The sequence below is a fragment of the Hyperolius riggenbachi genome, chromosome 10 (genome assembly GCF_040937935.1).
Source record: "Hyperolius riggenbachi isolate aHypRig1 chromosome 10, aHypRig1.pri, whole genome shotgun sequence".
NCBI classification, from domain to species: Eukaryota; Metazoa; Chordata; class Amphibia; order Anura; family Hyperoliidae; genus Hyperolius; species Hyperolius riggenbachi.
The window spans coordinates 178,128,924-178,201,012 of NC_090655.1; positions in this window are offsets into that span (position 1 = coordinate 178,128,924).

Sequence of the window (72,089 nt, forward strand, 5' to 3'; positions counted from 1 at the left end):
GTAGACACGGGAGGAGGATTAGTGGCAGTGGTACCTTGCTGGCGTTGTGCTGTCACATCACCCTTAGGGCCCTTTTCCACTAGCAATCGCTAGCGTTCACGCTGAACGCTAGCGATTGCTGAATCGCAATTACCGGCGATTCCCCGATGTTCGCGGACGCGATTTTGCTATGCTATGCACTGCATAGCAAAATCGCGGCAAAAGTCGCTCCGCGGCGCGATCGCGATCAAGTAAAAAATGAATCGCGGTAGTGGAAATTACCTACCGCGATTCCTATGTTAAAAAGCAAACCGTAGCGATTGTAAAATCGCTAGCGGTTTGCGTTTTTGCGATTCAGCCAGCGCTGGTGGAAAAGGGCCTTCAAAGGCATTGTAAAGCATAGTTGACAGCTGGTTCTGCATGTGCTGCATCCTTTCCACCTTCCGGTGAGTTGGTAACAGGTCCGCCACTTTGTGCCTGTACCGAGGGTCTAGTAGTGTGGCCACCCAGTACAGCTCATTCCCCTTGAGGTTTTTTATACGGGGGTCCCTCAACAGGCAGGACAGCATAAAAGACGACATCTGCACAAAGTCAGATCCAGTACCCTCCATCTCCTCTTGCTCTTCCTCAGTGATGTCACGTAAGTCAACCTCCTCCCCCCAGCCACGAACAATACCACGGGAAGGTTGAGCAGCACAAGCCCCCTGCGACGCCTGCTGCGGGTGTTCTCCTGCCGCCGTCCCCTCCTCCTCCTCCTCCCCCAAAGAAACACCTTGCTCATCATCCTCTGAGTCTGACTCGTCTTCTGCACACGACTTCTCTTCTTCCTCCTCCTCCCCCCTCTGTGCTGCCGCAGGTGTTGAGGAAACAGCTGGGTCTGATGAAAATTGGTCCGATGCCTGTTCCGGCCGTAACGGTTCCTGGTCACGCTCATTCACAGCTTCATCCGCCACTCTACGCACAGCACGCTCCAAGAAGTAAGCGTAGGGAATTAAGTCGCTGATGGTGCCCTCACTGTGGCTCACCTGGTTGGTCACCTCCTCAAACGGCCGCATGAGCCTGCATGCATTTTTCATCAGTGTCCAGTTGTCGGGCCAGAACATCCCCATCTTCCCAGACTGTTTCATTTTACTGTAGTTGTAGAGGTACTGGGTGACGGCTTTCTTCTGTTCTAGCAGGCGGGAGAACATGAGCAGGGTCGAATTCCAGCGAGTCTGGCTATCGCAAATGAGGCGTCTCACCGGCATGTTGTTTTTCCGCTGAATTTCTGCAAATCGTGCCATGGCTGTGTAAGACCGCCTCAAATGCCCACAGAACTTCCTGGCCTGCTTCAGGACATCCGCTAAGCCAGGGTACTTTGCCACAAACCTTTGCACAACTAGATTCATGACATGTGCCATGCAGGGTATGTGTGTCAGCTTCCCCATATGCAAAGTGGCAAGCAGATTGCTGCCGTTGTCGCACACCACGTTGCCTATCTCCAGGTGGTGCGGGGTCAGCCACTCATCCACCTGTTTCTTAAAGAGAACCCGAGGTGTGTTTAAAGAATGTTATCTGCATACAGAGGCTGGATCTGCCTATACAGCCCAGCCTCTGTTGCTTTCCCAAACCCCCCTAAGGTCCCCCTGCACTCTGCAATCCCTCATAAATCACAGCCACGCTGTGAGGCTTTGTTTAAATCTGTAGTGTCAGTCTCAGATGCTCCCCCGCCTCCTGCATAGCTCCGGTCCCTGCCCCCGTCCCTTCCCTCCAATCAGCAGGGAGGGAAGGGATGCAGGCGGGGACTGGAGTTCTGCAGGAGGCGGGGAGAGCAGCAGACTGACACTATAGAGATAAACACAGCCAGCTCTGACAAGCTGTTTGTCAGCAGCGTGGCTGTGATTTATGAGGGATTGCAGAGTGCAGGGGGACCTTAGGGGGGTTTGGGATAGCAACAGAGGCTGGGCTGTATAGGCAGATCCAGCCTCTGTATGCAGATAATATTCTTCAAACCCACCTCGGGTTCTCTTTAAGGGCAGCCAGGAGAGCTGCTCCAGTGTGACTCTCCGCTTTGAGACAAGACATGTCTAAGATGGCGTGACAGCGTCGTACCTGGCATGCAGCATAGGCCCTGCGGAGCTGGGGCTGTGTAGCTGGAGAGGAGAACTGCCACTCAGCCAAGGAGGAGGAGGACAGCGAACAGCATGTAGCAGGAGGAGAGGAGGTGGCAGGAGGCCTGCCTGCAAGCCGTGGAGGTGTCACAATTTGGTCCGCTGCGCCCTGCTTGCCATCGTTCACCACCAGGTTCACCCAATGGGCTGTGTACGTAATGTAGCGGCCCTGCCCATGCTTGGCAGACCAGGCATCCGTGGTCAGGTGTACCCTTGACCCAACGCTCTTCGCAAGAGATGACACCACTTGCCTCTCAACTTCACGGTGCAGTTGGGGTATGGCCTTTCTCGAAAAATAAGTGCGGCCTGGCATCTTCCACTGCGGTGTTCCGATGGCCACAAATTTACGGAAGGCCTCAGAGTCCACCAGCTGGTATGGTAACAGCTGCCGAGCTAACAGTTCCGCCACGCCAGCTGTCAGACGCCGGGCAAGGGGGTGACTGGCCGAAATTGGGTTCTTCCGCTCAAACATTTCCTTCACGGACACCTGACTGCTGCTGTGGGCAGAGGAGCAGGAACTGCTCAAGGGCAGAGGCGGAGTGGAGGAGGGTGCCTGTGAAGGTGCAAGGGAGAAAGCGGCAGAAGCAGATGATGCACCTGAAGGAGGAAGAGGAGAAGGAGGGTGACTTTTCTTTTGTGTGCTGCTGCTGCTTTTGCTCAGGTGGCCATCCCATTGCTGTTTGTGCCTTTTCTCCAGGTGCCTTCGTAAGGCACTTGTCCCTACGTGAGTGTTGGCCTTTCCACGGCTCAATTTTTGTTGGCAGAGCGAACAGATGGCTTTGGTCCGATCTGAGGCACACACATTAAAAAATTTCCACACCGCTGAGCCACCCTGGGATGTGGGCACTATGGGGACCTGAGCAGCTGATGCTGAAGGGCAAGTTGGCTGGCTGTACATAGGTGGCGATACATGGTGCCGGACTCTGCCACCAGCTGTTTCTGACGAAGAGCTGCCCCAGCTTCTTTCAGCAACTTCTCTCCTCCTACTACTCTCTGACTCCCCCTCTGAACTGTCCCCCTCTTCATCTCCTCTATTGGGAACATACAGAGGATCCCTATCATCGTCAGCATCGTAATCATCCTGCCCAGCTTCGCTTGCCTCAGAATAATCCAAACATGCACCATCAGTAGGTCCTTCATCCTCCTTACACGTTACATCCATAGTGTTGCCGCGTAACGCAGACATATGAGCTGGTGAAAAATCATCTGGCTGTAACAACAATGGCTGTGCATCAGTGATTTCACCACTAAATAATTCTTGCGAAGTGTCAAATGCAGCGGAAGTGGTGCTAGTAGTAGCGCTGGTGGCTGAGCAAGATGAGGTGTTCTGTGTCGCTAAATACTCAACCACGTCCTGACAATCTTGGGAGGTGATGGGACGTGCCTTCTTCCGAGCACTGTACTGTGGGCCAGGTCCACACAAAATTACATTTACACGACCTCGCGCAGACCTGCCGGGTGGCCTTCCTCTGGCTCTGGCACTACCTCTTCCTCTACCTGTTTTGTCCATATCGGGTATGCACGGAGTGGTATATCACACTGCGTGCACTCACGTAGGTAGGTGGGTTCACTTAACTGCACAGGTATGCGCACTGATGCGGTGGGTTCACTGAACACAACAGGTATGCATTTGCGGGTTCACTGAACACAACAGGTATGCAGTGGCGGGTTCACTGAACACAACAGGTATGCAGTGGCGGGTTCACTGAACACAACAGGTATGCAGTGGCGGGTTCACTGAACAGTACAGGTATACAGTGGCGGGTTCACTGAACACAACAGGTATGCAGTGGCGGGTTCACTGAACACAACAGGTATGCAGTGGCTGGTTCACTGAACAGGTATGCAGCGGCGGGTTCACTGAACAGTACAGGTATACAGTGGCGGGTTCACTGAACACAACAGGTATACAGTGGCGGGTTCACTGAACAGAACAGGTATACAGTGGCGGGTTCACAGAACAGGTATGCAGTGGCAGGTTCACTGAACACAACAGGTATGCAGTGGTGGGTTCACTGAACAGGTATACAGTGGCGGGTCCACTGAACAGAACAGGTATGCAGTGGCGGGTTCACTGAACACAACAGGTATGCAGTGGCGGGTTCACTGAACAGGTATGCAGTAGCGGGTTCACTGAACAGTACAGGTATACAGTGGCGGGTTCACTGAACACAACAGGTATGCAGTGGCGGGTTCACTGAACAGGTATACAGTGGCGGGTTCACTGAACAGAACAGGTATACAGTGGCGGGTTCACAGAACAGGTATGCAGTGGCAGGTTCACTGAACACAACAGGTATGCAGTGGTGGGTTCACTGAACAGGTATACAGTGGCGGGTCCACTGAACAGAACAGGTATGCAGTGGCGGGTTCACTGAACACAACAGGTATGCAGTGGTGGGTTCACTGAACAGGTATGCAGTGGTGGGTTCACTGAACACAACAGGTATGCAGTGGCGGGTTTACTGAACAGTACAGGTATACAGTGGCAGGTTCACTGAACAGAACAGGTATGCAGTGGCGGGTTCACTGAACAGTACAGGTATACAGTGGCAGGTTCACTAAACACAACAGGTATGCAGTGGCGGGTTCACTGAACACAACAGGTATGCAGTGGCGGGTTCACTGAACAGTACAGGTATACAGTGGCAGGTTCACTGAACAGAACAGGTATGCAGTGGCGGGTTCACTGAACAGTACAGGTATACAGTGGCAGGTTCACTGAACACAACAGGTATGCAGTGGCGGGTTCACTGAACACAACAGGTATGCAGTGGCGGGTTCACTGAACACAACAGGTATGCAGTGGCGGGTTCACTGAACAGGTATGCAGTGGCGGGTTCACTGAACAGTACAGGTATACAGTGGCGGGTTCACTGAACACAACAGGTATGCAGTGGCGGGTTCACTGAACAGGTATACAGTGGCGGGTTCACTGAACAGAACAGGTATACAGTGGTGGGTTCACAGAACAGGTATGCAGTGGCAGGTTCACTGAACACAACAGGTATGCAGTGGCGGGTTCACTAAACAGGTATACAGTGGCGGGTCCACTGAACAGAACAGGTATGCAGTGGCAGGTTCACTGAACACAACAGGTATGCAGTGGTGGGTTCACTGAACAGGTATGCAGTGGTGGGTTCACAGAACAGGTATGCAGTGGTGGGTTCACAGCACAGGTATGCAGTGGTGGGTTCACAGCACAGGTATGCAGTGGCAGGTTCACTGAACAGGTATGCAGTGATGGGTTCACAGCACAGGTATGCAGTGGCAGGTTCACTGAACAGGTATGCAGTGATGGGTTCACAGCACAGGTATGCAGTGGTGGGTTCACAGAACAGGTATGCAGTGGTGGGTTCACAGCACAGGTATGCAGTGGCAGGTTCACTGAACAGGTATGCAGTGGTGGGTTCACAGAACAGGTATGCAGTGGTGGGTTCACAGCACAGGTATGCAGTGGCAGGTTCACTGAACAGGTATGCAGTGATGGGTTCACAGCACAGGTATGCAGTGGCAGGTTTACTGAACAGGTATGCAGTGATGGGTTCACAGCACAGGTATGCAGTGGTGGGTTCACAGAACAGGTATGCAGTGGCGGGATCACAGCACAGGTATGCAGTGGCAGGTTCACTGAACAGGTATGCAGTGATGTGTTCACAGAACAGGTATGCAGTGGCAGGTTCACTGAACAGGTATGCAGTGGTGGGTTCACAGTACAGGTATGCAGTGGTGGGTTCACAGAACAGGTATGCAGCCAGCCAGGAACAAGTTAAGCCTAACTGATCTTTCCCTGAGAGACAGTCTGCAGCAGCTCGCCCTACTCTCACTAACGCAGGCAGCACACGAGTGACCGTAATGGCCGCCGCTGCCTGCCTTATATAAGGGGGGGGTGGGGCTCCAGGGGCTAGTGTAGCCTAATTGGCTACACTGGGCCTGCTGACTGTGATGTAGAGGGTCAAAGTTGACCCTTAAGGTGCATTATGGGGCGAACCGAACTTCCGCAAAGGTTCGCCAGCGGGACGCGAACGCGAACCACCGAAGTTCGCGTGGAACCGTTCGCCGGCGAACCGTTCGTCCCATCTCTATTCTGCAGTGGTGTCACGATCTGTTCCGCCTGGTGACATTTGTGAACTGTATGGATTTCCTCTGTTCACCAACAGATGTCCCCTCTCATTTCAAGAACATTGCTCAATCTTCATAAAGTTCCCTCTGCCCACCAGCAGAGGTCTCTGTATTCAGGAACTGTCTCTGCAGCCTTGGAGGATGTCACATGACTGTCCTGCACAGTATATAAGTCCAGCTCCAACAGAACACCTTTGCTAGTTCATTGGTGATGATAGCCCTAGAGCCCGTGTTCTGATCCTTTTCCTGTACCTGATACCTAGTACCTGATTCCTGCTACCTGTAACCTGTTTGTCTGTTTACCTGATTGTTTGACTCCCTGGTGTACAATATTGGCTTGGCCCGACTATTCTATTGCTTACCGATTGTATTGCTTGATGTCCTGGTATCTGATCTTGGCTTGTATGACGTTCCAATTGCCTGCTGCATTATGTAATATGTCTGTGTGCATATTTGGTTTTGTTGTATGTCTGATCATAAGACATTTGCCTGCAATTGTATTGCCAATTTGCAATCATATTACTACTTGTACAGTTCACTTGATTTGAATACACTTGTATTTATGTTCATGCACCAATTGCATCACTTGTGTATATATCCTGCACTTGTAAATAAACCTTTACATTATTTCACTTTTACCTGTGGTTTGGTCTTCAGTATTTCCACAATAAGTGACAATCTGCACACAGTGCAGTTACAAGTGGAAAGCTCGCTCCTTCAGCTTGTGATCCAATCTGAACATTATCTTTTGTTTGCATTCCTCTGTTATTACAGTCAACTATGAACTAAAACGGAACTGCTCTGAGCTGACAGGCAGAGACAGATGAGAAATTTTCACTGGATAGCTGCTGTATTTATATATAAAAATCTATGAATATAATGCAATGGCAGCTTTCAGAGCAGATAAACTGTACTTTTGCATCTTGTTGTTTGTAAACAGGCAATATTGCTCGTGCAAAAAAGCAAATATGGTATCTGAATGGGTAATACAAAGTAGGAAAACACATTTTGATTGGATGTTATGCCGACATTTTATTCCACTTTAAAGGGACTCCGAGCAGTGCGAAAACTATGGAAAGATGCATATCATTTTAAAGCTCTCTTTCTCCTCTTTCCAATGATATATAACCCGTCGCCCTACGCCTTTTAGTTTTCACGATTTTCGCGATTGAAATTGCCGCGGCCGCGATTTCAATCGCGAAAATAAAGAAAACTAAAAGGTGTAGAGCAACGATTTAGGGGTCGCCAGAAAGAGGAGAAAGAGAGCTTTAAAATGATATCCATCTTTCTATAGTTATCTTGTATTACACAGGGCGACTTTTTCTGCTGAATGGAGCTGCTGACTTTGAGAAAAAGTCGCCCTGTGTAATACAATGTAACTATGGAAAGATGGATATCATTTTAAAGCTCTCTTTCTCCTCTTTCTGACGACCCCTAAATCGTCGCTCTACGCCTTTTAGTTTTCTTTATTTTCGTGATTGAAATCGCGGCCGCGGCAATTTCAATCGCGAAAATCGCGAAAACTAAAAGGCGTAGGGCGGCGGTTTATATATCATTGGAAAGAGGAGAAAGAGAGCTTTAAAATGATATGCATCTTTCCATAGTTTCCGCACTGCTCGGAGTCCCTTTAATGTCTAAACCACTGGCAACAAAAGCGAGTACAACCCTATGTGAAAATTCTGCTCAAAGTGTCAATATTTTGTGCGTCCACTATTATTTTCCTATTATTTTCCAGCACTACCTTAACTCTCCTGAACATGGAGTTCACTAGAGCTTCACAAGTTGTCACTGAAATCCTGTTTCACTTCTCTGTGATAAGATTAGGGGAAGTTAGAGACCTTACACTCCCACAACTTCCAATTGATGATGCCCCACAGATGCTCAATAGGGTTTAGGTTTAACCTCCCTGGCGGTTTAATTATTTTGCCAGGGAGGCTGCGGGAGGGTTTTTTTTAAATTAAAAAAAAAGTATTTCATGCAGCCAACTGAAAGTTGGCTGCATGAAAGCCCACTAGAGGGCGCTCCGGAAGCGTACTTTCGATCGCCTCCGGCAATCGAAAGTAACAAGATAGGCCGCAATGAGCGGCCTATCTTGTTTCGCTTTCCTCGTCGCCATGGCGACGAGCGGAGTGACGTCATGGACGTCAGTCGACGTCCTGACGTCAGAGCCGCCCGATCCAGCCCCTAGCGCCGGCCGGAACTGTTTGTTCCGGCTGCGCTGGGCTCGGGCGGCTGGGGGGACCCTCTTTCGCCGCTGCACGCGGCGAATCGCCGCGGAGCGGCGGCGATCGGGCAGCACACGCGGCTGGCAAAGTGCCGGCTGCGTGTGCTGCTTTTTACAGAATCAAAATCGGCCCAGCAGGGCCTGAGCGGCGACCTCCGGCGGCATACCCCGAGCTCAGCTCGGGATTACCGCCAAGGAGGTTAAGACATGCTTGGCCAGTCCAACATCTTCATTCTCAGTTTCTTTAGAAAGGTAGTGGTCTTCTTGGAGGTGTGTTTGGAGTCGTATCATGTTGGAATGCTGCCCTGTGACATAGTTTCAAAAGGAGGAGGAGATTATGCTCTACCTAACGTCAATTGGCATAAAGTCCTGGGGATGGCTTTTGCAGCAGATCGCACGCACGCTGCGCGCACATCTCCGCTTGGTAGGCGGGGCTCCGCTCTGCCTTCAGTCTCCCAACTGTTAGGTGGTGAAACCACCATCTATTAAGTATGTACAGCGCTGCGATCTAAGGCAACGCTGTACAGCTGAAGCCTATCACAGCTGATCGCGCTGATTGGCTGGCGGGGGAGGGAGGGGGGAAGAGGGGAAAAAAATTGTAAAAAATATTACAAAAAGAAATAAACACTGACAAAAAACAAACAAACAAACATTGGGGGAGCGATCAGACCCCACCAACAGAGAGCTCTGTTGGTGGGGAGAAAAGGGGGGGGGAATCACTTGTGTACTGAGTTGTACGGCCTTGCAGCGAGCCCTTAAAGCTGCAGTGGCCATTTTTTTCAACAATGGCCTGGCTTTTAGGGGGGTAAAGCCTGTGGTCCCGAAAAAATTAATAGCAAAGCCTCCATACATGCTAAAATCACCACATTTGCTGGGTATGTTAAGGGGAACAGTTGGAACAAGTATAATTTTGTTTAAAAAAAAAAGACCTTGTAGTTTTGAGAAGATCAATTTTAAAAATTGAAAGAAAAGATCTTTTTTAAGGGAGATAAAATTACATTTACTGCAGTACACTTTAATGTATACCTTTTTTAGAGCTGTGTTTACACATTTTATACATTTACAAATGGACAGCATGGGGTCACCCCTCACAATCCTCTTTAAACCCTTGCAGGCTGGTATAGCCAGAATACGGAGCCCAGACCATGTGGGGCACCCCAGCCTGAGCTAAACCAGACCGTATGGTCCATGGTATGTTGGGGGCTCTGGATTCTTTCCCCCAAAGCCCTTGTCCAATCCATGGACAAGGGGCTTATCTCCACCTCCAGTGCCCAAGAAGAGAGTGTGGAAAAGTACCCACACCCCTGTGGGTGTAGGCCCTGGGAGGGGGTTCATGGTCATGGTAGTATCCAGGGATGCCTGCTGATGTATACCCATTTCACATTGGGAGAGGGTAGCCATCTGAAGGCCCACTTGTTAAAGGGGATCCCCAGATGCAACCATCAACCCCTGAGAGCCTACACCCACAGGGGGGGTAGACACCACCACTCTCCTCTTGGGCACCAGAGGTGGAGATGAACCCCTTGTCCATGGATTGAATAAGGGCTCTGGGGAAGAGGTGGAGGCTTTGCCACCCCTATTTTCTAACCACCCCTACCCCCCCCCCCATATCACGGAACCATGCAGGTTGGTATAGCTCAAGATGGGGAGTCCCATGCGGTCTGAGCTCCACATTCTGGGTATACCAGCCTGGCTGCATGGATGTCAAGGGGTTAAAAAGGCTTAGGAAGGGGCACCACAATCTGTGTGTTTTTCAGCAAATGTATAAAATATGTATACAGATCTCTGAAAAGGTATACATTAATGTGTATCACATGAAATTTAATTTCCCACGCTTAAAAAACATTTTTTCATTTAATTTTTAAAATAAATAGATTTTCTCAAAAGCTACATGGTCTCTTCAATTTTTCCCTTGATCCCACTGTTCTCCTTAAAATAGCCAGCAAATGTGGTAATTCTAGCATGTATGGGGGCTTTACTATTAATTGCAATGTCGGTGTAATTGATTTCAGAGCCATTTTGCTACATTTGTACTTTTGAACCAGATTTTTGGGGGATGACCTGAGTTGAATATGAACAGCCATATTAAGTTCAAATATAGCAAGAACCCAAATTCAAACAGCATGGCTAATCTTTTTTTTGAAAATGTTTTATTTAAAATTTTACATTTTTCAATTGCACACACAATTGTGGTTCAAGATACATATAATCCACAAAAAGTGTGGTCCATTTAACAATCTTAAAGGCGTAAAAGAAATCACAAATGGGAAAAGAACTGCATTTTCAAATAAACCTTTCCCTAAACCTTCCCACCCCCCACTTCCCTACCCTCCTCCCCCCCCCCCCCTCTCTCTCTCCAAAGCGGTCCAATTTTACGGCTTTTCATTGGAACAGCAGTAGTATAGGCATTACAATTAAATAAATATTACCTTGGTATCGACACCTAGTGACTGTCTTAAAAGACATTGCTTTCACTAATCCAATTTGTAAATCCTTGATAAGATTAAAAGGTGCACTTTCCTTTAAGGGGGTTCCAGAGTGACTCTTTCAGAAGAAAGTTCCAGTCTACCTAGAGTTCCACCAATCTGTTTCAAGCAGTACCATTTTGTTAGCACAAAGACAAAGGGGCTCATTAAAGCATTTATTTCTGTGGGTGAGAAGGTTTCCAAAATGTATCTTCTCCAGATTTTTAATTAAAAAAAATGTTGTCCTTTTATCTAGAGCCTTTTTAGGGCCGGTTCACACTTGCGGTTTTGCAAAAACCGCACCGGATGTCCGGACCGCACCGGAGCCGGATCGGACCTGAACCGTACGGTTCCTGTCCGGATCCGGTCCGGTTGCATACGGTTTCCGTGCGGTATGAACACGGTTGCGGTCCGGATCCGGATTCTTAAAGAGTAACAACCTGTATAAAAACAAAAAAAAATGTTGGGGTCTGGGAGGTCAGCAGAAGGGGGACCTGTGGAATCAGGCCCTCTGCTGTTTAGCACTCACCTCCACCTCCGACATGCTGCCAACATCTCCAGATCCGGATCCAGCTGTGCTGCTCCACTCCAAAATGCTTGCCCATGTGTCCCCAGCCAATATCGCCGCAAAAATCCGCATAGGAAGTGGGGTAGAACATCCGGATTTTTTGCCAGTGTGTTGTGCGCTCTCCGGTTCTCATTGGTTTCCATTGGCCGGATGGTGCAGTCCGGCTCCGCCCCGGATACGGCTGCCGGAGGAGCCGGACCAAAAAATAGCGCATGTTGGAACGGACACCGGAGTCCGGATCCGGTCCGGCTCTGGTCCGGACGAAACGGACACATGTGAAGCCTGGCATAGACTTACATTGCTATGCCGTGCGTCCGTTTCGTCCGGCCAGCATGCGGTGCGGCTCCGGCACGGCTATTCCGGATAGCCACCGCTAATGTGAACCGGGCCTTAGCCCTGTGGATGAATAGTAGGTGGGATGTTCTGTGCATCTCATTTTTAATATGATCTCTAAAAGTTCTAAACCCCTGGATGATGTGTTCTTCTGGTGTCTCAGCCTGTAAATCTTTTCTCAAGCTTTTATATGTGACTATGATCTCTTTTTCTTCATCTCTCTTATTCAAGCCTGTCATGAGTTCAGCTAACGCTTGCACTGGACCACCCGGGTTGATGAGGTTATCTGTGGCATCTGGGAGAGCTATGGATGCTATATCTGAGATGTGTGAGTGGACTAGGGACTTAATTTGCAAGTACGTAAGGAAATCTGACTTTGGGATGCCATATTTAATTCTAAGCTCTTGGAAGGAGAACCATTTGTTACTTTCATTAGTTGATGCATAGTCAGTTTTGGGAACTGGAGTTTTTCCAAATAGCCACTGAGAATAGATCTAGCTGGTAGGCTGACCGACCCTGTCCTAGACTATTATTACCACAATAACCAAAACATATATATGTAATTTGTTAAAGATTAGTATTTGGTTATTTGGTTATTTCTGGATCACTTAGAAAAGGCTTTCTTTTTCAATTTTTTTTCTTAATTGGTTTGCTAGAAGGCTCCCAACTCCACTGTTTTGAAATTACTTTTTGACAGCTACTATGCATTTGCTTTCGATTTCTAAATGACTCAATCGAAAGGTAAATTGTATGATTTTTAGAATCCTACCGGTTAATATTGTTATGTTTCAGCTCTTCTCACTCTTCATTTGTTTTGTCCATTCAGATATACAGTATCTCCCAAAAGTTATTATACCTCTCACATTTTTCTGAAGATACGATACTAGTGATGCATTCCTGATCCCAAAAATCACCTGGCTCTCCTACCTCTCCAAAGTCCTAAAGGTAGATATGACAGTAAATTTATATTCTGGGGAATTTTTTTTACATTTGGAACCAATGGCTCCAGCAGACCTCTCCCTTACAAGCCTCCCATTGGCGCCAACATCACTAGCAGCGGAACCAGTACGCACCTATTTGCAGTTGTCCTCCAACACATAATGCTGTCCAGTGTCCACACCTTGGCCCACACACATGCTGTCCCCACCAACCACTCCATCATCTGTGTAATGCTGGGCAACGTAGCAACACGGAAGCCAGCTTCTGTATATAGCACAGTGGCCTGGCTTCTGTGATATGTTGCCGTGGCTACAGTGATGCAGTACCCAGAACTACAGGTTTGAGCTGTGGTGGGGACAGTGTGTGTGTGTGTGTGTGTGTGTGTGTGTGTGTTCCCTGTGGCATTTTATGTTGGGAAGATATTGGAATTGGTTTCTGGCTGCTATGGAGATCCCTATGCCAATTGGAACAATGATATAGAGCATGCAGAGTGGAAATTTTGGGTATCAATCTGTTTTAATTTCTGACTAGTCACAGTACATTCTACTGCGGATCTTCATTACATCTCTATATAGATGCGTGTACACGTTTTAGTACTAGTCCTCTGGCTAGCTTCTGAAACTGAACCATATGGTTTATTTCTTTTTGTGCATTGTATGTGAACATACTTTGTGAAGTTACATAGTTACATAGTTGCATAGTTATTTTGGTTGAAAAAAGACATACGTCCATCGAGTTCAACCAGTATAAAGTACAACACCAGCCTGTTCCCTCACATATCCCTGTTGATCCAGAGGAAGGCGAAAAAACCCTTACAAGGCATGGTCCAATTAGCCCCTTAAGGGAAAAATTCCTTCCCGACTCCAGATGGCAATCAGATAAAATCCCTGGATCAACATCATTAGGCATTACCTAGTAATTGTAGCCATGGATGTCTTTCAATGCAAGGAAAGCATCTAAGCCCCCTTTAAATGCAGGTATAGAGTTTGCCATAACAACTTCCTGTGGCAATGCATTCCACACCTTAATCACTCTTACAGTAAAGAACCCTTTCCTAAATAAATGGCTAAAACGTTTTCCTCCATGCGCAGATCATGTCCTCTAGTCCTTTGAGAAGGCCTAGGGACAAAAAGCTCATCCGCCAAGCTATTATATTGCCCTCAGAGGGGATCTAATTAACATGTATAAATACATCAAAGGCGTCTTTTCACTAGACTAAATAAACCCAGTTTATCTAACCTTTCTTGATAAGTGAGACCTTCCATCCCATGTATCAATTTTGTTGCTCGTCTCTGCACCTGCTCTAAAACTGCAATATCTTTTTTGTAATGTGGTGCCCAGAACTGAATTCCATATTCCAGATGTGGCCTTACTAGAGAGTTAAACAGGGGCAATATTATGCTAGCATCTCGAGTTTTTATTTCCCTTTTAATGCATCCCAAAATTTTGTTAGCTTTAGCTGCAGCTGCTTGGCATTGAATACGATTATTTAACTTGTTGTCAATGAGTACTCCTAAGTCCTTCTCCAAGTTTGATGTCCCCAACTGTATCCTATTTATTTTGTATGGTGCTAGACCATTAGTACGTCCAAAATGCATGACTTTACATTTGTCAACATTGAATTTCATCTGCCATGTATGTGCCCATATAGCCATCCTATCCAGATCCTGTTGCAATATGTCCCTATCTTCCTGAGAGTTGATGATTCTGCACAATTTTGTATCATCTGCAAAAATAGCAACATTGCTCACTACTGCATCTACTAGGTCATTAATAAATAAATTGAAGAGCACTGGACCCAGAACAGACCCCTGCGGGACCCCACTGCTAACAGTCTACCATTTTGAGTACGATCCATTGACCACAACTCTTTGTTTTCTGTCCATTAGCCAGTTCCCTATCCATGAACACAGACTCTTCCCCAGTCCTTGCATCCTCAACTTTTGCACCAGACTTTTGTGGGGAACAGTGTCGAAGGCCTTTGCAAAGTCCAAGTATATCACATCTACAGCATTCCCAATATCCATATTAGCATTCACAACCTCATAAAAGCTGAGCATGTTAGTCAAACAGGACCTGTCTTTAGTAAACCCATGTTGATGCTGATGTTATTACTGCAAGAACATACGGCACATGTTTTCTGCTGTTCAGTACATCAGCATGCATACACCATTAAAATGACCATTTGAAACATAGAAAGCTTTTAGATTGATGTTTTCAAAATAATGGCTAATATGTTATTTTTGGTCATTAAACAAAAAATACTTTTTTTTGACTGATGATGTGTTAATGGAGATACCATAGCCATGCATCATTCACTCAGAAACTCTGAAGAACCTGACCTAAATCCAGTTCATCAATTGCTCTTTCAATTTAGGCAAATAAAGGGTTATTCGTATTACCTTTCTTAAGCTATTCACCTGTATGCCTCAAATTACTGTTTTATAGCATATTCCTTACCAATGCTTGCATAATTCTTTCTTCTTAACTGTGCCCGCTCCTGGCCCCTGTAGGAGGAAAGCCAAGCTGAAACATTATGTCAAAACTAAATTAACAAGCCATGCGATTTTCTGAAGTATTTGGCTTTTCCTGCTTCATTTTGGATAATTCTCTCCAGCTGGCTATGAGTCGTGGGACGCCTGCTAACATTTCCAAATGACGCCTCTTCTCGTTCACTTTGAAATAGATCAATGTTTGCAGTCGCTATTCTTTTTGACAAGCTACCCCGCTGCATATTCATGAGGGGGTACCTAAGCCAGACACACTATTTCCCTCTCCACAAACCTTTAGGCTTGACTGCCTGCAGACAGCTGCTTTGGGCTTCCTTTTCAATGTAAAATTAAACAAATAACCTGATCCCTCATTGATTGTGGGACACGCTCCAAAAATCTGATGGATTCCCAAGGCATTGCAATACTGAAAGTTGGTAACTTAACTCACCCATTTTTGGCCTTGGAATTTATCCCAAGTTCACCACATATCAATAATCTGTGCTCTAACTTAAAAACAGAACATGCAGTGCCATATAATGGACAGTCTTTGTTAACATTATGTTTTGTTAAAGAGAGCCCTGGTGAAAATAACATAATAAATTAAGTTTGTTTTTTTTACAATATTCATTTGGAAATTATTTACTCAGTGTTGGCCCATTATAAAATCTTTCCTCACCCTGATTACATTCTGAAATTTATTACAGGTGGCACCATTTTGCCTGGTCTCCCAGAATGCTCTCGGAGGAGAATTCCACATAGCCAAACTACCTAGGCTAAGCATCACTGGGAGGGTGGGCATACATGCCAATATACATCAATATATAGCTAAAGGAAGTGTTGCTGATGCTAAGTCCAGTAAAACTGCCCTGAAAGTGGATATCCTGAATAATTTACTGCATTCTACTATATGTCACTACAATGCCTCTTTAAGTGATTTGGGTTATACGTAAAGTTATGGTCTCTTAAAGTGAAATGCTTTCAGTTATTAGCTATACCATTTAATACAATCCGGGGTGCCTGCTATCAGTGGAAGTTTGGATGCCCCATAAGAGCCACATAAGAGCCCATTCAAATATTTATCCTAAGGGGAAATTGCTACAGTTTTATTTTAATTTTTGGAAGATTGCCACAGGTGTGTGGGAGGAAGAGGGGCAGTTAAGGCTAGCTGTGGAGGTAGGGAGTGGTTCCCTCCTTCTGTTTGCATGAGTTTGCATGCATGCAACAGTTTTTTTCCCCCAACCTACATGTGGTATTCACTATTCAGTTAAATATTGAAGAACCATTGAGGATTGTGTGTGAAGTGCCAAAAGAAAGCTGAAAGGGTTACATCAGAAGCACTTCAAGGGCAGTCTTGCTATCTTAAAGCATACAGCAGATGTTCATTGCAGGGCATCACTACCAGCATGTATTTAAAAATCAAGATAATAAAGCATCAATTCAGATTAATGGGCGGAGCCATTCAAATCATTCATGTTTTGCTGTTGGTTGGCATACATGCTCCAACCACTTGTGAAGACACAGTATGTATTTTTTGTGAATAATTTATTACAGCCTGAATTCCACTGTCCACTCAAAACTAGAGATGTCACGAACCCGCGTTTTTTTTTTGTTCGCGAACCACGAACTTACAAAAAAGTTTGTGAACTGCAATAGACTTCAATGTGCAGGCGAACTTTCAAAAATATAGGGGTCTAACACCTGGAGGCAGACATGGCAGAGTGAGATACACACCAAAAATTGCGGGGAAATTTACGGATTTGACACACAGCAGGGTTATAATCCCTAAAAGGCAGATATCACATTGCATTCCTAAATTGGAGGCCCATGGATCAGGTAGTGTAATTAGGGTACTGTTTCACACTAACAGACCAAACTCACTGTGTAACGCACCGCAAATGGCTGTTTGTGTAGTGAGGGCCATGCTGGACTGGTGCGCACCATGGCGAGAGTGCAGGCCATGGCGGTTTTCAAGCCCATATGGTCGCCGGGCTGTGGTAGCTCAATGATAGAACAACATCTGATCAAATTTGGTCTGTCCACAATGAAGCAACGACCTTATTATCTTTGGTGTGCCACCCCCCGAGACACTCATATAGCCGGCGGTCATTGCTTCATTGTGATACGCAAGCCCCTTCACTGCCACAAGGTAATCATCACGAAGGGGTTTAGGCACATCTGCATGCCTTTTGTTTTGTTGTTGCAGCTGCAGTGCAGCCAGAAAAATTAGGCAGGCATGTACACGCACCAGAAAAAGTAGTATAGCGGCAGCAGCGGCCTTAAAAATGCAGGAATCCACCTGGAGTCCTAGACCCTGTTGGTGGTGGCGGAGAAGGCAAGCGGCCTGAAGGCAGAGATGCTGTGTGTGGGGACTGACTTAGTCTTCAGGCGGGCCCACCGGGAACCATGCCTTATTCATTTTGATAAAGGTCAGGTACTGAACACTTCTGTGACTTAGGCGACTTCTTTTCTCAGTGACAATGCCTCCAGCAGCGCTGAAGGTCCTTTCTGACAGGATGTTTGAGGCAGGGAAAGACAGAAGTTGGATGGCAAATTGTGACAGCTCTGGCCACAGGTCAAGCCTGCGCACCCAGTAGTCCAAGGGTTCATCGCTGCTCACAGTGTCTAGATCCACACTTAAAGCCAGGTAGTCGGCTACCTTCCGGTCCAGGCATTGGTGGAGGGTGGATCCGGAAGGGATAAGGCGAGGCGTTGGACTAAAGAATGTCCGCATGTCTGACATCACCATGAGATCGCTGGAGCGTCCTGTCCTTGCCTGCGTGGACATTTGAGAAGGATTACTGCCAGTGGTACCTTTATTGCGTTGTGCTGTGACATCACCCTTATACACATTGTAAAGCATTATTACCAGCTTGTTCTGCATGTGCTGCATCCTTTCTGCCTTCAGGTGAGTTGGTAACATGTCCGCCACTTTGTGCCTATACCGAGGGTCTAGTAGTATGGCCACCCAGTACAGGTCATTCCCCTTGAGTTTTTTTATACAGGAGTCCCTCAACAGGCTAGACAGCATGAAAGAAGCCATCTGCACAAAGTTGGATCCAGACGTACTGTCCATCTCCTCTTGTTCTTCCTCAGTGACGTCAGGTAAGTCCTCCCCCCCCCAACCACGAACAATACCACGGGAACGTTGAGCAGCACAAGCCCCCTGCAACGCCTGCTACGGTTGTTCTTCTGCCGCCGCCTCCTCCTCCTACACGGAAACCCCTTCCTCATCATCCGAGTCTGACTCCTCTTCCCCACACGACTCTTCCTCCTCCTTCCCCCTCTGTGCTGCATGTGTTGAGGAAACATCTGGTTCTGATGAAAATTGCCCCCACAACTGTTCCTGCCATAACTGTTCCTCTTCACGCTCCTCCACAGCTTGATCCACCACTCTACGCACAACACGCTCCAGGAAGTAAGCGTACGGGATCAAGTTGCTGATGGTGCCTTCACTGTGACTCACCAGGTTGGTCACCTCCTCAAACGGCCGCATGAGCCTGCATGCATTTCGCATCAGTGTCCAGTTGTTGGGCCACAACATCCCCATCTCCCCAGATTGTGTCCTTTTACTGTAATTGTACAGTACTGGGTGACGGCTTTCTCCTGTTCTAGCAGGCGAGAGAACATGACCAGGGTCGAATTCCAGCAAGTCGGGCTATCACATATCAAGTTTCTCACTGGCAAGTTGTTTCTCCGTTGAATGTCTGCAAAGCATGCCATGGCCGTGTAAGACCGCCTGAAATGCCCACACAACTTCCTGGCCTGCTTCAGGACTTCCTCTAAGCCTGGGTACTTAGACACAAATCTTTGAATGACTAGATTCCGCACATGTGCCATGCAGGGTACATGTGTCAGCTTTCCCAAATTCAAAGCGGAAGGGAAATTGCTGCCGTTGTCACACACCACGTTGCCGATCTCCAGCTGGTGCGGGGTCAGCCACTGATCCACCTGTTTGTTCTGAGCAGCCAGGAGAGCTGCTCCAGTGTGACTCTCCACATTGAGGCAAGACATGTCTAAGATGGCGTGACACCGTCGTACCTGGCATGCATCATAGGCCCTGGGGAGATGGGGCTGTGTAGCTGGAGAGGAGATCGCGGCACCAGCCAAGGAGGAGGAGGAGGAGGAGGATGACGACAGCGAAGAGGATATAGCAGGCGGAGAGGAGGTGGCAGGAGGCCTGTCTGCAAGCCATGGAGGTGTCACAAGTTGGTCCGCTGCACAGCCACGTACTCCCTGCTTGCCATCGGTCACCAGGTTGACCCAATGGGCTGTGTACGTAATGTAGCAGAATCCAATTGTAATCTTAACCGCGCTCACAGTCTTATAAAGATGAGAAGGTATGAAAACTAATGTCACCATCCAATACAAGGTTCCAGATGAGGAGCAAAATCAGATTGATACTGTCCAAATCAAAGCACAATAACCATCTTCATCCCAGACCATCACGATATTGCACATAAAAAAGAAGAAGAGAGGGGATTCATAGCGTAACCAATTACATGAAGGTGTCACCGCCACCAAACCAGTGTAAACACAAGAACGCTTCCACCTCACTCCACAGTGCAGGGTCACACCCCCCCTTGTGCGCCCGCACTCACCCAGCAATCCTCCTATAAATCCGGAGGTAAGGTGTAACAGCTTTTAGGAGGGTAAGTGGACGTCACTGAAACTTGTAGGTCTGCAAACTTAAGACAACTTGGAATAGTGTAAAACCGTTTAATAAAAGGCATAAACCAAACGTATTGCACTCACAAGGATCGCTGACAATAGCGCATTGTATCAGTGAAAATCGGTCCCGGGTAGCCGCCTCCACAAATGCCGCCTTGAAATCGCATCCTCGCTGCAACGCTTACTCCATCAACTTCCGATCTCGTGGAACGTAGCTCCGCCCAACGCGTTTCATCACAGCGTGACTCATCAGGGGCTGACGTAACCACGTAGACCGGCATCTTTTATCTCCCCAAAGACCTCCCATCCCCTCCTAGCACCCGCTAACTTCACTACGGACATCAAGGCTGCAATATGCATCGGCAATTCGGCATCACCAGGGGGAACCCGCACATAATCGCAATCCATACAGTATATTGTCACATAGCGGCAGCATAAAATCACACATATATTAAATCGCGAATTCCAGCATAAAGTTATACTAGCAAACATATTGAGGGCATAGTATTGCACATAAACAATTACTATTTAAAAAATCGTCAAAGTCAAATAAAATCAGCGTTATGGGTCAAGGTCTTTCTGTAAACACAGCAACTATGGGAAATATCCATCATGTAAATTTCTAACCCGGCCCACAATCTATCTACTGCTTACCATTTAAAGGGGCACCGTACCAATTCCCAGGGTAGTATGTACTACATGAATTAAAAAATTCCAAAAGTTGGGGAAAAATAAAACCTCCCCAGGGTATCTCATTTATATTATGTTAATCGTATACAGAAAGACCTCCCCCCACCATATTCCTAAATATACACAACAAGTACAGTTTCTAAAACCATATAATAGGTACAGTCTCATACTAGTTATTATTTTATCTATCAGAAATAAAACAATTGAGATCTAGTTCCACATTCATTCCACTAGGGGTGGACGTCTCCAGCTCAAAGATCCATTTTGTCTCCTTCTTAGATATCTCCCTCAACCTATTGCACCCTCTCCAGTTAGGCATTAGCCTCTCCACAGCACAAAAATGCATACAAGCCGGATTACTCTGATGCTTTAATTTGAAGTGAGATGACACACTATGGGCTTCAAAGCCATTTTTTATGTTATTTATATGTTCACCTAACCTTTCCTTCAGTGGTCTGGTGGTGCGGCCCACATATTGTAGGCCGCAATCACACCAGATCACATAAACCACGTAGGCCATTGTACAGGTTATAAATTCCTTTATCTTAAAAGTTCTCCCATTAGCACTAGAAGCGATTGTGTTCAATTTATGGCCTTTTGCTGTCTGACAGCATTTGCACCCCCTACATGGAAAAAAACCAGGGGTCTGCCAACCTGAGAGATGTGTTCTTTCTGGTGGAGCCACACAGCTGGGAGCCAGTTGGTTTTTCAAATTTGGTGCACGCCTATACACAAAATTAGGTCTAGAGGGCAAGACATTCCTGAGCACATGGTCACTCTCCAAGATATTCCAATGCTTAGAGAATATTCGTTCTACCTGTTTATGCTGAATTGAAAAATCACTTAGGAAGGAGAAAGCTCTAAAATCATCCGATTGGCTTTCCCTCCCATTGTGAATTAATGCATCTCTCTCAATTCGCCCCACCTCCTGTTGGACTTCGTCTAGGCAAGTTTCACTATAGCCCTTTTCCATAAATCTGGTTTTAAGGATTTCAGATTGTGTATAATAATCCCCCAGATTGGAACAATTTCTCCTGACACGAGTAAATTGTCCCTTCGGTACCCCCCTCAGCCACTGTGGGTGATGGCAACGCGTTGTATTAATAAAACCATTGCGATCAGTGGTCTTAAAAATTTTTTTGTCTCAAATCCCTGATCCTTACGGCTAATAGTGAGATCTAGAAAATTTATACTTACCCCACTGCTCTCCATAGTCAGTTTAATATTATCTCGAAGGCCATTGAACTCTTCTATGAAGCTACTGAGACCCTCCCCATCCCCTTTCCAGAAGATGAGGAGGTCGTCTAGGTACCTCCTCCAAAAAACAGGTTAGTCCCCCCTTTTTCGATCGCCTCCTCCTCCCAAAGTGCCATGTATATATTGGCCAAACTGGGGGCATAAGATGCCCCCATAGCGCATCCATAGATCTGCCTGTAGAATTGGTTGTCATGCCAGAAATAGTTCCTTGTGAGGGAAAAATCGAGTAATGATAAGATAAATTCCATCCGAACGGCCGAAATCTCACTCTCACGTCGAAAAATCGTCCTAACTGCTTCAATTCCCTCCTCATGGGGGATATTAGTATACAATGAACTCACGTCTGTCGTGGCCATTATAATATCCCCCTCAATTCTCAACTCCTCAAGCAGCTGTATGGTATGCCTAGTATCCTTCAGAACACATGGCAATTTAGGAATCAGAGGCTGTAGATAACTGTCTATGTATTGGCCCAATCTGTGAGTGATAGACCCCACACCGCTCAGGATTGGTCAGCCGGGAGGATTTATGATACTTTTATGTACTTTAGGCAATTGGTAAATCACTGGTATCCTTGGGGCGAAAGGCACCAGAAAGTCACATTCCTTTTTATCTAATAGACCTAGCATGAGTCCTTCATCCAATAATAATGACAGCTCCCGTTTATATTTCGATGTGGGGTCACCTGGTAATCTCTCATATGTTTGTTCATCGAGGACCAACCTGTCTAGTTCTGCAAAGTACTGATCCTTTCTTAATACTACAACCCTCCCCCCCCCCCCCCCACTTATCTGCAGACCGCACCACCAGCTCTTTATCTTTCAACAAGCTCTCTACAGTATTTTTCTCTGAGTTCAATGGTCTTATCCCAATTATTCTCAAATCATTTATCACTCTTTCTTTAAAATTTTCTACAGAATTCTGATTGGAGACGTCTTGAGGATTGAATGTGGAAGCATTTTTAAAAACCACCTTTAGTCTAGCTCCTAGGCAATTCACCTTATTGCTCTGACCTTCTTTTTGAATAAAATATTTTTTGATGTTTAATTTCCTCACATATTTCTGTATATCAATAAAAGTATTAAATTTATTCAAGTTCTTTTTTGGCGCATACTTCAATCCCTGGTCGAGCAATTTTAATTCATTTCTCTCTAGCTCTACACCACTCAGGTTGAAGATGCCAGTTCCTACTATTGCCTTCTTCTTTTGTTCACGCCTACCTGCTCTCCGCCCCCTTCTGCACTTCTTTTTCTTGGGGTGTATTCCTGCCCCCCTTGGTATTCCTCCTCCCAACCTTCTCTCCAATACCGGGGGCGCGGGGCTAAAAAACGTGGTTGATCAAAACCCCTTCCCTCCCCTAGTGGTTGAAATCTGTTCTGGGGTTGTATGGGGTAGTTATAATTATCATATTGGGGTGGATCAGCTCCCCTGTTCCAATATTTATTGGGTCTTTGATTTTGAAAGGCTCCCCCTCCCCTCTTTGGTGCTCCTACACCAGGGATTCTGTTAATAGCTCCATTTCTAGGATCCTGCGGTCTAGTCACTCTTTCTATTATTTGCGGGGCAGGGGTCACACTATGTTGCTGTACTTGCTGTTGAATAGTTTGTTGCTGAGCAGCGTCCCCTATACTTACCTGTTGATTTCCTGCTACATTGGCTTTCTCAGCTAAGCGTTTCTGAACTATTGGTTGCCACTTGTATGCTAATTTCTTTTTATGTGCCTCACTATCGCGGGCAAACTTCTTTTGCTTGTCCGCGATAATGTTTTTTTTCCCCTTGTGCAAGGCTCTCCTGTATTTTTTTAGTTTTAGCAATATATTGCTCCGTATTTTTGTATGGTTCTATTTTGTTCCTAATCACTTCTATTTCCGTCCCCAACCTTTCTAATCTTCCCGATTTTCTCTTAATTAGTAACTCCATAAATTTTAAACCACTCTCTATAAAAAACTCTTCCCACTCTTCAGTATTTTCCTCTGTATCCTCCCCATCATTAGGTGTTACATCCCACCTTATTTTCTTTGGGACAATCCCTTCTTTATGATATTTTTGCAACATACTACCCTGGGAATTGGTACGGTGCCCCTTTAAATGGTAAGCAGTAGATAGATTGTGGGCCGGGTTAGAAATTTACATGATGGATATTTCCCATAGTTGCTGTGTTTACAGAAAGACCTTGACCCATAACGCTGATTTTATTTGACTTTGATGATTTTTTAAATAGTAATTGTTTATGTGCAATACTATGCCCTCAATATGTTTGCTAGTATAATTTTATGCTGGAATTCGCGATTTAATATATGTGTGATTTTATGCTGCCGCTATGTGACAATATACTGTATGGATTGCGATTATGTGCGGGTTCCCCCTGGTGATGCCGATACATATTGCAGCCTTGATGTCCGTAGTGAAGTTAGCGGGTGCTAGGAGGGGATGGGAGGTCTTTGGGGAGATAAAAGATGCCGGTCTACGTGGTTACGTCAGCCCCTGATGAGTCACGCTGTGACGAAACGCGTTGGGCGGAGCTACGTTCCACGAGATCGGAAGTTGATGGAGTAAGCGTTGCAGCGAGGACGCGATTTCAAGGCGGCATTTGTGGAGGCGGCTACCCGGGACCGATTTTTACTGATACAATGCGCTATTGTCAGCGATCCTTGTGAGTGCAATACGTTTGGTTTATGCCTTTTATTAAACGGTTTTACACTATTCCAAGTTGTCTTAAGTTTGCAGACCTACAAGTTTCAGTGACGTCCACTTACCCTCCTAAAAGCTGTTACACCTTACCTCCGGATTTATAGGAGGATTGCTGGGTGAGTGCGGGCGCACAAGGGGGGGTGTGACCCTGCACTGTGGAGTGAGGTGGAAGCGTTCTTGTGTTTACACTGGTTTGGTGGCGGTGACACCTTCATGTAATTGGTTACGCTATGAATCCCCTCTCTTCTTCTCTTTTATGTGCAATATCGTGATGGTCTGGGATGAAGATGGTTATTGTGCTTTGATTTTGACAGTATCAATCTGATTTTGCTCCTCATCTGGAACCTTGTATTGGATGGTGACATTAGTTTTCATACCTTCTCATCTTTATAAGACTGTGAGCGCGGTTAAGATTACAATTGGATTTTACTGCATTTATACAGGTGCTATTAAACAGCGCACCACGATTTATTCTGTATTTTGTTTCCATTAGCGCACTCTTCAATTTTTAACGTAATGTAGCAGCCCTGACCGTGCTTGGCAGACCAGGCATCCGTGGTCAGGTGGACCCTTGACCCAATGCTGTGTGCCAGGGATGACACCACTTGCCTCTCCTCTTCACGGTAAAGTTTGGATATCGCCTTTTTAGAGAAGTAATTGCGGCCTGGCATCTTCCACTGCGGTGTCCCAATAGCCACAAATCTACGGAAGGCCTCAGAGTCCACCAGTTTGTATGGTAACAGCTGGCGAGCTAAAAGTTCCACCACGCAGCTGTCAGATGCCGGGCAAGGGGATGACTGGAAGAAATTGGCTTCAAAGATTTCCTTCACGGACACCTGGCTGTTGTGGGCAGAGGAGCAGGAACCGCTCAAGGTCAGAGGCGGAGTGGAGGAGGGTGGCTGTGAAGGTGCAAGTGAGAAAGCGGCTGAAGATGCTGCACCTGAATGAGGAAGCGGAGAAGGAGGGTGGCTTTTCTTTTGTGTGCTGCTTTTGCTCAGGTGCTTTTCCCATTGCAGTTTGTGCCTTTTCTCCATGTGCCTTCGTAAGGCACTTGTCCCTACATGAGTGTTGGCCTTTCCACGGCTCAATTTTTGGAGGCAGAGACAACATATGGCATTGCTCCGATCTGAGGCAGACACATGAAAACATTTCCAAACCGCTGAGCTCCCCTGGGGTGATGGCACTATGGTGGCATCAGCAGCTGCCGTTGAAGGGCATGTTGGCTGGCTGTACATAGGTACATGGCACCGGACACTGCCACCAGCTGTTTCTGATGACGAACTGATGATGATGAACTGGCCCCCTGTTCTTCTCCTCTAGTGGGAACATACGTGGCATCCGTATCATCGTCATCATCATCATAATCATCCTGCCCAGCTTCGCTTGCCTCAGACACCTCCAAAACTGCACCAACAGCAGGTACTTCATCCTCCTCCTCCTCACACATTATGTCCATAGTGTCGCCTAACTCACACATATGAGGTGGTGTAACTTGCTTAGCGCCTTCATCTTGTTGTAGCAGTAGTGGTTGTGAATCAGTGATTTCACCACCAAATAACTCCTGCGAAGTGTCAAATTCAGCAGATGTGGTGCTTGTAGTAGCGCTGGTGGCTGCAGAAGATGAGGTGTTCTGTGTTAAATAGTCAACCACGTCCTGACAATCTTGGGAGTTGATGGCACGTGCCTTCTTCTGAGCACTGTACTTTGGCACAAAATCACATAAACACGATCTCGCACAGACCTGCCGGGTGACCTTCCTCTGGTTCTGCCTCTACCTCTTCCTCTACCTGTTTTGTCCGTTTTGTCTATATCAGGGGGATGAAGTGAAAGGTATGCACTGACTTGACTAATACAATGTGCAGCCACACAGGTGCAGTTAACAGGTATGCACGGAGTGGTATATCACACTGCGTGCACTCACGTAGGTAGGTGCGTGCACTGAACACAACAGGTAGGTATATGCAGTGATGAGGTGGGTTCACTGAACACAACAGGTAGGTATATGCAGTGATGAGGTGGGTTCACTGAACACAACAGGTAGGTATATGCAGTGATGAGGTGGGTTCACTGAACACAACAGGTAGGTATATGCAGTGATGAGGTGGGTTCACTGAACACAACAGGTAGGTATATGCAGTGATGAGGTGGGTTCACTGAACACAACAGGTAGGTATATGCAGTGATGAGGTGGGTTCACTGAACACAACAGGTAGGTCTATGCAGTGATGAGGTGGGTTCACTGAACACAACAGCTAGTTATATGCAGTGATGAGTTGGGTTCCCTGAACACAAAAGGTAGGTATATGCAGTGATGAGGTGGGTTCACTGAACACAACAGGTAGGTATATGCAGTGATGAGGTGGGTTCACTAAACACAACACGTAGGCATATGCAGTGATGAGGTAGGTTCACTGAACACAAAAGGTAGGTATATGCAGTGATGAGGTGGGTTCACTGAACACAACAGGTAGGTATATGCAGTACTGGGTATTACAATGTGCACAGAGGTGGATCTGGAGGCATGCACATAGGGCAGCTGCTATGGGCGCCCTTGTTACTCACCTCCCAGGGGGCGCATAAATTAAAAAATCCCCTTTCCCTCCCAGCCAGGTCTGAGCACCTCCTGGCTCCTTCCCATGGCGATGATCTAGCTGGCTGCCAGCGCCCAGAGCACCGTACAGCAGTAGGTAACGTTTTCCGTGTCCCATTCACTTCTGCTACTTAGTCGCCCAGGCAACGTCGGCACTGCTCACATCTCCCTCCTGATTGGCTCATGGAGCCCTGCTGCTGCCGCTGGGGCTGATGGAGGATGGAGCATAGAGGAGAACAAGAGTCTGCGTAGCTGGAGCCAAGTGACATATGTGTTCTTACTGCAGGAGAGGCAGGAGATGAGCGCAGTGGTGAGGATGAGGAATCTGATAGCATATGTCATGTGTATCAGGTTACCGGAGCAGAGAGAGGCAGCCCCTGACAATATAGATAAGATGATTACTGCTGAATACTTCCTGGTTCCTGTCCTCTCTCTGCTTCCAGCATGCGCTCGTCTCCTTTCTCTGCACTCTCTCTTCTATAAAGTGCAGCATGGTTGTGGTGTGATGTTCCTCCAAAGGGACTGGTGAATATTGCCCTGGTGAGATTTCTCCCTTTCCACACAGTCTGTTCTTCCATCTCTTTATCTCCCACCCTTCCTACTCTTTTTTTTTCTTTCCCTCTCTTGTGTCCACCCCCTGCCTTTCCCACACTTCTTACTGTCCTCCATTTCCCCATCACAATCTCCATTCTCCCTGCTTGTCTCCCCCCCCCCCCCCTCCATCTATTGTACCTCCCTTAAAAGGTACTTTTAAGCAGGGATGGGCTTTTGAGTAGCTACCTGGATTTGAAATGTTAATTATACAGCAGTGACCGCGGGAGATGGGGGTTACCTTACCCATAAGTCCGTGGGATCATATGCGTTCCATTCACGTCACACGCAATGTGTGTGACACATTCCATGTCACTACCGCACTTCCTTCTTCTGGCTTGAAGGAGAAAGCGCGATAGTGGCATGGGGAACGCGTCACACGTTGCGTGTGACGCAAATGGAATGCATAGTATCCCACGGACTTATGGACGAGTTAACCCCCATCTCCTACAGTCACCGCTGTATAATTTACATTTCGAATCCAAGTAGCTACGTCTTTTGCAACACTTTACAGAGCATAGGCAAGTCACTGATTGTCCTCAGAGGAGCTCACACTCTAATCTTACCATAGTCATAGTCTAATGTTCTACCATATTATTATTATTATTATGTATTTATATAGCACTGACATCTTCTGCAGCACTTTACAGAGTACATAGTCATGTCACTGACTGTCCTCAGAGAAGCATAAAATCTAATATCTGCCATGGTCATAGTCAAATGTCCTACCATATTAATATTATGTATTTATATAGCACTGACATCTTCTGCAGTACTTTACAGATTACATAGTCATGTCACTAACTGTCCACTGACTGAGGAGTATTTTTCAAATGTGAGGTGCACAAATGACTACCTTATACTGATATCTAGAAGCATGTGTCTGCCTAATTGGGTTGTCTGGGGAACATATCTACTCAAATTATGTATATACGCGGCACTTTGCTACTTAATTATCTTGGCCCTCCTGTCACACACACACAGGTAGTCACTGAATGTGCTGGGCCTGGCTGGCAGTGGCACACACACAGTATGGGCCTGATTCACAAAGCGGTGATAACTCAGTTATCACGCCTAAAAGACTTTAGGCGTGATAAGCTTTGCAACTCCGCGCACAGCGCCCATAGGGTTTAATGGGCGCATCGCGCGCACTGCACCGTGCGCCGCGCGATTGCGCGCGCAAAACTTTGCGAGTTTCTTCTTATCATGCCTAAACTGAGTTTAGGTGTGATAAAGGGCTTTTCACTGGCGTGCAAACACTTTGCACCGCTTTGTGAATCAGGCCCTATGAATTAGCAAGGCTGTCTATGTAAGGCAGTGGCACACACACAGTATGAATTAGCAAGGCTGTCTATGCAACACAAGTGTCAGTGGGACACACAGAAAAAAAAATAGATCACAAGTACAAGATTAGCTCTCAAAAGAGCTGTTGTGGGGTACTATTTTAGCAATAAGAATCAGCAAGGAGCAACCGAACAAGACTACAAGAGCCTAACTAATCTTTCCCTATGAGAGAGTCTGATGCAGCTGTCCCTTCTCTAATTTATGCAGGCACACGAGTGAGTGTAATGGCCGTTGGGGCCTGCCTTTTATAAGGGGGGAGTGGCTCCAGGAGCGAGTGTAGCCTGATTGGCTACAATGTGCCTGCTGACTGTGATGTAGAGGGTCAAAGTTGACCATAATGGTGCATTATGGGGGCAAACTGAACTTCCAGAAAAGTTTGCCTTAGATGGCGAACGCGAACCAACGGAAGTTCGCTGGGAACCGTTCGCCAGCGACCCGTTCGCCAGCGAACCGTTCGGGCCATCTCTACTGTGGGCCCCTTTGCACAACTAGGCTGCAAAAAAGTGTCACACATGTGGTATTGCCGTATTCAGGAGAAGTAGTATAATGTGTTTTGAGGTGTCTTTTCACACATACTCATGCTGGGTGGGAGAAATATCTCTGTAAATAGACAATTTAGTGTAAAAAATGGAAAAAGTTGTCCTTCACAGAGATATTTCTCCCACCCAGTATTGATATTTGTGAAAAAAAATCCCAAAACATATTATACTACTTCCCCTGAGTACAGTGATACCACGTGTGACACTTTTTTTTTTGCTGCCTAGCCCAAATCCAATGAGCACCTTTAGGCTTTACAGGGGTGCTCACAATTTAGCCCCCCACAAAATGCCAGAACAGTACAAGTACCCCACAAGTGACCCAATTTTGGAAAGTAGACACCCCAAGTTATTCACTGAGGGGCATGGTGAGTCCGTGGCAGATTTATCTTTTTTTTTTGCCACAAGTTATCAGAAATGGAAACACTTTTTTTAAAAAATTTGAAAGTGTTATTTTCTGGTAACTTGTGACAAAAAATAAAATCTGTTATGAACTCACTATGCCCCTCAGAAAATACCTTGGGGTGTCTCCTTTCCAAAATGGGTTCATTTTGGGGGGTATTTATACTATCCTGGCATTCTAGCACCTCAAGAATCATGACAGGTGCTCAGAAAAGTCAGAGCTGCTTGAGGCCTGGAACCTACTGCAAAACCTAGCAATTCGTATTCGCGTTTAACAAGCGATTACTTAAGCATTTTCCGGCGTTTTTGTGAGCGTTTTTTGCGAAATGATTAGCGCTTTGTAAGCGTTAGCGATTAGCGATTTTATGAAAGCGTTTTGCTATTTCATTGGTTCTTTCAAATTTTGTCAGTTTGGCCCAGGATTTAGCCAGTATCTGCTGATTTGTGTTTATGTAAATTGCTATACACACCTGATTGTGTTAATGGCATCATGTGGTGTTTAAAAGCAGATTGTCTCAGCATAATGTGTGGGTTTTGTAGAGGAGTTCAGTGAGATAGAGAGAGCTAGAGAGAGCTAGAGAAAGAGAGAGAGAGAGAGAGAGAGAGAGAGAGAGAGAGAGAGAGAGAGAGAGAGAGAGAGAGAGAGAGAGAGAGAGAGATTGATTGATTGTGGTTTGGTGTGCTTCATCATGGAGGTATGTGCTTTGACCATCCTGATGACTGGAGCTGCTGTAAGACGCAGGAAGAGAGCACATCGGTACCTGGTGCACCCCCTGCTACAGGAGAGAAAGGGCCAGTTTAGGACACTGTATAATGACCTTCGTGCAGATGCTGAGAAGTTTTTTGGATATACCAGGATGTCCATTTCAAGGTAAGAACGGACAAAAAGTAGGGATAATAAAAATTGCACCCTGCAAAAAAGAAAACACAGAGAGGCGCCTTATTTGTGGCTACAAGCACTATTAGGCACTGCTATTTGGCCTGAGGACGTGGGTATGCACCCACGAAACACGTTGCCAGTGCAATAAAATTCTATTAATACGTGAATTTGTCTTCATTGAGGTAAGCCACCTCACTTTTTTCATTTTATTTGCTTTTAACGTATTTTATCTGCTCTGGGCGCCTCTTCCACCTTTACCATATTTCAAGGTAAGAAGGCTGTTTATATGTGCATAATGTGCCATTGCATCATTAATTGCCATGTGGTTACTTGTTATTTGTAGATATGTTATAGTCAAGCCCATCAGTTACATTATGTAAGGCACATTTGTTAGAGTATCATGACACTATAGTATGTCATGAAGTCATACAGTGTTCAACCTCAGTTTTATAGCACAAATGTCAATCATTATATGTTATCAAGATATCTACAAAGTGTGGTGTGAATACACACAAGAAATAAATCAGACCAATATGTTGTTCTACTTTTTAATGTAATGTAAAGTAACACAATCACAAAAACAGGAGCTCAGTTTACTATAACAACTGAAGCATAAACTTTGTTAACAAAGAAGCAGTTTGTGGCCTTATAGCAAGTATAACATGCATCTTTACTTGCATGCTTGTATAAAGCAGTAATTGTTGTAAATATAAATTGTAGATGTACAATAAAAAGAAAGTTAATGTTTTCACATCTCTGTTTAACACTTCAACACTATTAAAGGGGACGTGAAGTCAGAGGTATATGGAGGCTGCCATATATATTTCCTTTTAATGAATACCAGTTGCCTGGCAGCCCCGCTGGTCTATTTCTCTGCAGTAGTATCTGAATAACACCAGAAACAACCATGCAGCTAGTCTAGTCAAATCTGACATTAATGTCAGAAACACCTGATCTGCTGCATGCTTGTTCAGGGGCTATGGCTACTAGTATTAGAGGCAGAGGATCAGCAGGAGGGCCAGGCAACTGGCATTGCTTAGATGGAAATAAATATGGCAGCCTCCATATCCCTCTCACTGCAGTTGTCCTTTCATGTTCAACCTTGTTTTGTGTGACAAAAACTCTTCTATAGTTGTTTTAAAATAATGTTTTTATTTGCTGTTATAGCTTTGACTTCCTTCTTGGCAAGCTGAGAGATGGATTGCAGCACCAAGATACACAGATGTGCAAAGCCATTTCACCCACACAACGATTACTGCTAACCTTGAGGTGAATAGTGTGTGCACTTATGTATACACCTTATAATGTCAAATACACCTTTGCCAAGTAAAATATTAACATAAATCTGTTATGTTATAATTTTTTACCATGTTCACTATAACAATGTTCACCAAACACTACACATCTACATCTATACAACAGTCCCGATGGAAAGCACTTAGTACAGTGCAGACTAATACAAATATAATTGGATACATATCCCTTTCAACTACAGTACAGGGTTATTTGTTGTTTATAGAAATATGTAATGTAACCTAGCGATTAGTACATAGCAAGAAAATGAGCAGCGGTACTTAAAAACAGACTAGTGCCTACCTGCAAAAGAGTGCAAGCCCCACTTGTGGGGTCGAATACACACCGAGCATACACATGACCTGTCTACCACTAGAGGAGGATGTTGGTTTCCATTAACAGCTTGCATGCAACCTATTAAGTACTCGTCCCTTCCACTGCGAAGAAGTCAATCCTCCATGGGAGGGGCCTAACACTAACTAAATCATAACCTATGTATATGCATAGCCTGGGTGCGCTACCAAATAAAATTGAAAAATCGAAAATTGCGCAAAAGGTGGATCAGCGCAACAGCAGGCCGCCTCCGAATGGCCTCAGAGATGCGCTGAGCCCCCCCCAGGAACTACAAACGCACCTTGAACCCAAACAGAAGCTCTGCATATACACCAAAAGCATGGCTGTTAAGTGGGAGCAGCTGAACAAAAACGAATTAAATTAGTACATAGCAAGGAAATGAGCAGCACTACTTAAAAACAGACTAGTGCCTACCTGCAAAAGAGTGCAAGCCCCACTTGTGGGGTCGAATACACACCGAGCATACACATGACCTGTCTACCACTAGAGGAGGATGTTGGTTTCCATTAACAGCTTGCATGCAACCTATTAAGTACTCGTCCCTCCCATTCGGAGGCGGCCTGGTGTTGCGCTTATCCTTGTTGATTGCCTTTATTCCTTGTGCGCTGATTATAGCTCTATATAAACCTCTGCACTCACCTCTGTTCTTATATATCTGCTTGAGCTCTTCCATTTCTAGTTGCTCTAAATATAGATTTACAAGGATCTCCTATCTAGTTTGTAATATTGCACTATTATGTGACTATGCACTGGGCTATTTGCGTGCGCTTACCACACTCCGTCAATTGGAAGTAGAGTGCTCTTTATGAGTGCTTATACTATCCCTCATCTAAAGTGTTCTCTGAGGCCAGAAACCCACTAGGAGAGCTTTTCTGAGCACTTTGTGATTTGAAAATCTCTTGCTAATGTAATGCTATGGGTGTAATCCCACTGGAGCGATGTGATTTTAAAAAAATCCCCCATAGCATTGCATTAGCAAGAGCTTTTCAAATCACTAGCGCTTAGAAAGCGCTCCTAGTGGGTTTCTGGCCTTAGACACATTTTCATCTTTGTATTGAGCTCTCCTCGAGCCTCTCTGTCTTATTTGTCATGTGGGTTAGCTGGCTGTAAGCCAGCATGCAGTGCCTTGCCCAGCTAGGCTGATGCAGCATGACTTTATGCCTGAACCCTGATAAGTTGGATAGAAGGAAGGGAGTGGCCACTAGACAAGAGCACTGATGCACTTGCCTTGTTAGCAACCTTTAGCTGGCATTATGGAGTGTGAGTGGGATGAGGAAAGGACCAGATGATGCCGTACACACACCAGGAAGTATATCAGATGACGTGGTGAGTGGCATACGTACCGGCCTCAATGCTGTCCATTCTGGGATAATGGTGTTAGCCATAAAACAGCTGTAAGGCTAACCTCCCCTTCCCAGTTTTTGGGGAAACTGTTTAGCATGTAGGCAGGCAGCCCTTGGTATGCAAAAAGTTAGGGCCACTGCAAGATGATAGGGATGTATCACTGTAGACAGGGCTGGCCCTAGACCTTTTGCCGCCTGAGGCAACATTTAAAACATTTTTGGGTGGGGCACCGAGCTGGAGGGGTAGCGGGCAGGAAGGGGGTATTGGGCCTAGTGGTGGGGAGGTGGGTCGGACCCCTCACCTGGGTCCCCTGATTTGCGCTCCCCTCCAGCTGAAAATAGTTAAGTTCCAGCGTATAGATAAGAGGCAACGGGCGGGGATCACTCACCTTTTCCGCGTTCCAGCGAGCGCTCCACTGACGTCACTTCCTGCAACACCGCCCCCTCCCCACCGCTAGGCCCTATACCCCCTTTCTGCCCGCTACTCCTCCAGCTCGGCGGGCGGCCCCCCACCCACGGACAGACGGGTGCCGCCCCCCCCCCAGATATGCCGCCAGAGGCAAATGTTTCACCCCGCCTCATGAGTGGGCCAGCCCTGACTGTAGAATGATAAAAAATAATATTACGCTTAGAAAATGGATACATCTAAATAACATACACCATTTTCAATTTAAATTCTTGCAAATGTTTATACTACTGGCTTCAAGAGATCCACTGCATTCACTGAAGAGCAAGAGTTTACAGCAGGGGTGCCCACACTTTTTCGGCTCGCGAGCTACTTTTAAATTCGCTGAGGCCAGGAGATCTACCGATGTTTCAAAGGCGACCATCCCCCCCCCCCCCGGAGCCCCCCTGCAAAGGTAGTTAGGTATAGGTGCCTTCAGTATAGGTTAGCCAGGTATATGTGCCTTCATTATGGGTTAGCTGGGTGCCTTCATTATGGGTTAGCTCCCCTGGAACCCCCCTGCAAAGGTAGTTAGGTATAGGTGCCTTCAGTATAGGTTATCTAGGTATATGTGCCTTAAGTATAGGTTATCTGGGTGCCTTCAGTATGGGTTAGCTGGGTGCCTTCAGTATGGGTTAGCTGGGTGCCTGCAGACTCAGTATGGGTTAGCTGGGTGCCTTCAGTATGGGTTAGCTTTAGTGTAGGTTAGCTGGATCCCTTAGTGTAGGTTAGCTGGATCCCTTAGTGTAGGTTAGCTGGATCCCTTAGTGTAGGTTAGCTGGGTGCCCTTAGTGTAGGTTAGCTGGGTGCCCTTAGTGTAGGTTAGCTGGGTGCCCTTAGTGTAGGTTAGCTGGGCGCCCTTAGTGTAGGTTTGCTGGGTGCCTTAGTGTAGGTTAGGTGGATCCCTTAGTGCAGCCTTAGTGTAGGTTAGCTGGGTGCCCTTAGTGTAGGTTAGCTGGGTGCCCTTAGTGTAGGTTAGCTGGGTGCCCTTAGTGTAGGTTATCTGGGTGCCCTTAGTGTAGGTTAGCTGGGTGCCTTAGTGTAGGTTAGGTGGGTCCCTTAGTGCAGCCTTAGTGTAGGTTAGCTGGGTGCCCTTAGTGTAGGTTAGCTGGGTGCCCTTAGTGTAGGTTAGCTGGGTGCCCTTAGTGTAGGTTAGCTGGGTATAGGAGCCCGGGTGCACTCAACTTACCTCCCTCCAGCTCCAGCGATGGCGTCCTGGCTTCACCCCCTCAGCCGCGGCTGCCTGGAGGGCAGATATGCAGTTCGGCGGCTGAGGTAGGCTCCGGCGGGCAGCGTGAGTGGAGGTGGAAGTGTTGTCTCCAGCGCCGCCCCCCAGCCATGACACTGCGTCACCGCCCCTGGGCTCTCAGCCGCACCTCGCGCCTCTCTCCTCCCCGCGGCCAGCAGCAGAATCTGACAGGATGCGGCCGACTGGCCGCGTTCTTAAGCTGCTGGCTGCTAAATTCAATGGGAGGCAGCCACGAGGCCGCGATCTACCAAACAGGCGGTCGCGATCTACCGGTAGAACAAATGCTGGTAGAAAGTGCTGTAGTCGTTTTATTCAATAAATTCCAGATGACATAACAATAAAACCACAAGGTTCAGCTGACGCGTGTCGGGCTTACAATCTGCCCTTAGTCATAGCTAAAAGTGAACCTGCAAGGGGAAGGCTTTATGTAGGTGGGAGAAGAATGAACTCCACCCCATACCCCAATCAGCCTTCTCCTTAAAGGAGACATATACAAATGTGCATAATACATGAATATTAATATCAAAAGTTAATAAAACAGATTAAAAAGGTAAATGTATAAAAGAATCAACCCTGGATGGGAAGGATGCAACTTCAATTGCCCGTAGAAAGTGGTACTATACAAAAGGGGGAGAAAAAGGAATCTAACTTGCTGGAGAAAGGGTGGAGGGGAAGAAGATTAATGGTCGTAGACTAAACTCAGATCCCAGCGTGTATTGAGACCCTTAGGGATACGAGTATCCATCTTATGAATCCAGTATGCCTCTCTCCTTAGAAGTAACCTGTATGTATCCCCACCCCTCTTAGGGCTAACCACACGCTCTACCCCTTGAAAGACAAAAGAAGAGAGATCACCTTTGTGTACGTTCTGAAAATGTTTAGAAACCACCGACTTCTTGAAGGTGTTCCAATTCGTACCACAAAAGTGTTCAGCAATGCGGGCTCTCAAGTTGCGGGTGGTACACCCCACATATTGCAAATGGCACACTGTACAAGAAATTACATAAATCACATATTTAGTATCACAATTAACGTACTGTTTGATAGGAAAATTTGTACCCGTGGCATAGGAGACTATGGAAGATCCCTTTCTATGGCAATGGCAGTAATGGCAGGTTATGAACCCGCAAGGGTAAGATCCCACCGTTGTAAGCCACGTAGGAGGACGGGACGGGAGGGAGGATTGGAAGAGACTGGGGGAAAGGATCGACCCAAGGGTAGGTGCCTTGCGAGCAGAAAAACGGCACCCCTTCTCCAAAATAACTTTGAGTTTGGAGTCAGAGTGCAAAACTGGGAGGTATTTCCTCACGGTATTAGTAATTTTGTGAAACTCCAGGCTATGCTCTGTGACAAACGTTACCCTATCGTCTCGGTCACCACCCCCGTCTCTAGTGTGTAAAAGTTCATTACGTGGTTTTCTGGTGCCTCTAGATCGTCCCCTGATTAGTTGTCGTTTTGTATAACCTCTTTGCCTGAGTCTATTTTCCACCAAGAGGCATTCTTGCTCCAACTGTTCAGGGCTGGAGCAGTTGCGAGCTGCCCGGGTGAACTCTCCAGTGGGGATAGCATTGATGGTATGTCTTGGATGGCAGGAACTGGCAAGAAGTATAGAATTGCCTGCTGTGGGCTTGCGATATGTTCTGGTCGAAACAGAATGGGTTAAAGGATCTCCAGTCAAAGTCAAGTCCAAGTAGTCAATATGTGTATTATGATAGCTCATAGTGAATGTTAGATTGAATTCATTACTGTTAACATAAAATAAGAAGTCCTCGAGAAGGCCGGGAGGACCCCCCCACACCAAAAGCAAATCGTCTATGAATCTACCATACCAAATGATATGGGAAGCAAAGGGGTTCTCATCCCCAAAGATGCGGAGCTCCTCCCACCACCCCATAAATAGGTTCGCTAGGGAGGGGGAAAATTTCGCCCCCATAGAAGCTCCGCATCTCTGGAGGTAGAACCCCGAATCAAACATAAAATAATTGTGTGTGAGGAGGTACTCCACGGCCCTCAAGAGAAAAGATTGCAAAGAAACGTCAAAAGTTGAGTATTTGACAAGATGGAAGTCCAAAGCCTTCAGCGCAAGTTCGTGTGGGATTGAGGAATATAAAGAGGCAACATCCAAAGTTACCCAATGAAAATGTTCCTCCCACACAAAATTGGCGAAGGTGGACAAGACATGTCGAGTGTTTTATACATTTACCTTTTTAATCTGTTTTATTAACTTTTGATATTAATATTCATGTATTATGCACATTTGTATATGTCTCCTTTAAGGAGAAGGCTGATTGGGGTATGGGGTGGAGTTCATTCTTCTCCCACCTACATAAAGCCTTCCCCTTGCAGGTTCACTTTTAGCTATGACTAAGGGCAGATTGTAAGCCCGACACGCGTCAGCTGAACCTTGTGGTTTTATTGTTATGTCATCTGGAATTTATTGAATAAAACGACTACAGCACTTTCTACCAGCATTTGGTTTGCGGATCCTTCTGTGCACATTTCCGGACTGGTCTGGCTCCATTGATCCTGCACCTGCTGTTTAGTCTAAAGGGGGTAGAGCGTTTTGAACTTTTCCCATTACTACCGGTAGAACGACCTATTGGTTCAGCCGTGGTTTACAGATTCACTGAGCACTATTCTTAGCCACTAAAATGAGACATTTTTTCTAATATAATAGCATTCTTTTAGGGCCTGTTTCCACTACATGCAGATTGGATGCAGAATGAATGCAGAAAATCCAATGAATGCCTATGGGCCTGTTTCCACTAAGCACAATTTTTCTAATGCAGATTTTCCTATAGACATTCATTGGAGTCAGTTTTTCTACATCCAGTCTGTGTGTAGTGGAAACAGGCCCTTACTGTCAAGATTTCTTGCATAAGATGTCTTTTGCACATAATTTGTTAGTAATGTAACTGTGTACTTTTTTCTTAAAAAAAAAAAAAAAAAGAAACATATTAGGCTTTGGGTGACCTTTGACATTTTGTTAAACATAGGAGGCATCTTTAATTACTTTCTTCACCAACAACATTGTGCTGAATGTCTGGCATGCATATATTTAAATAAACTTCTCCGTATACAAGATGGAGGAATGATAAAGAAAAAGACTGAATCTTATTTCCTGAAGCTTTCTGTGCAAAGAGCAGAGTTGGAGGAGGTCATTTGCTGGAGAGATGTAGGAGTCAGGAAGGAGTGGCTGGCAGCTGTGAGGTGAAACATATGCATCTGGTCTCCATTTAGGAGTAAAAATGATATTAGTTCCATTACCCCAACTTGTAGCTGTCCTTCATTGTGCTTGACATAATAAGCAGGATTTGTGTGAAGGGAATAAGTATCCTGCCTTTCCCCCAGCACTTTGGTCTTTATAAGGTTCTCTAACTTTTTAGGATAATTATGAATCAATTATGTTGCTGTTAAATAGTAGTCTTTATTTTAAATATCCAATATTTCAGAATGTTCTGTGTCAGACAACTGATTAAAAAAACAGTCAGTCTGTAGCAGCAGCAAGAGCCTATGACTTTACCGCCTTTACCGCCCACATCCAAGGTATTGCCAGATCCTGCAACTTCCACCTCCGCAACATCTCCAAGATCCGCTCCTACCTGTCCCCTGACACCACTAAACTCCTTATCCACGCCCTTGTCATCTCCCGCCTAGACTACTGCAATTCTCTTTTATCTGGCCTCCCCTCTAACCGTACTGACCCACTTAAATTGGTAATGAATGCGGCAGCCAGACTGATACATTCTTCTCACCGCAGCGCCTCTACAACTCCGCTCTGTAAAGCACTACACTGGCTCCCCATCAGCTTTAGGATCAATTTCAAAATCCTGTGCTTTGCCTACAAATCAGTGCACAAGACCTGCCCAACCTACATCTCTGATCTGGTCCACAGGCACATACCAGCCCGCCCCCTCCGATCCTCCAATGACCTGCGCCTAGTCGCACCACGCAAAACTCAGTCACACGCACGATTGCAGGACTTCACCAGGGCCGCCCCTACTCTCTGGAACTCTCTCCCACCAGCCGTCAGACTCGCCCCCACCTTTAATTCCTTCAAACAAGCTCTCAAGACTCACCTCTTCACGCTCGCATACCCCCCTACACCAGCACCATAATATGTTCTGTTAGACCCCCTCTCAAAAGACGCACCTATTGTCTCCACCGCACGCTTTAGATTGTAAGCCTCCGGCAGGGCCCTCCTCCCTAACGTATCCAGCTTTATTATGCAATCTTACTCGCAACCACCCCTCTTGTAGACTCGAACAGTCTCTATTTTGACCTATGACACTGTATTGTTATCAAATCATTTGCATGATCTTGTTTTGTTGTGAGTTTCCGTATGTTCTACCTGTATGTTAACCCATTTATCTATTGTGCAGCGCTGCGTAAGATGTTGGCGCTTTATAAATACAATAAATAATAATAATAATAATGACATATTGCTTGAGTTTTATTATCATCCTCAGCCTTTTACCTCAGCACAGTGCCTTTTGCCGTGTTTTTTTAAAATTTTATTTACCTGTTGATATAACGTGACTGTAGCATTTATAACTGGAAATAAAGTTTCAGTGCTGACTGTTGCTAGCACCATTGCATCTAACATAGCTACAGAAGGGTCAGAGTAGAGATCGTTATTTACCAAGTTTTTTGACAAAACGAATGCCGGCGCCAAAGAGAACTTTGTACAAGTTTTATTATAGAACTACAAATAAACTTGCAAGGGGAGAAAAAAGGCACTGCTTCTCGTGGCTTTAATATAACAATTACCAAAAATCCAGTAAAAACACACTCTGCTTGCAAATATGGCAGGTATAACAAATAGGTGCACATACCAGGTCAAGGTGTGGTGAGCTGTGTGGTGGGTGCAAGACATTGAATAGCTGTAAGGATCTCTCCTGTAGCATGTCCTGTCGGTTGCAGTGGAGCTGCAACTGAGCAGTTTTGATTTCTCTGCTTGCATTTGGCTGTTTAGTTTTGATTGCATTTGCAAAAAGTCTCATTGCCATCTGCAATTACTCTGCAGTTCAGAGCAGTTCAGGATGTTGTCATGAATCCACCTATGGCTTGCTACAGTTGAACTGCAGCCAGACAGCTATGGTTTTCTTACATGCATGTTGTTGCATAATTTGGCATGCATTTTTCCATTCACAGGCAGCTTGCAGCCTTCAATGAGCATAACACAGGATTGCGTGATTAACATTCAGCTGTGTGGGAATTTGCATATCTACTCTCATTGGCTGATGTCCATAGAAAAGCCTGCTTCTCCTCTCCCTAGAGATGGCCCGAACGGTTCGCCGGCGAACGGTTCCCGGCGAACTTCCGGGGTTCGCGATCGTGGAGAACCGCGAACTTTCCCAGAAGTTCGGTTCGCCCCTGTTATGATCGCTGCTGCAGCAGGGATTGCTGGCAGTAGTAGTGCTGCAGCTCAGGCAGTTCTGATCTCTTTCCATGCAAGCTGCATAGCTTTGTCTGCCTTTCCCTGCTGTCAGCTTGTGACTGATTATCATTCACCTGTGTGGGAATCTGCATGTCTGCTCCCATTGGATGACCTCAGTATAAAGATCTGCTTCCTGCAGGGTTTCCTCGGGCTATCATAGTTTTCAGTGTAAGCTAGTCTTGCTGTTGCTCAGCCCCAGACCGTGTTTCTTGTTCTAAAGATACTTTGCTGGTTTTGCATCATATATTGGTTCATTGCCCATATATATGCATACCAGCACGTTTATTATTTTCCTTGTATTCGTGTTACGTTGATACATCAGTGACGCTGATATATACGTACACGAACTGTTTATATCCTGTGTTCAGTTAGTCAGTTCCAGCACGTTTTGGTGGTTGCGCGTATCGTGATCACCCGTGCTGAGCTAGTTATCCTGTTCCTGGTCCTGTTTGTGGATTGCGTTCATCTCTGCGAGGAGATAACGAATCCTTCTGAATCCTGTCCTGTTACCGTTTGTGGATTGCGTTCATCTCTGCGAAGAGATAACGAATCCTTCTGAATCCTGTCATGTTACCGTTTGTGGATTGCGTTCATCTCTGCGAAGAGATAGCGAATCCTTCTGAGTCCTGTTCCCTGTATCGTTCCAGTCCTAAGTCAGTGTTCCTGCTTATGTCATATATCGGTTCATTGCCGATATATACATATGTTAGTCAGACGTTACAAATAGTTTCATTGATAGCTGTAATTGTAATACGCTAGGAAATCATACTTATTGTATATTTATCTGTGTTACGTTCATCTATCTTGATCCTGCTATTTCCTGACTATCCTGTCCTGTCTTTGTGAGGCACGCCGTCGCCGCAACGCATTGGGTGCCTCATTCCAGTCTGTTTTATTGTGGACGCTTGCTGTCACTAAGTAGTGGCTAGTTAAGCAAGCGTTCATTCTGTCTACCTGTCCTGATCTCCTCAGTTCTGGTTATGCGCTCAGCGCTACTTTGCGCTGAGACGTTATCACGAAAGTATTGTTTGTGGCTGTTCGGATCAGCACCGGCTCTGTGCGTCACAATCTCCTATTGGAGTCAGTCCTCTCCTCCACTAAACTGGGGATATCCTGATTCCTTGTGCTGGTGTGTGTACCTCCTTCACGACAGCTTATGCATCGCGTGCTGACCGTGGAGAATACACCACCAAGCCTAACAGCCCCCATAGTGCACCATTAGGGTCAACTTTGACCCTCTACATTACAGTCAGCAGGCACATTGTAGCCAATCAGGCTACTCTCCCTCCTGGAGCCACTCCCACCTTACAAAAGGCAGGCCCGCCAGCCATTATACTCACTTGTGTGCCTGCATTAATTAGAGAAGGGAAAGCTGCATCAGACTCTCTCATAGGGAAAGATTAGTTAGGCTCTTGTAGGCTTGTTAGCTTGCTCCTTGCTGATTCTTATTGTTAAAATAGCACCCCACAACAGCTCTTTTGAGAGCTAATCTTGTTCTTGTGATCTATTTTTGTGTGTGTGTGTGTGTCCCACTGACACTTGTGTTGCATAGACAGCCTTGATAATTCCTACTGTGTGTGCCACTGCCAGGCCCAGCACATTCAGTGACTACCTGTGTGTGTGACAGGTGCACATTGTAATACTCATCATTGCATATACCTACCTACCTGTTGTTCACAGTGCACCCACCTACCTATGCTACGAGAGAGCACGCAGAGTCACTGGGCCTGTCCGCTACCTGTCTGTGTGTAACAGGTGCACATTGTAATACCCATTACTGCATATACCTACCTGTTGTGTTGAGTGCACCCACCTCATCACTGCATATACCTACCTGTTGTGTTGAGTGCACCCACCTCATCACTGCATACACCTACCTGTTGTGTTGAGTGCACCCACCTCATCACTGCATATACCTACCTGTTGTGTTGAGGGCACCCACCTCATCACTGCATATACCTACCTGTTGTGTTGAATGCATCCACCTCATCACTGCATATACCTACCTGTTGTGTTCAGTGCACCCACCTCATCACTGCATATACCTACCTGTTGTGTTCAGTGCACCCACCTACCTACATGAGTGCATGCAGTGTGATATACACCTACCTATGTGAGTGCATGCAGTGTGATATACCACTCCATGCATACCTGTTAACTGCACCTGTGTGGCTGCACATTGTATTAGTCAAGTCAGTGCATACCTTTCACTTCATCCCCCCTGATATAGACAAAACGGACAAAACAGGTAGAGGAAGAGGTAGAGGCAGACCCAGAGGAAGGTCACCCGGCAGGTCTGTGCGAGATCGTGTTGATGTGATTTTGTGTGGCCCTGGCCCAAAGTACAGTGCTCAGAAGAAGGCACGTGATGTCAGCTCCCAAGATTGTCAGGACGTGGTTCACTATTTAACACAGAACACCTCATCTTCCGCAGCCACCAGCGCTACTACAAGCTCCACATCCACTGCATTTGACACTTCGCAGGAGTTATTTGGTGGTGAAATCACTGATTCACAGCCACTATTGCTACAACAAGAAGAAGGCACTAAGCAAGTTACACCACCTCATATGTGTGAGTTAGGCGACACTATGGACGTAATGTGTGAGGAGGAGGAGGATGAAGTACCTGCTGTTGGTGCAGTTTTGGAGGTGTCTGAGGCAAGCGGAGCTGGGCAGGATGATTATGATGATGACGATTATATGGATGCCACGTATGTTCCCAATAGAGGAGATGACCAGGGGGACAGTTCAGAGGGTGAGTCAGAGAGGAGTAGGAGGAGACGAGTTCCTGAAAGAAGCAGGGGGAGCTCGTCGTCAGAAACAGCTGGTGGCAGTGTCCGGCGCCATGTATCACCACCTATGTACAGCCAGCCAACATGCCCTTCAACGTTAGCTGCTGATGCCACCATAGTACCATCACCCCAGGGGGGCTCGGTTTGGAAATTTTTTTAATGTGTTTGCCTTAGATCGGAGCAACGCCATCTGTTGTCTCTGCCTCCAAATATTGAGCCGTGGAAAGGCCAAAACTCACGTATGGACAAGTGCCTTACGAAGGCACATGGAGAAAAGGCACAAACTGCAATGGGAAGAGCACCTGAGCAAAAGCAGCACACAAAAGAAAAGCCACCCTCCTTCTCCTCTTCCTCCTTCAGGTGCAGCATCTTCAGGCGCTTTCTCCCTTGCTCCTTCACAGCCACCCTCCTCCACTCCTCCTCTGCCCTTGAGCGGTTCCTGCTCCTCTACCCACAGCACCCAGGTGTCCGTGAAGGAAATCTTTGAGCGGAAGAAGCCAATTTCTGCCAGTCACCCCCTTGCCTGGCATCTGACAGCTGGCGTGGCAAACTGTTAGCTCGCCAGCTGTTACCATACAAGCTGGTGGACTCGGAGGCCTTCTGTAGATTTGTGGCTATTGGGACACCGCAGTGGAAGATGCCAGACCGCAATTATTTCTCTAAAAAGGTGATACCCAACCTGTACTATGAAGTTGAGAGGCAAGTGGTGTCATCTCTGGCACAGAGCATTGGGTCAAGGGTCCATCTGACCACGGATGCCTGGTCTGCCAAGCACGGTCAGGGCAGGTACATTACGTACACAGCCCATTGGGTCAGCCTGGTGATCGCTGACAAGCAGGGAGTTTGTGGTTGTGCAGCAGACCAACTTGTGACACCTCCACGGCTTGCAGGAAGGCCTCCTGCCACCTCCTCTCCGCCTGCTATATCCTCTTTGCTGTCGTCATCCTCCTCCTCCTCCTTGGCCGGTGCTGCGATTTCCTCTCCAGCTACACAGCCCCATCTCCCCAGGGCCTATGATGCATGCCAGGTACGACGGTGTCACGCCATCTTAGACATGTCTTGGCTCAAAGCGGAGAGTCACACTGGAGCAGCTCTCCTGGCTGCTCTTAACAAACAGGTGGATCAGTGGCTGACCACGCACCAGCTGGAGATCGGCAACATGGTGTGTGACAATGGCAGCAATCTCCTTTCCGCTTTCAATTTGGGAAAGCTGACACATGTACCCTGCATGGCACATGTGCTGAATCTAGTCATTCAAAGATTTGTGTCAAAGTATCCAGGCTTAAAGGACGTCCTGAAGCAGGCCAAGAAGTTGTGTGGGCATTTCAGGTGGTCTTACACGGCCATGGCACGTTTGCAGACATTCAGCGGAGAAACAACTTGCCGGTGAGACGCTTGATATGTGATAGCCCGACGCGCTGGAATTCGACCCTGGTCATGTTCTCTCGCCTGCTAGAACAGGAGAAAGCCGTCACCCAGTTACATAGTTACATAGTTATTTGGGTTAAAAAAAAGACATACGTCCATCGAGTTCAACCAGGGAACAAAGTACAACACCAACACCACCCTACTCCCTCACATATCCCTGTTGATTCAGAGGAAGGCGAAAAACCCTTACAAGGCATGGTCCAATTAGCCCCAAAAGGGAAAAAAAATCCTTCCCGACTCCAGATGGCAATCAGATAAAATCCCTGGATCAACATCATTAGGCATTACCTAGTAATTGTAGCCATGGATGTCTTTCCACGCAAGGAAAGCATCTAAGCCCCCTTTAAATGCAGGTTTAGAGTTTGCCATAACTACTACCTGTGGCAATGCATTCCACATCTTAATCACTCTTACTGTAAAGAAACCTTTCCTAAATAAATGGCTAAAACGTTTTTCCTCCATGCGCAGATCATGACCTCTAGTCCTTTGAGAAGGCCTAGGGACAAAAAGCTCATCTGCCAAGCTTTTATATTGCCCTCTGATGTATTTATACATGTTAATTAGATCCCCTCTAAGGCGTCTTTACTCTAGACTAAAAAAACCCAGTTTATCTAACCTTTCTTGGTAAGTGAGACCTTCCATCCCACGTATCAATTTTGTTGCTCGTCTTTGCACGAATTCGTCAGGGGGATGAATGGAAAACGGCCTTTAATACTCAGGACGGGCAGTATGAGTGTTTAGTAATGCCCTTTGGCCTCTGTAATGCACCTGCAGTCTTCCAGGATTTTGTAAATGATGTCTTTAGAGATGTATTGGGGAGATTTGTGGTAGTCTATTTAGACGACATCCTGATATACTCTAATTCTGTGTCTGAGCATCAAGGTCATGTACGATTTGTATTACAAAAATTAAGAGAAAACTCATTATTTGCCAAATTTAAAGAAATGTACATTTGAGGTCACACAGGTTCCTTTCCTAGGCTATGCAATTTCGGGCACTGGCTTATCTATGGACCAAAAAAAAAAACTGTCAGCAGTCCTAGATTGACCACCTCCCAAAGGTCTTAAAGCCGTACAGCGATTCATTGGCTTTGCCAATTATTATTGCAGGTTCATTAAGAATTTCTCTTCCCTAGTGGCTCCTCTTACTGATCTGACAATTAAAGATTCAGATCCGATCAATTGGTCTCCTCAAGCTACAAAGCTTTTTCTGACTTGAAAACAGCTTTTTGCTCTGCTCGCCTTCTCACGCACCCGGATTTGAATCTACCTTTTATTGTGGAGGTAGAATTAGGAGTAGGAGCCGTTCTTTCACAATTTTCTGGCCGGCCAGAATGTTTACATCCCTGTGCCTTTTTCTCAAAGCAGAACGCAATTATGATATTGACAATCGGGAGCTGTTGGCTGTTAAAATGGTTTTCGAAGAGTGGAGGCACTGGTTGGAGGGGGCAGATCATCCAATTACAGTCTATACTGATCATAAACTAACCAGTCGTTAGAACAGTATTTGCGATGTTTTGTCTCAGACTGTCAGGAAACATGGTTAGAATACCTGCCTTTTGCTGAATTCGCATTTAATAACCTACCCAACTCTTCCACCAACGTATCACCATTTTGGATAGTGACTGGTCAGAACCCCAAATTTACTTGTTTCCCATCCTCTACTTCCTCTTTTCCAGCTCTGGAGGATTGGAGCACTCACATTCAGCAAATTTGGCCTCGGGTTCAGCAAAATTTGAAGGATGCCGTGTCCCGTCAAATTTTATGCTGATGCCCATCGCTCACCTGAGTTTGAGTTTTCCCCGGGGGATATGGTGTGGATATCTACTCGCAATATTCCTTTGCACCAGCCTTCTGCTAAGCTGGGCCCTAGGTGTATTGGTCCCTATCCTATTCAGGAGAAGATTAATGACGTGGTTTATAGGGTGACACTTCCCCACTCTATTAAGGGAGTCAAGTCTTTCATAGTTACATAGTTATTTTGGTTGAAAAAAGACATACGTCCATCGAGTTCAACCAGTATAAAGTACAACACCAGCCTACTCCCTCACATATACAATGTAACATTCTTACCTTCCAGCGGCAGGTCCCGCGGCGTCTCCGGCGTGGTCCGGGCAAGCGGCGGGACTTCGCAGCCGACATACTCTGGCGGCATCCCCAGCTTCCCTCCGGCGATGAGTTCCGGCGTGCGTGCGACCAAACACGCGCGCGCGAATGCTGATAAGCCTTATAGGCTTAGGAGGAGGATCTGACTAAGGTCAGCAGTGGTTTCTGTGGAATTGGGATCTGTATATAAGGCCAGTGCTTTCAGTCATTCACTGGCCTTGATACTAATCAGTTCGCTGGTTCTAGGTCTAGCTAGCTACTCTGAGCTACATTGATATATTGTGTAGACGCACAATATATATGTACTCCAGTTAGTCTTTCTTATTTTTGTATATATTCTCGTATTATTATTAATGTAATTTATTCGTAATATCCTCCTGATATTATTGAAGTAACATCTTACTGTATATTTACCTGTGTACCGACCTTTTGCTTGTTTCCTGATCTCGCTTTAATCTAGTCCTTCTGTACCACTGCCACCTGATTTTCATTACCGACTCGGCCTGTCCCTTACTCTGTTACTGCCTGATCCTTGCAATACGACTGACATCTGATAAACGTGTATGACTCTACTCGAATTTGACTACGATTTAGCTTAACGACTTTTGTACCTCGACATCTCTAAACAGGTGCACAAGTTCTGAACTATAGATTACACCTTGTACCTTGTTGTATATTATCAGTGTGTATTACCCCGTCACTTCTGTCATCACCACGCCAGCCGCCTCGTGTCATCATGGCGGCCGGCGTGACAGTACTGCGCATGCGCGATTAAACCACGCATGCGCAGTACTGTCACGCCGGCCTCCGTGATGACGCGAGGCAGCCGGCGTGGTGATGACAGACGTGACTTTTCAGGAAGAAGGAGCCCGGCAGTCAGGCCCAGTGTCGCCGGGAGCTGCTGGGGAGCCATTTCTGGCCAGGCCCTGGGAGAAGAGCCAGATGGGCGCCATGGGACCTCCCGACCTACGGTGGGCTGCAGAAAGCCCCAGGTGAGTACCAATTTTGATTTTTATTTAGAGCTCGGAGTCCCTTTAAGCTAATACAATTTTGTGATGCATTAAAAGGGAAATAAAAACTCGAGATGCTAGCATAATATTGCCTCTGTTTAACTCTCTAGTAAGGTCACATCTGGAATATGGAATTCATCTCTGGGCTCCACATTACAGGAAAGATATTGGAGTTTTAGCGCAAGTGCAGAGACGGGCAACAGAATTGATACGAGGGATGAAAGGTCTCATTTACCAAGATAGGCTAGATAAACAGTTTTTTTTTAGTCTAGAGTAAAGACGCCTTAGAGGGGATCTAATTAACATGTATAAATACATCAGAGGGCAATATAAAAGCTTGGCAGATGAGCTTTTTGCCCCTAGGCCTTCACAAAGGACTAGAGAACATGATCTGCGCATGGAGGGAAAACATTTTAGCCATTTATTTAGGAAAGGGTTCATTACAGTAGAGTGATTAAGATGTGGAATGCTTTGCCACAGGAAGTAGTTATGGCAAATTCTATATCTGCATTTAAAGGAGGCTTGGATGCTTTCCTTGCAATGAAAGACATCCATGGCTATAATTACTAGGGAATACCCAGTGTTGTTTGTCATGATATAGCAGCTAGTTATGATGAGGGTAATACATAAACATATTCTATCATTTTGCTATCTGCTGTGTATCTTTCAGAGGTGGATGTCAGCCCGTCTGGCTTGAAGGTATTGGCAGCTAGCTTCATGGACTGTTTAATGTGATTGTGTGTGTGGGTCAATAGACCGACATTAGCATACAATTCCTCTGGACAGCCAGGTAATTAGGAAACCCTTAATCAGACAGTGGTTTTGAAGCCTATACAGGCTGTCTCAGAGGTGTATTGTGCTTGGGAGCAATTGCCACCTGGACTGGCTGCAGTATGCTTTGAAGCAGCTCACACCAGCCTGAGTCAGGACTTTACATATGACATCCTGCTGGAATATGAAAGCCTTGCTCAAGTTGTCACCTGGGGATGGGAAATCTCTGTAAAGATCAAGAGCGTACAGGAAAAAGCCTTGAAATTTGCATGTCACAGCTAGCCCAGATGTGACAAGTGGCTCGGCAGACCGTGATGTCACAAACGGGGAAATTGCGTTAGTCTTGGGGCAATAAACTTCCTCTGGCCAGGAAATGGCTTATTATGCCAAGAGCAGTCAAGTCCCCACCTTTGATCTGCTGTGAAATACACTTTTAAAACTAGTTCCTCCCCTTCCCAATGAAGTTGCAGCCTCCAGGCGTATCTCACGGTATTAAAAGCAGGGCAAGATGCCTAGAAAGGATCTTCTCTTGGAGGTAGCGCATAGCTAGAGGGATCCCGAGTGAATCGGAACGGTGTTCTCCCGCCAAACCACGTTCTAACCTACGCGGTAACGTAGGTTATTTTTATGCAAATATCCTTGTGTGTATCTTGTAACTTTTTTGCTTTGTTTTTTGTACATCTTTTGTATATATTATTTTCGGCATTGTTCCATTTTTTTCTGGAATATTAAATTGTTATTTAATAAGCGTGACTTCTGCTGTACTAAGCTAACACTCATAGCCTAGAAGAGACTGAAGTGTAACTAAGTTCATGCCTGATTGTATGATTGAGCGACACTACAGTATAAGATTGTAATTGCATTGTGTGGGGGGCATTTGTCATACGTTGGCCTAAAGCGCACAGCTGACCCAATGTACGAAAACGCCAGTGGGAGTAGCTCGACAGCAGAGTGGCTAACAGAATCTTTCGGTACGACTGTTGGTAGTTTTCCTTCACTACAGTGTAGATTGCAACTGTGTGTGTGTGCGTGGCGTTCTCGTATTCGGCCTAAAGCGCAAAGCTGACCCAAATACGAAAACACAGATTGCGTGTTGCGCACTCGACAGCTGAGTGGACGTGTCTAGCAACGGCTAGTGGTGGCAGTGGAAAGTGTTTGAGGGGTCCCAGCTTTGTTTGTAGCTTGAATAAGGCTGCTCCCCGGTTGATATGGTCAAACCCGTAGTCGGGAACCGTATACGCAGGCATGCCGCAGGCCGGTTCCTGACATAACTGGTTGGCAGTGGTGGGATCGTTAGTACATTAGTATGTATACAAGAAGAAAGGCGGACTCCGGCACACTCCTTGAAGTTCCTCTTTATTGTATCACGACGTTACAGGTATACATATGCCCCCTGTCTACAGCTGTTTCGCGTGTGTGCACGCCTCCTCAGGACACGTGGGGCCTGTCTCAAACACCACTCCTTCACCTAAATACAGGCACTGGTCCCCACCCACCCATTACCCTGAGGGAGGGGGGGGGGGGGGAAGGGTTTTGCCACGATCAAGGGAAGGTGGAGACAGATAGCATTTTTTTATAAAAAATTGTACAGATAACAATTAGTACATTAGTAAGCAGTTTAGCTCGCTATTGTGAGTACTAAAGGCTGGAAGCTTGCTAGAAGTGACTAGCCTACAGAAGTCTACTCTGCAGAATTTATTTATTTATTTATTTTTTCTACTCTGCAGAATTTATATACTTTTTTTTCACAAAGGTACACACTTGGCATTTTTGCTTCCCCCCCCCCCCCCTTTTTTTTTCTCTTTTTTTTTGCAACACGATGGCTCAGAAACCATCCAGCTATGCAAGGCAAAGCAAAGAAATACTACTCAACCTGTGTGAGCACAAAGGCATCGAGACGGCAAGCGGCCAGACTAAGGAGCAGTTAGTTCGTGCCCTCGAGGAGTATGATGAGGCAGAGCAAGCCCGTGCTCCAACGCCAGCGGATGCAGCTCACAACACAGCAGAGGAGAAATCGCTCCCACCACAGGATGCGAGTGGAGACGATGTCCTAGATGATCCACCGGACACAGAGATGACATCTCTGGAAGCTGACCTACAGCTACTAGGTTCAGCTGAGCCCGAACTGTGCCTAAAGCTGATTCTGGAACATCGGCAAGCAGAGAGGGAAATACGACAAGCCCAGAGGGAACAAGCTGAACGGCGACACCAGGCCAAGAGGGAAAGACGCCAGGCCGAGAGTGAAAGACTACGGGCAGAGGAGGGAAGAGCTGAACGGCAACACCAGCTAGAGCTGGCTAAACTTCAGCAGCAGAATCGGTCTGCTGAACCCGCAGAACGTGAAGGTGAGCGAGTCCACAGAATCCCCCTGGATAAGTTCCCCGCTATGGACAAAGACTCTGACATAGACACTTTCTTACAGGGGTTTGAAAGGACTTGTCAGCAGTATGGGGTGCCCCGTGAGCAGTGGGCAAGATACCTCACACCAGGGCTGAGAGGCAAGGCCCTGGAGGCGTTTGTGAGTCTCCCCCAGGAGGAAGAAACGGACTTTGAGGCAATAAAGAAAGCCATCATTGCGCGATACCACCTCACACCAGAGGTGTATCGCAAACGTTTCAGGACAGTGCAGCGAGGTCCTAATGACAGTTACCTGGATCATGCTTGCAACCTACGCACTGCCTTTCAGCAGTGGCTAAAAGGACTGTCAGTGGAAACCTTGGATGCCCTGCAGGAACTGATGATAAAAGACCAGTTCCTCCACACGTGTCCTGTGGATGTCCGGCTGTTTGTGCTGGACCGAGAACCAAAGACAGTGGATGAGGCTGCGGAAATGGCCGATTCCTACACGGCCCATAGAGCACCCGAGTCCCCGAGGACTACTCCATCCAGCTGGAGGGGAGAACAGATTGCTAAACCTGTTTCACCCAGCACCCAGAGGAGGCAAGCACCGCTGTCTCCTGGATTCAAGCAACCAACCACTGACACTCGGAAATGCTTTGTATGTGACAGGCAGGGTCATATCAGCATGACTTGCCCAGAGAGGAAGAGGGAGGCCCCAAAATCCAGTGAGGCCTCAAACCCCAGTGAAGTCCCAACTGCTTTGTGTGCTACCAGAAATGCCACTGGCTATGCAGAGAATCTGCAGCTTGTCACGGTTGGGGGTACAGTTGCCACTGGGCTGAGAGACACTGGAGCAGAAGTGACTCTCATACATCCCCAGCTTGTGAACCCAGAGCAGTACATACCTGGGAAAATGATTGCTGTCCAAGGAGTTGGGGGTGTCACCCCAGCCATACCCACCACTTTGTTCCACCTAGATTGGGGGGCCGGCAGCGGATTGAAAGAAGTTGGGGTAACTGACAAAATCCCCACCAACGTCTTGCTGGGTACTGACCTGGGACGGTTAGTGGCCCGGTATGAGCCTACTCCAAACCCCGTGGAGCCTGCATCCCCAGCAGAAGTTCAGGACTCTTGCAAGGTACTGTTTGATAATGCTGTGCAAGTGGGGAGTGCTGGTGAGGCCCCAGGGGCTACGGACTGTGTACTAGGAGCCAGCCCTAGTGATTCTACAGTGCCTAGGCCTGGAATGGGACATGTTGATACATAGAATGCAGAAACTGATGATGTCCTTTATGACGCACGGACTATCGAGGCGATCGATGCAGGACCTGTTGATGCTACTTGTGAAGTACTGAGTAACACTGTGTATAATGCTGCAGATAATGTTGATGTGGAATGTGATGTTCTAAATGTCAATATGTGTAAGGCGGATAATGTTGATATCATATGTGTTATGCTACATAATGATGCTTGTCCTGTGGACACTCCGTCGGCTGCAGGAGTAACCAGCAGTGGTCGCTGGGCTGCAGCAGGTGGACTGTCCACTGAAGGGGCAGAAGGCACAAGGCCAGATCTTTCCCCTTCAGATGTTTTTAAGACCAAATGGGATATGATTTATGATGAGTGTAATGTGGGCACTCCCTCAGCTGCAGTGGTAACCCGCAGCGCTAGCGGGTCTACAGCAGAGGAACTTTCCACCGAAGTGGCAAATGTTGCTGGGTCAGCCACATCCAATTCAGAACCTGGCCCTGAGGGCCCAGGAGCCTCTCCGTCTGCAGTCTTCCTGGAATGTGTGACAGGCAGCACTGAGCTCTCTGGGGCTGTTCGATTTGACAGCAGCCTGGAACAGCTCAGGGGTCTGGCCAGCAGGTCACCAGCTGGTAGTGGTGGGCTGAGAGGGTTCTGGGAAGTTGTTCCCTCAGAGCTGTCCGAAGTGGAGGAGGCAGACCGGCAGATAATCGTTCCCCAAAGGGTCCAAGAGATAGCTCCTGCCACTATAGAGAAAGTACGTGTAGTGACGGTCGGAACCCGTCCCCAGCTGCAGCACTGTCTCTATGGTCGCGAATTCACGGTCGTCACTGACCCTCATTCCCCTGGTTGGTTACGTCCGGTTGCCAAGGGCAATGACACATTGCAGCAACCTGACCTAGCTTTCCAGTCGTGTAGGTGAGGGCTAACTGACAGATGGGGAACCCTCCTGAGGATGCTAAGGGGTTACCCCACCCGGCCAGGCCATCAGTGTAGGCTTTGGCAGGACGATTCGTTAGAATCATCTGCCAGCGCCATCTGGAAGAGGGTGTGTGTCATGATATAGCATCTAGTTATGATGAGGGTAATACATAAACATATTCTATCATTTTGCTATCTGCTGTGTACCTTTCAGAGGTGGATGTCAGCCCATCTGGCTTGAAGGTATTGGCAGCTAGCTTCATGAACTGTTTAATGTGATTGTGTGTGTGGGTCAATAGACCGACATTAGCATACAATTTCTCTGGACAGCCAGGTAATTAGGAAACCCTTAATCAGACAGTGGCTTTGAAGCCTATACAGGCTGTCTCAGAGGTGTATTGTGCTTGGGAGCAATTGCCACCTGGACTGGCTGCAGTATGCTTTGAAGCAGCTCACACCAGCCTGAGCCAGGACTTTACATATGACATCCTGCTGGAATATGAAAGCCTTGTTCAAGTTGTCACCTGGGGATGGGAAATCTCTGTAAAGATCAAGAGCATACAGAAAAAAGCCTTGAAATTTGCATGTCACAGCTAGCCCAGATGTGACAAGTGGCTCAGCAGACCGTGATGTCACAAATGGGGAAATTGCGTTAGTCTTGGGGCAATAAACTTCCTCTGGCCAGGAAATGGCTTATTATGCCAAGAGCAGTCAAATCCCCACCTTTGATCTGCTGTGAAATATACTTTTAAAACTAGTTCCTCCCCTTCCCAATGAAGTTGCAGCCTCCAGGCGTATCTCACAGTATAAAAAGCATGGCAAGATGCCTAGAAAGGATCTTCTCTTGGAGGTAGTGCATAGCTAGAGGGATCCCGAGCAAATCGGGAACGGCGTTCTCCCGCCAAACCACGTTCTAACCTACGCGGTAACATTATATCCTATTTTTATTTTTATGCAAATATATTTGTGTGTATCTTGTAACTTTTACTTTCTAACTTTTTTACTTTGTTTTTTGTACATCTTTTGTATATATTATTTTCTGCATTGTTCCATTTTTTCTGGAATATTAAATTGTTATTTAATAAGCGTGACTTCTGCTGTACTAAGCTAACACTAATAGCCTAGAAGAGACTGAAGTGTAACTAAGTTCATGCCTTATTGTATAAGATTGTAATTGCATTGTGTGGGGGGCGTGCGAGTAGCCAGTGCGAGTAGCTCGACAGCAGAGTGGCTAACAGTATCTTTTGGAATGACTGTTAGTAGTTTTGCTTCACTACAGTGTAGATTGCAACTGTGTGTGTGTGCGTGGCGTTCTCGTATTCGGCCTAAAGCGCAAAGCTGACCCAAATACGAAAACGCAGATTGCGTGTTGAGCACTCAACAGCTGAGTGGACGTGTCAAGCAACAGCTAGTGGTGGCAGTGGGAAGTGTTTGAGGGGTCCCAGCCTTGTTTTTAGCTTGAATAAGGCTGCTCCCCGCTTGATCTGGTCAAACCCGCAGTCGGGAACCGTATACGCAGGCGTGATGCGGGCCGGTTCCTGACATTGTTCATCCAGGGATTTTATCTGATTGCCATCTGGAGTAAGGAAGGATTTCTTTTACCTTTTGGGGCTAATTGAACCATGTCTTGTAAGGGTTTTTTTGCCTTCCTCTGGATCAACAGGGATATGTGAGGGAGCAGGCTGGTGTTGTACTTTGTTTTCTGCTTGAACTCGATGGACGTATATGTCTTTTTTCAACCCAAATAGCTATGTAACTATATATCTATCCTATGTAATGGTCCCTTTGAAACTACTTGAAAGAGGTGGACTTCCATGGCTCTCTATATGGATGGATCTATATATGTCCTTATATTCCAGTACTACATGCCTCTGAAGAAGTGTCCTTTTACGGTTGTTAAATGCGTGTCATGCTGCATTCAACCCTATTAATGTGATGCATTTTGTTTTTTACATGCTTGTCAATATGGATTTTTTTATGTGACAAATTAAAAGGAATTGCCCGCCATTGGCCATGATGCGGATGGCACCTGTGCGAGTGCGTTGGGATGGTGCGTGTACTAGCTGGTCAATAGAATATAATAATGTCACATAATGACGTTAAACTTTTGGCCAGAAAATTGCTTAAATTCTGAGAATATTAAATGCTTGTTGAGCACCTTCTCTTTTTAAATTGGTCATATATGCATGAAAACACTCTTATTTCTATCCTTCTTACTTTTATGTTGTAACACTCACTTCTAAATAAACCCGTTAACATGTTTTGTTTTGTTTTTTTCTATGATCAAAAGTGTGGTATTTATCTCTTCCAATGAAATTTGTAAATATCTTTTGTTTTAAGAGTTGAACATTGCACTTGTGGTTTTGCAAAACTCTGCAGTAGTTAACATGTTGAGATGTGCTGGTTGAACTCTACTGTTTCCTTCAAATCTCACTATTTGTTCATGCTATACTAGTCAGTGGAGGGTCAAATGTTTTGCAGCTTTGTGACTTTATAATATTGTGCATAGTTCAACACACATTGTGCTGTAATTTGTATTCTTCCCAGGAGGGAAGAACGTATTTCTTTATACTCATACTACTTTGCACTTCTAGGTCCATTGTTGGTATGCAGTCACATCTGACTCAATAAATGCACTGAGTGAAGGGTTATTTGGTCAGGATGTGTACACATTGACATGATCGCCATGTATTAACCTTTGGTCTCCAATGTCCTTCATTGCTTTATTTGCACTTTGCCCTAGAGTGGTTTAATGGAAAATCAAAGGGAAGCCTGATGTTCTTTGGAAGAGATTTTGGATCTCTTTATTCCCAGTGCTTTATAAAATACTGGGAATTTGTATTTTCTTTTCTCTGCCAGCTGTTTTTGACCTAGCAATAATTAAAAAGTTGCAGGTGCCATTTATAGGCAAAAATTGGGGTAAAGTCTAGCATAACCCTAACAATAATAGGAGTTTAAATTACCAGATCAAGATGTGAAGCTTAATGTTTGTCTGTGAGAGCCCACTGTTCTGTAAAAAGCTTAGGGTAGTCTAGAAGTTTTAAGTTAGACATGCCAGGATTACCGTATATGTTTTCTTGTGGTGGGCAGCATGTGAACTTGTTACCTCAATATGGATTAAACCCAGTTCAGCATTAATGAGGTTTAAAACTGATCTTTAATTTCTAAAGCATTGCACTTTGAACAACCTATTCCACATCTTTTTAGTAGTTCAGGAATTGAGTTCTGACTCCTTTCTCAAGTCTAACATATTACAAAGTGCAACAAATATAATAATTATAATACAAACAGAACAAAATCAAAGTTTAAATGTAATGTGACTTTTTTAATGGATAGCACCATAAATCCTCCTCTCTGAAACCCCTCACTCCTAACAACCACACTAGACCAACCCAATAGCTTCCCTGCCTAGCAGCAGCAGGTGCAGTATTTTGCATGGAGGGGAGGCTTTGTCTCCTCTCGTGGCAAGATGCCACCCTTTATCATTGCTAGTTAAGTAATATGGTATATGAAAAGGATTAATCTCCTCACTCAGGTGGTTTTCTGCTGCCTAGTGCCTATGAACCGCTCTGAAAGCCGGTTCATAGTGTATCAGGGGATAGGCCTATAGACAGAAAGGAAAGATATTTCTATAAAAATTCAGAATTTGAGACTTACCAGTACAGTCTCAAGGTCACGATAAGCACCTCTGTACTGGTCTGAAGCAAAGCAGCTTCTTACAGTATATACCTACTTGGGTGGTGGATTGGCCAATCCTTTGGTGTGTGGGGGGCAGGGTCGTGGGAGGGTGTATATGTAAGGGGCGTGTCAGTTGTCCAATGGGGATAAGGGAAAGGGTTGGGCATGACTGTTGTACCCTTGTCTATATGAGTGGAGGGGTGGGTATTTTTAAGCGGCGTGTCAGTTGTCCAATGGGGATGTGGGAAAATGTTATGTAAGGAGTGGTGGGCGGTGTGCTGTGCGTGACTGTTACATAATGGGGACTGATGGCTAGAGTTATGTAAGGAGGGGTGTTTTAAGACGTGTCATCGCTGAAGTAACCTATGTGAAGTGTGCCTATGGTGGTGGCTGGATAGTGTACTGGTCAAGGGCACCGCCTCTGACATGGGAGACCAGGGCTCGAATCCTGGATGGGGTAGCATATGAAAAATATTTAAATAAATAAATGGAACATGAAACATGCAATATATGCAAATATAAATAAGTTAAATTACATTAAAATTTATGCTGGAGAAGAGCGGGATGTCACGGTTGCATGTGTGTAAGCTCTAGTGCGGCCCTACGCACTAGAGTTTGTAGTGTTGCATAGAAATCTAAGAATCATATGTTTTTGTATACATAAATGAAAATAATAAATTATAAACAAACGGAAATATTAACCACTTCGGTGCCAGCAGCCTCTGCTGGTAACCTCCCTTACCGCCAGGGAGGTTAATGTACTTTTCTGTTTCTAGTTCTGTAGTTGATACAGAACATATGGGGAGGTTATCATTGCTGGTGATGATGAGGGCCATGTTGTCAGGTTGGTTTTTATTGCGAAATGTCGTTTTAACGTAAGTTTTCTTATATAGGTATTGAAGTTGCTAAACAGTTCAAACATGTTGGCCTGGTTGGTGGGACAGAAAGAGAGGCCTTTTTCTAATAGATCTATTTCATGTTTTGTGAGGTTGTGGCTGGAGAGGTTGAAAATACTCCTGGTGTGTTTGGGTTGTGGGGGTTCACTGCTGTGTCCCAGAACCTTCTCTCCACCCAGTTACCCAGTCCAATAGCCTCACGCATGATCCTCCAGCCATCACATATACCCCAACCAGTGAAAAAACCAAATGCAAATGCCCACTCGAGTACAAAGAAAAAGAGGATGTAGAGGGAGAGGGAAAAGAAAGAAGAAACAGACTCTGACCAATCCACACAGCAGTGAACCCCCACAACTAAAACACACCAAGAGTATTTTTAAAGATTCATTTATTTGTATTTTTCAAAGAAGAAAGAATAACATAATGACAGACAGTACATTGTAGTACTGTTGACAACAGATATAGTATACAATATACATCTTTAGTAAAGCATACATATCATCTAACATAAGTATAGGTAAGATATAACAAAATATCGAAGGGAAGGGGTAATTTTCATTCCAGCACATGGTGATGGAAGTAGAGGTCTCTGCGGTCAGTTGCGCTGTGTAATAGTAGGCCGCAAACCAGGGCGGCCCATCAGTGATTATCAGAGAGCCTCCGGTACGCTACAGTGTCACTGAGGGGAAGAGAAATCTAATAAACAATAAGGGGGGAACTCGTATCTGAGATATTTTAACCATAGAAGCTGACAGCCCTACGCCCATGGGGAACATTCATAGGGCTTGTCTAATAGAGTAACTAAACCCAGACAGAGGTCACGAACCCCTTTTGGTGTAAATGGATGTAAAAATAACATGGCTGTATTGTGAGTGTATGGGGAGCGCTTTTTACCCCTTTTTGGATTAGTGGATATCTGTGTCTAAGAGGAAGGGAGAGATGAGTAGTAAGGGGGAAGAGAAGAAAAGAGGGGAAGGAGTAAGAGAAGAGAACAAGGTCTGTGTCGAGAGTCCGCCCCGCAAACCGACCCGCACCTCCCCAGAATGCCAGGGTGGGTCATACAACAGATAGACGGATTAAGGTGGGGTTTGATTGGACATAAGGGATCGATAACGGTCTGATTCCTTGAATTCGAACCAGCCGAACCATGTCTTCCAGTATTTGTCGTGACTCTCGCGTATGGTGGCAGTGAGATCTTCCATGTAGCTTATCTGATCTATTTCTCTTAACCACTCCTGTATTGTAGGGGGTTCTGTAGCTTTCCATTTCCTAGCTATCAAAGCTCGTGCTGCATTAACTAAATGTCTGGTGAGAGTTTTTTTATATCTGCGGATAGACCAGGTGTTGTGGTGTAGTAGGAAGAAGGCTGGGGAGTCTGGGGGAAGAGAGTCAGTCATTGTGTGTATTAAGTCCCGTATGTCTGACCAAAATTGAGAGATCCTATTGCATGACCAAAATATGTGAATCAAGGTGCCTGTCTCCAGCCCACATCTCCAACAGAGGGGGGAGGTCCCCGGGAACATTCGGTGTAGTTTAGATGGGGTGAGGTACCACCTCGTGAAGATTTTGTATCCGGCCTCTTGGGTTTTTGAGGAGATGGAGCATTTGTGTGAGAAGGTGAGTATTTTACTCCACTGTTTATCCGAGAAGGACATTCCCAAATCTTGTTCCCATTTTTCTTCATAGTTCGAAGCTGGTGCTTCAGGGTTATTCAGGAGTGAGTATAGAAGTGAGACCATACCTCGCATTGGCCCTTCCTCTACGCAGGTTCTCTCAAGTATCGTTAAGGGCCTAGAAAAGACCGTTTTGGGTCCTTGGGACATAATGTAGTGTCTAAATTGAAGCCATGACCAGTGGTCTAAATTCGGAGAGTTAAGGGTCTGTCTGAGGTCCTGTAAGGAAGCCCAGTCTCCTTCAGCGAGGAAAGTTTTTGCCCGAAGCATTACCCCCGTGCGCCATAATGGATAGCTATTAGGGGGAAGGCCAGGTGGGAAACCTGGGTTATCCAAGATGGGAAGTAGAGGCGAGGGCCAAGGCGATATATCTGGATTTTGCCTATATTTTGCCAGCGTTTTAAGTGTATGGGAAATCAAAGAAGCTGCTGGGTTTGTTGTTTTATATGAGGGGGCCAGCCAGGGGCAAAGCGCGAGCCGTCCATCCATTATTTCGTTTTCCATGGATACCCATCTTTTGTATCCTGTGTGTCTGTGCCAATCTATTACTCTGATCAGGGTGGCTGCGGAATGGTAAAGACGTGGGTTAGGGATAGCCATCCCTCCCATCTCTTTAGGGGCAGTTTGGAGAGAGTATTTAAGCCTCGGTTTCCGGCCATTCCATATGAATTTGGAAAAGGTTTGCTTAACTGTTTGAAAGTAGTGAGAAGGGATAAAAATCGGCAACGCCTGGAATAAGTACAGAAGACGGGGCATAATGGTCATTTTAATAATGTTAGCTCTACCGAACCAAGAAAAATGTGGTTTGTCCCAAATGAGGAGGTCCTGTTTAATACGAGTTAAGGTAGGGGTAAAGTTAGCTTGGAAAAGGTCCTTAGGGTTTGGGGTGATCTGTACACCCAAGTATTTTAAGGCTTTATTAGGCCATTTAAATGGGAAGTTAGCTTGCAGGAGAGACCTCTGATCAGATGGCAGCAATATACCCAGGGCTTCGCTTTTGTCATAATTAATGGACATATTAGAAAGGTGACCATATCTTTTAAATTCGTCTAACAAGTTAGGTAATGAAATATGTGGATTAGTGAGAAAGAATAACAAGTCATCTGCATAGGCAGCTACTTTGTGTGTGGAGTGTGGGAAATTAACGCCGTTAATATCAGGGTTGTTACGTATTGTGTAAAGAAATGCTTCCAGGGAAAGGGCGAGAATTAGAGGAGACAGAGGGCAGCCCTGCCTAGTCCCATTATGAATGGTGAATGGCTCGGACAATACCCCATTAGCTTTTACTCTGGCATATGGGCAGGAGTATAATGCTAAGATTTGTTTGCATGACCTGTCACCCAGGCCAATATGGTGAAGGGTTTCTTTAATGAAGTCCCAATCCACCCTATCTAAAGCTTTCTCCGCGTCTGTGGATAATAACAAGGTCGGGGTGGACCGGAACCTCACCCAATGAAGAATATTCAGGGCACGGATTGTATTGTCCCTCGCCTCTCTTCCCGGCATGAATCCCACCTGGTCAGGGTGCACTATGTCATTTAAAAGTGGGGCTAATCGATTAGATAATATTTTAGCGTATATTTTGAGGTCAATGTTCAGTAGCGATATTGGTCTGTAGCTTTGACATTGGGAGGGGTCCTTTCCAGGTTTTGGAATGACCGATATGTGAGATTCCAGCATCTGGGCTGGGAATCCACCGTGGCCCACTGGGTGCTCTGGAATGGTATTGAAGGCTCGTAACATAAAAGGGGCCAAGAGTGGGCAAAGCTTTTTATAGTATTCGGGCGTATAACCATCAGGTCCCGGTGCCTTCCCAGAAGGCATCTGGGATAATGCGGTGCAGAGCTCGTCATCTGTGAAAGGTTCCTCAAATTCTTTGGATTGAGCTTCTGTTAGGGTCGGCATGCCTGACTGTTGAATATAGTCTGAGATGCGGGTTCTATTAATTGTGGGTGTGGGTTTGTCAGTGCGTGGAGGCAAGTTGTATAGGTTAGAGTAATAATCTCGGAATGCGCCTGAGATTTCCTCATATTTATGTAGCATCTTAGCGTTTTTGTTTTTAATCCCTGCAATATAATTGGAGGTTTGTTAAATCTTAAGGGCCTTCGCTAGAATAGAGCTGCATTTATTGCCATATTCATAAAAGGTGCGACGGCATCTTTCAGCAGCGTGTTTGGCCTTATGGAAGAGGAGTTTTTTAAGGGTTTCCCTATGTTTAGTTAGGTCGGTTAGTACCTCTGGCGAGCAGGATTGTTTGTGTTGTGCCTCTAAAGAGGTTATGGCATTCAAGGTGTCTTGGATATCCTTCTCCCTCAAACGCTTCCTTCTGGCTCCCTCTCTGATTAATAAACCTCGGGCAAAACATTTACTCGTTGTAACGATTGTGGAACTTTCTCCGTGATCAGCGCTGACACGGCGGAAATCCTCCACAAGCGTATATTTGCAGGCACCCAGCAAAAGGTGCTACGCACCTGTAGAGGGAAATTCCTGTCGGCAGATGGCGCTGGGGAGTGCAGAGGAACCAATCCTCTGTACCTCCACAAGTGCCAGACAGGAATTGTACGAAGCGCAGAACGCAATCGCAAGAGAGGCGATTGCGAATGAGATTGAGCAAAGGGACAGGTTGTATGTGTGTGCGCCAATCCAGTCGCCACCCCGCCACCGCGCACACACAACAGCAGATATGAAATAGGAACGCGATCGCGAGAGGTGCGATCGCCAGACGTGACACAAGGCAGATCAGAATAGAATACGAGGGTAGCAAAGGCACAGCAAATAATACAATAAGGAGATACGAAAAATAACAAACGCTAGCTAACCGCGAACACCGCACTCATTCGCAACAGTGCACGCGGTCATGCGCGATCTCCACGTGATAAGCACAATAGAGACAAGCACGCCTAACTAACCATTAACAGACAAACATGAAACAGAGGACGCGAGCGCTTGCTTAACGGTTACCTCACCGAGCCTCCAGCAAGCGTAGCGGACAAGACAGACACACGAAAACAGGGACAAGCGAGAGATAGGATCCACAGCACTAGCGAAAAGTGGCTAGCGCGATCCAGGTACAGAGTAGCAGAACAGAAGGATCCCCAGCGCTAGCAAAAAGTGGCTAGCGCGATCCCAGAAGACAGAACAGAAGGATCCCCAGCGCTAGCGAAAAGTAGCTAGCGCGATCCCAGGAGACAGAACAGAAGAGATAGCTGGTAGCAACCGCTGTACCAGCTATACTCCAAGAACAGAGATCAGAACCATTTCCTGTCGACCACCGTTGGGACAGGACAATGGCAACAGGCAAGACAAGACAGAACAGGCAATACAGATAATACAACCTGACTGGGCTAGAAGGGGAGCCTAAAGCAACCCCCAGGAATTAACTATACTAGATAGCAATGGCTGACACTCCAGCAGTGTCCATCAGGGACAGACCATGGAAGGGAAATGACCAGCAAAGCCTTCTGGGAAACATAAAGCTCTTATAGTGCCAGTCATCAAAGAAGGCAGGTAGGGGATTTGCATAACGAATGTATGCAAATTCCCCAGCAAGAGAACAGACCAGAAACTTGCAATGGAAAGACAGGTCTCTGTTCCAGAGACCTGCAGCCCACAGACTAGAGGAATGGACAAACAGCTGTCTGCCTGTGCAGCCAGCTGAGCGGATCATCACAGTACCCCCCCCCCCCTCTAGGGATGGATTCCAGACATCCCTCAAAACTGGTATCATCACAAAACTCTAAATGAAGACTCATGAAGGTCGGGACAGTCCGACAAGGCCCAATTCCAGAGTCAGTCCATCCGAAACCGACCTCATCCGAAGCAGAAGCCACCGAAACATGCCCATCAGCACTACAAGTCTCAGCGTTGTAAGGAATTTTAAGCATAAGTATATAAGTATATACACTGTCAGCCATTTTGTCTCTTCTGCAGCCATCTTAGAATCCATACATATTGCAGTAAGCTTCTAGTCTAGCTATAGCTTGAAGACTGTACCTGTCATGCAACACTGCATTCTTACTTCTCCTTTTCTGTTCTATCTTTGTCTATCTCTTCAATTTACAGGAAACTTTTAATGTGCCACCCTAACTGTCAATAAACACCTGCAGAGATATGTCATATGCTATGCTGGAAAAGTCCTATCATGTAAATCATTTATCATGTAAATCTTTTATCATGTAAATTGGCTGGAATTTCTATGTCTATTGAGTTTGCGCAGGCTGTACAAATTTCTGCATAAATATAATGATTCAAAGGCAATACAATCAATCTGCTTGTCAACCACAACCTGTCTGTGTGTCTCTCATTGTGACTGACCAGATTCAAAGCCTGTACTGGTAAAGAAATCACAGAGTATTATATCTAGGTCATCCTCGATGGTCCAGTTGATCTGAAAAGTGACCAATTCCTTACAAGCGTAACACCTATCAGGACTGTGGACACCAGAGAAGAAGCCATCGACACCCTCCAGACAATACCCACCACCTTCCAAGGAGCGTCCAAGAATACCAAACCTGCCGCAATACCTGTTCGAAGTGTCCCTTACAACACCAAAGCCATTGCTGATCGTATTCAGGGCACCAAGCAAAACCTTTCCCGGAATCTCCCAGAACGCCTTGAAGCTCCGCAGAGATCCCAAGAAGCCAGAACGCTCACCAGGCTCACATGCAGAACCACCAAGAACCCCTATGGAACCTATGATCATTCCAGACTCAAAATTAGCAGGACACCCATCAAGATCAGGACTTTCAGGGACTACTTCTGGGCATGCAAGCAGGCAGGCTATATCAGAACATGTCTCCACTGAGAAAGCATCTGAGTACGCTGGTAACCGAGACACACTTGGGCTTTCTGGGTCACAGAGCACATCGGGGTACACTAGTACAGGAGAAACCTCAGGACATGTCGGGGAACTGCCAACCTCAAAGTTCGACACGACAAGACCAAAACCAGTACCGGGCAGAAAATCATCACGAGTAAAGGTCACAGGTACTGGTCTTTCAAAAGAAGACTCGGACTCAAATTCAGAATTTTCTGTAACTGTAATATCATCATTGACTACACATGAATGAAGCTCCACAAGAGCTGCAAAAGTAGTCAGCAAGGCAGCAATGCCTACTGAAGTGGGCAACACCTCAGAAGGACCTGGGGGGCAGGAGACATCTCCTACAAGTTCTGCACCCTTTGGGAGGAACTCGGAGACCTTCAGATCATCAAACAAGACCTCGGAACATCATTTTTCAAGTTTTCTAGGAAGGATTCTGTACTATCCATGTTACAGGGCAAAACTGGAACTTTATTTTGAGAACAGGGCAGATGTCCCAGGGAAGGTTCCACCATAAACTGAGACTGAATTTCATCATCATGAGTGGAACGTACAGGAATATTCACTGGACCACACACTGACTCCCTAACTTTAATCTCGCTGCACCCAGAATTCTGCGTAGTAGTCAAACTAGCTTGCAACTCCAAAACTGCAGAAAGACAGGTAAAAATAGCAGCAATACCTAGACGAGCCTCTAGGGGCAGGGCAGGAGATATTGTACAAGGCAATATTGACTCATCCAGAGTACAGGGTGGAGAGTCAGAACTTTCTTCAAAGCAAGAAAGGGACTCCCGAATGTCAGTGTGATTGGACATCGTTTTGTTATTCATGGTACAGGGCAGGCTCAGAGAAAGCGTCTCTGAATAAGGCAAAGAAGGTTCAGCATCAGATTTGCAAAACCGAAGCGCTGTCTCACTCTTAGATTCGGCTAACAATGTCGAATCCGAGGAATCAGAATGCAAAACCTGCGAATCAAAATTCACTTCAGGTTGTGAAACTGATGCTTCCATAGCGCAAACCTCCGCGATCTGCGGAGCAGATTGCAAGGCATCTAGGACCAAAACACTGGAGCAACTGTCTCCAGGCAACGGGCCCTTACAGGTGAGAACAGGGTGAGATAGGGAATCATTTGCAGAAGAAATAGCGACATCAACAGGATAAACTTTATTAGGCATATTAATTTTACTTTTGACGCTGCACAGTCGAGAAACTTTCCCCATAGCAGGGTCACAGATGGAAGATCTCAAAGATCTGTTCCTAAAAGACAAAGGATCCCACACATCCTTGAGGAAACCGGCAGACTCATGCCGATCACAATCTGCAGGAACATCCGAGAAACAGGCATCAGATCGCACAGATTCAAACTGCACACTGTCAGGAGAGAATCATTCAGGATTCGCACAGGAATCAACCACAGCGGCATACTCATTCATTTCAGATTGCACAAAGTCAAGACTCTCATGCTTTACCCCAGAAAGGCAGGAACAATCATCCGACAACGATGTCTCTTTATTGGAATCAATTGGTTGGTGTGTGTGCAACTCATCCAAAATCGTTTGCCGTACATAGATCACCAGATCCACATCATCCTAGTCACATTCATCGGAATCAATCAGAAGGTACATAGAATCAAGACAAGCATTCAAGACATCTTCGCTTTTTGCGATGTAAAAATCGCAAAAGGCTTTCCAATCAAAATCGAATTCCTCCAGCAAGGCCCCAACATCCCAGGAAGCAAATGGGGGTTTAAACAGGCCAGTATCCAGATAATCTCCATAGGGGTGGAGTTCAGGAACAAGAACAGATTTTTTTAACTGCTTTAATGTAGTGTGCGATCCTACCTATAGCAGGATCCACATAGGCTTTGGATTGGGGCAAAAAACCTGGAAACTGATCAGCAGATGCATTATAAACATCATTATCATACTGCATGGTTTTGCCCATTTCAGACTTGACAGAAATAACCTCTCTGTCTGTGGTTGCCATGGGCAACGGATCTTTCCGCTGGGAAGCCTTCCTAGATCTTTTACGTTTAGACTTAGAGGCTTTGGATGGCTGCTTTATGGATGAAAGAGTAGATGGAACAGCTGACAACAACTCATTAAGGGGGTAAGGTAATTGAGGTAATCTCAGCCAATTGTGAATTAAAAAGGCCAAGAATTCCAGGGGTCTTTGACTCAGGGTGGTATGATCTAACACATCATAAGCCCACATTGACATTTCGCCCCCCAACAGAATGTAGACCATTTGGGGGGCCCAGGTAGACACTGGGGTGCATTGGAATTCAGGGTTCGCTAACAGTTTCGTACACTCAGACAAAAATTCGTCTGCTGATTCAGGTTCAAGTTTTTTAAATCTCTTAAAGGTACAAGAGCCATATTTGACAAAATCGTACAAATCGGAAATTCCGTCTACACTGGGGTTTTGGGTTTGGCTGGTCATTCTGTAACGATTGTGGAACTTTCTCCGTGATCAGCGCACAACGCGTGCGCTGACACGGCGGAAATCCTCCACAAGCGTATATTTGCAGGCACCCAGCAAAAGGTGCTACGCACCTGTAGAGGGAAATTCCTGTCGGCAGATGGCGCTGGGGAGTGCAGAAGAACCAATCCTCTGTACCTCCACAAGTGCCAGACAGGAATTGTACGAAGCGCAGAACGCAATCGCAAGAGAGGCGATTGCGAATGAGATTGAGCAAAGGGACAGGTTGTATGTGTGTGCGCCAATCCAGTCGCCACCCCGCGACCGCGCACACACAACAGCAGATATGAAATAGGAACGCGATCGCGAGAGGTGCGATCGCCAGACGTGACACAAGGCAGATCAGAATAGAATACGAGGGTAGCAAAGGCACAGCAAATAATACAATAAGGAGATACGAAAAATAACAAACGCTAGCTAACCGCGAACACCGCACTCATTCGCAACAGTGCACGCGGTCATGCGCGATCTCCACGTGATAAGCACAATAGAGACAAGCACGCCTAACTAACCATTAACAGACAAACATGAAACAGAGGACGCGAGCGCTTGCTTAACGGTTACCTCACCGTGCCTCCAGCAAGCGTAGCGGACAAGACAGACACGCGAAAACAGAGACAAGCGAGAGATAGGATCCACAGCACTAGCGAAAAGTGGCTAGCGCGATCCAGGTACAGAGTAGCAGAACAGAAGGATCCCCAGCGCTAGCAAAAAGTGGCTAGCGCAATCCCAGAAGACAGAACAGAAGGATCCCCAGCGCTAGCGAAAAGTAGCTAGCGCGATCCCAGGAGACAGAACAGAAGAGATAGCTGGTAGCAACCGCTGCACCAGCTATACTCCAAGAACAGAGATCAGAACCATTTCCTGTCGACCACCGTTGGGACAGGACAATGGCAACAGGCAAGACAAGACAGAACAGGCAATACAGATAATACAACCTGACTGGGCTAGAAGGGGAGCCTAAAGCAACCCCCAGGAATTAACTATACTAGATAGCAATGGCTGACACTCCAGCAGTGTCCATCAGGGACAGACCATGGAAGGGAAATGACCAGCAAAGCCTTCTGGGAAACATAAAGCTCTTATAGTGCCAGTCATCAAAGAAGGCAGGTAGGGGATTTGCATAACGAATGTATGCAAATTCCCCAGCAAGAGAACAGACCAGAAACTTGCAATGGAAAGACAGGTCTCTGTTCCAGAGACCTGCAGCCCACAGACTAGAGGAATGGACAAACAGCTGTCTGCCTGTGCAGCCAGCTGAGCGGATCATCACACTCGTTTCCCACAAAATGAATGGAGATACATCTTCCTGATTATTGATTTGGAAGAATTCTTCCATCTCTCCTTTGAATTTTTGATAGAACGCCTTATCATGGAGTAAGGAGTTGTTCAGACGCCAAGAGGTGCTACTCTTTCGGCATTCCCCAAGTGCAAGATCTACCGAAACTGGTGCATGATCAGATAGTGATATGCTCCCGATTTTGGCAGAGGAAGTAACTGATAGTAGGTTATGCGATAGGAAAAGATAGTCAATTCTCGAGTAAGAGGAATGGGGGAAAGAGAAAAATGTATAATCCTTTTGTGTAGGATTATGTATTCTCCAGACGTCAATTAATTGCATTTTATGGAGGAGGGATCTGCATTTACGAAGGAGCCTTCTGGAGATCGGGAATTTTTGAGAGGAGGAATCCAAGGCCGGATCTAATGCTAAATTTAGGTCTCCCCCGATGGCTATGCTGCCTTCAGCAAATGTGTTAAGTTTAGATAGGAAGGTCTGAAGAAACATAGTTTGCTGAGTGTTGGGGGCATAAAAAGAACCAATTGTAATTTTCTGGTTGTAAACTGTGCCCTTAATCAAGTTAAAATGGCCCAGAGGATCGTTGTATTCTGCCTGTAGGGAGAAAGGGATGTCTCTGGAAATCAGGATGGCCGTACCTTTAGTCTTATTGTCTTGGGGGCAACTATAGTATGCCTGTTTATAGTATTTGTTGAGCAGCTTGGGGGCTTTAGGACCCTTAAAATGGGTTTCTTGTAGACAGATAAAGTTTGCTCTGTCTTTATGACACAAATTTAAAATAGAGGATCTTTTCTCCGGAATGTTTAGGCCCCTGGCATTCAGGGACAGCAATCTAAGTGCCTGTTGGAATGCGCACTGGCACAGGACGGACCCCTCGACACTTCATATAGGAGATAAACAGTGAAGGTATAGCAAGGGAGGTTATAGGTAAAAGAGGAAATAGAAAAAGAGAAAGGTCAAGAGAGAGAAATAGTACAATGTGTGCAACAGACCACAAAAACAACATAGGTAAAGTACAGACAGTACAAAAAATTACCTGCGGGTCACCGGGTGTACCCGATGTGTGGGTGTATTATCCCTTCAAATGGGAGATTCTGGAACTCCCAAAAGTGTGGCTTTTAGCCTCGGGGTAGGGAAAACCACACCTAAGAGGGGTGTGTGTCCCAAGGCTCCCGGAGTTCCGCATGTAAATCATCTAAACAAGAAACAGTTCACTGGCGAGTATCAGGTAGGGAACTATAATCCAGGGGCTTCTACACATTTCAAAGGGCGCATAGGACATATATAATAGCTTAATAATGTAGTAGATTGATCCCATCGTGTCAGCCCGCCTACCCCAGCCTGGACCCCCCCACTCCCGTCTTCCCACATATTCAAAACTTTGGTCAAGGTTCAATAAAACATATGTTGGGTTCCTCATTGCTACAAAAGAGTCCTCAATATTCCAATAATGTAGCTGTGTAAGAAAGGACCATATACCTTAGTTTAGTGTAGTTTCCTGTGCTTAGAGACCAGTCCCCCTGGCCAGAGGACCCCATCACCTCAGTTTCCGTCTCCCCCTCCCCGCCCGGGCTAGGTACTGTGTATCCCATCTCCCAAGCCGGCAGCCTCCCGCCGAGGGCGAACACATATTCGCGCGCCCCGGGCCGGCGCCAGGCGGGAGGAAGACAGGAAAGTCCATCATTGCATCTGGGGAGGGGAGGGGGAGGCATGCAGGAGGCCCCGAGCCTCCGCTCCACATCCACAGAGGCAATGTCCGAATGGGCAGGGGAGCTTTGCTATAATTTCCATGAGTCATGCGCCTTCAGACAATCAGCGAGGGGCACCCCGCAGGCCCCCGGAGACACAGGGCCACCCCCCCACCAATCATAGTAGTGAATGGCTGCAGCATGGGAGGTCATGATGGCTCCGAAGGGCAGCCCCACGTCCCCAAGCGCCCCCCGGGCGCCCCCCATCTCAAAACAGTATTTAGGTGCTTTCAGAAGTGTAATCCCAGAAGCTCGGTCCACACGATGAAAGGCCGGGTCCCCACCACCCCGCTGCACATAGATGGTAATGTGAACATGTCCAGCGGCAAGATGGCGGAAGGACCCCAACCCTCCCGTCGTTTCTCACAAAAAGTGCACCCTCCTTAAGGTACATCCCGCATAGTAAATGCGTATGACCTTCCACAGGTGGTTTGATATAAAAGTATGTCGAACGGTCCTGCTCTTAGCTGTGCCCGGTGAGGGCACAGCGCAGTCGGGAAGCAGTGCTGTAAATGCAGTGTGAGCGCATGCTGCCAGGGAGCCGGGATATCGAATATGTGGAGTAGGTCATAATGGCAGGGCGCATTCTCATGTTGAATCCAAGGGATATAGTTATTTCAGGTGCCCCTGTCAATATCTATGGCGTACTCAGAGGGTAGCATGTGGATGGTATATGGATGCGTGGACGCTTAATAGGATGCGGAATCCAGGGAGGCTCAATATAGGCGGCGCATGGAGGCATAGACCACTTCATAGTGGAGGATATGGGGCAGCAGTCCAGGGCAGTCCAGACCCAGAGAGAGAGTCAAGGGGGTGATAGCGAGTAGCTTTCGAAGGGGAGTGTCGAGGGGAACAGGCCCGGGCAGGCCAACCAACCAAGCGGGGGAAACAATGTACGGTGCTACTCACATGACTCTAACAGCGTGGGCCGCGTTTTTTTGGCGGGCGATTGGTGTCCATTGAATCAAGGTCCCATTCAGGCAATTCCACTTTCTCCATGGTGAAGGCCCGAAACATGTCCGGTAGCTCCGAAGGGTGGCGCAGGGTGAAAGACCTGGATCCGTGTTGCATCACCAACTGGAAGGGGAATCCCCAGTGATACGTGGCGCCGATGGTTTGTAGAGCCTGTATCAGTGGTTTCAGAGCCCGACGCTGAATCAGGGTAGATGGAGCCAAGTCCTGGAATAAGGTGATCGTGTGCCCTTGCCAGGAAATGCCATCTGCATTGCGAGCAGCTTTCATGATGGATTCTTTTTCTGTGAAATTATGGAGCCTGCAGATAATATCCCTAGGTGGTTCTTGGTCCATAGGGGCAGCTCTCAGGGCCCTGTGTGCTCTGTCAAACTTGAGGCGTTGATCCATCGGGCGGTTCAGCAAGTTGTTAAAAATGGCGCGCAAAATGGTGGTGATGTCGTCGGCTGAAACAGATTCGCGGACGCCACGTACCCTTATATTATTGCGGCGATTTCTGTTTTGCATGTCCTCCATTCGCGTTCACAGCATGCGGTTGCATATGAGTTGGTTGTCCTTGGCTTCTTTCAGCTGTGCTACTTCTGCGCGGAGGGTAGCTAGGCCACTTTCCACCGTGGTCACTCTATCCGAGAGGCCTGTAATATCCGCATGGATGGATGCTATCTCCACTTTCGTGGAGGTGACTATTCGTTCCGTCTGCTCATCCAGGTCTTGTTTGGTGGGCAGTCCACGTAAGTACTTCCAGATGTCCTCTAGATTGCACAAGGCCGCCGGGCCAGCTTTGAAGGACGTAGAGGTCTGGGAGGAGGAAGAAGAAGCGGCATCCGCCATGTTGGATGGTTCTGCAGACGGGCCCAAGGCT